Below are 72,089 nucleotides of genomic sequence, written 5' to 3'. Positions count from 1 at the left end.
TTCACATTCTTCATACTAACTATGCACTAAAAGATTTAGGCCCATTACATTTTTTCTTAGGGATTGAGGCTTCCTGGACACTAGAAGGAGCTCTAAACCTTTCTCAGACAAAATACATCCATGGTCTTCTTTCAAAAGTTTACATGCTACATGCCAAACCTCAACAGACTCCCATGATCTCCGCTTCACGTCTCAGCAAAGATGGCTTATCCCCTGTCTATGATCCTACTGAATATCGCATGATTGTTAAAGCCCTTCAATATATCACATTGACACGTCCAAAAATCGCTTACTCAGTTAACAAAGTCGTCCAAAATACATGCAAGCTCCCCAAGAACATCACTAGAAAGTTGTCAAAAGAATAATTATATACCTTGTTGGTACATCCAATCATGGCATTATCATTCAATCTATTTGTGATCTTCATTTGGTTGGGTTCAACGACTCAGATTGGGCTTTTGATGTAGATGACAGACGTTCCACTACTGGCTACTCCATCTACTTTGGCTTCACTCTGGTTTCATGGTTTTGTAACAAGCAAAAAGCAGTTTCTCGAAGTACCACAGACGTTGAGTACAAAAGTGTTGCCTCCACTCTCACAGACATCATTTAGGTGTCTTCGTTGCTCACCGAGCTTCGAGTCTCCATACCTACACCAACATTATACATTGACAACCTTGGAGCAATGTTGCTAGCGGAAAATCCAATAAAACATTCACATTCTAAACATTTTGAACTAGATCTCCACTTTGTTAGAGACCATGTTCAAAAGAAAACACTAAGTCTGGTACATCTGCCTTCAAAATTTCAAGTTGCAAACATCTTCACAAAACCTCTGGCATCATCCATGTTTCATTTGTTTCGTGCTAAACTTATGGTTGTGCTAAACTTAACGGGGTGGTATATTACATAAATATCTAATAACTGCTCATGCATGTCCTTTCCTTTATATACACACGTTAAGTCTATGTGTGAAGTATAGTGTAATACTTTTGTATCAGTATCAGTAATAATAACAACAAGCCTTTTGTTCTCTTTTCTCTCTCTATTTTTTGTTATAGATACAAGTTAATTTTGTAGTGATTTCACTTTCCAAATATATTCTCAGGTTTAATAAAACAAATAAACAGATGAGTAGAAGTTGTAACAACTGAGAGGACCCGTATAAAAGTGCAAATCAGATCGTCATTACCTGCTAGGGATTATTTTTAAAAAGAGAGGGAATGAAATTTGAAATTCTCATGCTGAGAGCCACATAACTTACCCATAGGCATCTACAATTTCTTGAAAAGCAGAAGTGAATTTGTTTGTGCAGAAGTAGGTAGGCGGTGATTCCTTTGTCTCTAAGACCTGAAATATCGCCTCAACTTGAGAACTGCATTCCACAGTTGCCTGCTGCAACACTTTGTGAATCTGTCAAGTATTGAATCAAATTAATTAGCTATGCCAGCCAGTAAAAACAGCATTACATGTATGCTTCTTCACAATGCATCAGAAATTAAATTCATAGTTCAAGGGAAGACCTGGCTTGTCGCAAAAACAGGACACCAACCTTCTGCAAGGAGACATTTCTTTGTCACATTAATGCTAAGCATATTTAGAGTGTGATAAATTGATTTTTCCTTCTTCAGCTATGAGTTAAAATTGAAGAAAGGAAAAGTTAGCATTGAAATGAAAATTAATTGCAGAAGCTTAGTAACAAAGCCGAAAAAAAAAAAAAACCTTGAATAAAATAGTATGTTGTCTATGCACTGCTCATACAGATACTAGATGTAAAATAAACCAAACCTTAAGACTCCACTGCTCATAGTGATCTGCCATTGTCTGCAATAGAGTGCTCCGGTGAAGCAATCCTGCATCTATTGTAGTCTTCAATTCTGAAAGTCTTCCTGAAACCTATAAAGTTCATAGTACACAGTAATTATTTTCTGTAATCAGTCTATGAAGGGCTCTGCTACTGTGGATAAAGTAGACCAACCACTTGGGCTTGGGGAAGTGGGAAGAAGCTCGCATCATAAAATCCGAAATCTCTAATATGATGAATAGTTATATACGAAATAATGTTTTTTCTCACTAATGTTCTTTCTTGTTATTTTCTTTTATTGAAACTGATTAATTTACAAAGTAAATGGATGATATTTATATGAGAGTGCAATTTTTATTTCTGCACATTATTCCCCTAATACTTAGCTCTAATTATTTCCCTTTTATTGTTTTTCCTTATTTCTCTCAACATTAAAACAATGTTTGTTGATAACTTTCAACAATTTTTCTCACGCTTATTTTAATTTGTCTTTATACCTTGATCAATACAACCATCATTTTTTGTTCGTAATTCTTGCATACCAAAACTTCAGTAGGCCAATAGTTACTATCTTGAATCTTTTTCTATGTTAGTACCTCGTTTTCAAGAAAAGATTTGATGAAGTGATAACAAAAACAAATGTACTTTGTTATTGAATGAAATGTCAAATTTTTTACATATGTATTACATTTTGGCTATCATTGTGCAAGGTATTTTTCTTCTGAGTGAATCCTAGTTCTGTTAACAAAAATCTTGTGTATATGAAATATTCAAGTAATAATTGTAGTATCAATCGTAGAAATTTAACTAGTGGTACTTCTTTGATGACTGACTTCACCTCCAAAGTTTTCATTTGCATAGTTTTGTATTTTTAGTTCTCCTTTACGAAAATAAAACACTTCTTTGGTGTTTTATAGATATCTCAAAATCCACTTCACTACTTCTGAATGAACTTTTTATGTATTTGACATCAATTTGTCTACAACTCCCATTACATCGCTAATATTTTTGGTCTTATACAAATTAGTGCTAAGTAATCGCTAATATTTTTGGTCTTAATAGCTAAATTCATCTTTATCCTAACCAATAAAATTGGTTTTGATCTGAGAGTAAATTTATTTCTACCTTTATCTCTATCTGTATTATGAATATAAGCTAAATATTCAAAAACTTTAAAAATGCATAAGTTTACTCTTTTTCACTACATAAAATATAATAGAATAGTGATAAATATAACACTCATTCTTATTGAATACTCTATCAATTCCTCAAAACAACACTCATGGTTTACTATTTTATGTTTCTTTTTATTCTCATTAAATTCAACACCTTTTAGTTAGTTATAATATAATAAAGGTGTTTGGGTGTTTAAATTTTGTTGGGTGTCTGCTTATCTTTTTCCTCTATAATATATATATATATATATATATGTGTGTGTGTGTATATGTGTGTGTGTATAATTATTATTATTATATAAGTACAGTATATGTTAGGTTCCTACAATTACATATCCTATCAGTATACAAATTCAATTTATAATATAAGTATTGTCCCACCACTTAGATTCGTCTTTCCTTGCAATAGCAATTTCGGAAAAAATAGTTCACTTAAGTCATTGCATAAAAACAGTTAAACTTCCATAAGAAAAAAGAAAAAAACAAACAACTAAACAACAGACACAATAACAAGGTTGATCGAGATCACTGACAATTACACAGTCGACATAGACTATTGAAGAAACATAAGACATGTTACCACCAAAAGAAACTTATTTGAGATGATTTAGTTCTGAGCAACTAAAGGGTAGGGTGTATGTCCTTCCTTGGGCTGAATACTAGTATAACACCAGTTTCTAAGGGTCTGCCAAATGCATACCCTTTGAGATTGTTTATGGCTAAGCCCCAACTACAATCACACGTTTTGTTCCAGGGGAAACGCAGTTGATGCTATGGCACAGGATCTCCAAGCTAGAGATAAGGCTCTCATTCAGTTGAAATATCATCTAGGCAGGGCACAAGATTACATGGTCAAGTTTTCTAATAGAAAGAGGAGGCCATCTTCAATCAAGGTTGGGGATTGAGAGTTTTTGAAGATCAGGCCCCATAGACAGTTGTCTATGCCTACTAGACTGCACCCAAAGTTGGCACCTTAGTATTATAGTCCTTTTTTGGTGCTTAAACAAGTAGGCCTCGTAGCCTTTCGTCTTCAGTTGCCTGACACGGCTCGGAAACATCCTATCTTCCATGTCTCCTAACTTAAACAAGCCATAGGCACACATCAGGTAGAGTAGGACCTTCTAGCCGAACTACAAGGTCCACAACCCAGTTGTTGTCCCCTTAAAGTCTTGGACAGTGGAATGATTATGCTCCATGGGACCTCAATTTCTCAGCTCCTCATTCAATGGCAAATGGAAGGCCCCGAAGGCGCCACATGGGAAGATGAAGGGACCATACGTGATCGGTTTCTAGACTTTCATCTCGAGGACAAGGTTGTTAGGAACCCTAGATGTTTCCCTCCTGTAACAACCCAACTCCTAATCCTTTGCTTGATGCATCAGTCTCAATGATAAACATTTCATAAAAGTGAGGAAAACCTAGAATTGGTAATTGAGAATAAGCCCCTTTGAGAGTGTCAAAAGCTTGTTGTGCCGCTATAGTCCATTTAAACCCTTCTTTTGTTAACAATTGTGTGAGGGGTTTTCCGATTTTACCAAACCCCTACACAAATCTTCTATAATATCCAAATAACCCAAAGAATCCCCTCAAAGCTTTAACACCTTTAGGAACAAGCCATTTCCACATTGCTTCCACCTTTTTGGGATCAGCAGATACTCCTTGACTTGAAATAATATGTCCCAATCCCAAGTACCCCAAACTAGGCTGGCCAAAGCTGCACTTCTTTTTATTGATCTTCAGTTGGTTTTCTTGAAGCACTGCTAGAACTTTCATCAAGTGTTGAACATGAGTTTCAAGGGATGGACTATAAACCATAATGTCAAAAAATACCAAAGCAAACTTCTTTAAAGAAGGCCTGAGTACCTTATTCATTAGTGACTGAAATGTGGTTGGAGCATTAGTCAACCCAAATGTGTGATTAGAAATTTGTAATGACCATCATGAGTCCTAAAAGTAGTCTTCTCAATATCATCTTCCCTCAAAGGATTTGATGGTATTCAGATTTCAAATCCAACATGAAAACTATAGTTGCTCCTGTCAATTCATCTAATAATTCCTCTTTGACTAGAATAGGAAACTTGTTAGAAATTGTAATTTTGTTAAGATCCCTATAATCAACACAAAACCTCTACTCACTAATCCTCAAAAACATGTCCCCTCTCATCAATCCTATGACTGTTTATAGCAGTCCGTTACAGATGTTTGATTACAGTTGTACTAACTACCTTGCCTTTTCCTTCTTTTGTACACTATACTGAACTTATCATGCAGCAATCTGAAGCTGAAAACTGAATCAAAGGCAACTGAAAACTAAGCAGAAATCTAAGCTTAACAACAACTGAAAACTAAACGGAAATCGAAAACTAAAGATTAAGTTTACCTCTGTTATTGTCTGAAGTTGTTTACTCAAGTCATCTGAGAAAGGATAACGATTTGCTCCAAAAGCATCACATATTTTCAGAATTTTACTTTTAACACTCTCTCCAGAATAAAAGACGACAAATACATTTTTATGAACCTGTAAAAAAGGGAGGCTATGACTGTATGGACCAAAAAGCTAAGATAGAAGTGGTAGCAAAACAAGAGTACATTTCCATAATCAGAAAAAAGTAATTATATATACAATTATGTCAAAGCAGGTTCGTCTCTGTTAATTCATATATTTTCAAATAAAAGGAGGAGCTTAGATGATCTAGTACTATATTACATATCTAATTGCAAGAGGCTTAAGACTTAGATTTCACAATTTAAACCTTCTCCTCTGACGAAAGATCAAGAACAGAATGATCAACCACAGTCTGTTTGAGAAACACGTTTCCCCTAGTAGCACGAAATAGAATTCTTTCGAAAGGAACTGATTTTTCCCTTGAAACAAGTCCACTGATAAAGCCCAGCTTAATTTGCTTTGTTGACGTCTCCTCCTGAGCATAAATTTACCAAGCGTGAGAAAGAGAACAAATCTGTAAAGTAACAAATACAAAATACAAAGCTGCAGCTTATACCTGTTCCAATAGTAATGGGCTGTCAATAGACCTTTCAACAGTTATCTGGACTTCAAGCTTTCTCTGTTGAGCTACGGCATTACTTTTTGCTGAAGAGAAAAATTCACCAACCTGAAATGATAAATCAAAAAAAGTCATTACCACTTTGATTGCAGTTTTCTTATCCAGCCAAGGAAAGAAAAGAAAACAAACCCAAGAATAAGGACTAACAGTATGCATAAATGTAGACAGAAAAAAACCATAATAATATACCAAAAGTTAACGCTTATACATTCTAAATAGAGTTTAAACACCAGAAAGATGAACAGCAAAGTTAACCAAATTATCAGAAGTGATTATGACATTTGTGGTAGTGAAAGAACTTAGCAAAGCATACCTTCTCTTGAACAAGCTTATACTCCGATAGCTCATTGTAGGTGTGTTTCAACTTCTCATTATTTGCATTAATCTCAAGGAGGTCAGCTTCAAGTTCTTCAAGTTTAACCTAAACATGGACAAAAAATTATTACTTGATACTGTATTCATGAGAAGAAGAACGGGTGACAAAAGTTTCATAGAATGTAATGACCTCCAAAATTTCCAGATCAACATTATCCTTTCTTGCTGAGCTCGTTGAGGGTGACACGCCTGCTTTCAACATTTGGTCCTTAAACAACCGTAGCCTACGCGCCATTTCCCCACATCGTTTAATCTAGAAGATAAAATGATAAGTTTTCCAGTTCAGTAAATCAAAATCACTTCCATTAAATATGGTGTATCAGAATTAATATATTCTGTTACGAACTTTTCAAAGTGTTGAAAGTACTAGGACTACCAAACATGGGATATTTTAGCAACATTAATAATTTGCATTACCATACAAAACCAAAATTAATGGAGGAGCTTAAAGTTTCCAGAAAGACATAATACTCTGTCACCGATCCTCACCAATACCTCTGGAACAAAGAGAAAGGGACAGAGAGAACGATCTCATTGTGACTCCCCTCCAGATGTATGAACTTCAATTTGAACACATCCCCAATCAGCTCAACAATTCAAAATTAGTTTTATCCAAATCAATTTCACTCTATGTTAATTTAATATAAATAAGTCCTAAGATTATCAATCTATATTTTGAAGGAATTCTCTAAGGTGCTTAAGATAGCAACAATAGAAATCAATTTTCATTACAGGTTTACCATAACATAACTGAACGTCCAAAACCTATTGAAATAAAAAAAAATAAAAAAAATGAAAAACATATATGACATATCTACATTTAGAAAAACAATATATCTACAATTCTGTTCGTGTTTTCAGCAAAAATGTGAATCGTAAAAATTACTGTCAACTGAAGAAAAAACAAGATCAATTAGGCTATCACGTAATGTAAGGACATCAAAATATGGCAGTTTATCGAAATCTCGCGGCATTAGAGTTATGACCTCTTCAATAACACAACAAATGCGCAGACGATTTTTACTATTTAAAACGTAACCAAAAGGCAAGCACAGGTAGAGATTTTATATGCACCTGAGAAGCATAAGTTCGCTGGAATGGACTTTTATCTACATTGAGCTGGAAAATAAATCCAAACAAACAGTTGTCAAATGTAAAAAACAAATAACATGCATAGAAATGAAGGCATCAAAACAGAATTGAAAAAAAATTGATTGAGAGCATCAAAAGAATCACGGTAATGTAGGTTCAGAATTCATAGTAAGGAATCTAAAACAAGAGCAATGAGGAATGAAAATAAGTCTCACATCTTTGAACTGGAAGAGGCCGAGATCGCCAAGGTAAGAGATGGCTCGATGAGCTGATTCGATTGGAATGATCAATTGAGCCATTTGCATAGGCTCCGACCGTAGCAGATCCATCGTGGGGAGACAACTACCTTCATTCAACATCAGGATTTCTAAATTGCTCAAACACAAAATGAATGAACCAATAACTGTGAGGCAAATGCTCTTGTTCTATAGAGAAAGAGTTCGTTCTTAAATCAAATCTTGCCGCTATATCCATCCCGCGGTTTATAATGCTTCCTCTTCCTCCTAACGCTCGCGCGCATATAAATACATAAATAATAATATTTAAGTATTGACATTTTCTTTCTATTTTACCTTTTAATTTTAAAAAGTATTTCGAAGTTACTTTTTAAATACATTAATTATTATAAAAAAAAAATATAGACAATAGGTTCCAATAATAGTAATAATAACATTGGTAGATAATAATAATAGTAATAATAACATTGGTAGATAATAATAGTTAAAATAAAATATTCACAAACTGTATCCTTTCGAAATATATATTAGATTTAATGTCTCAATAGGTTTTTATTTTTATCCAGAATTTCAAATAGGTCCCTTTCTTTTTCGGTATCTCAATTGAGTCTTTATCCTATTTAATTCAATTTTATAAAAATAAAGACTCAATTAAGATGCCGAAAAAGAAAGGAACCTATTTGAAATTATGAGTGAAAATAGAGACCTAAGATATTAAACTTATATATTATTAAATATGATAATCAATAATATACAATATGATAATCCCAAAATATAATTTAATACTCGGTATTATAGTCAGACTTTATTTAAACACGTATAATATTTTAAAATATATCTAGAATACCTTTATTTTAAAGTATTTAAAAAATAATTATTTAATAAAAATATGATAGACTGTTTCTTAGATAAAAGTTACATTGGAAGTTATTTTTATTAAGTGTTATGAAACAAAGTATTAAAAGGGAATACTAGTTTTTTATCTTAACATCAAATCATGAAAAGACATATTTTATCTAATGTATGAAATGTTTCGACTAACATCAACAAATAACAAAACACATTTATTTATAGGATTTGTTAACTTATCTTACCTATGACAAAAATACTTTCATATATTATAAATTTTAAATTTTAAAATTAAAAGTATTTAAATAATATTTAAATTTTTTAAAATTATTTTATTTTAAATTAAAAATAAAAATTATTAAAATATATTTTTGTGTTTAAAGTATATTTTTTTTCATAATTAAAACTTTTTTTGTCACCTAAAATTTATACACTTTAAAAATTTACATAAATTAACAAATCATATATATATATATATATATATATATATATCCACACACGTTAAAGGATCTTCATAAAACATTAATTGCATATCTCTTCTTCAAGCATTTGGATACATGACATTAACACCTTTTTCAATAAATCTTTAATGTTGACTAATCTTCATTACAATCAAAAGGCACACAAAAGAGGTATTCCTCATAATATAAAATAAATATTTGTAATAATTGAGTTAATCATGAAATACTTACACTTTATATATATATATATATATATATATATATATATATATATATATATATATATATATGTGTGTGCGCGCGCGCGCGCGCGTGCGCACACGCACACGCACGCGTACACAGCATGAAGTAGAAGACTTCATTCAAGATCTCAAAGATCTTTTTTTTTTCTCATTCTCTAGAAGTAACATAAATAATACCTTTAATAATACCTTTAATAATTTTCTCGTATAAATTCAATTCCTTAATACCAAATGTTTCGGTAGATTTTTACGGGATCGAGAGACTAACCTGTTCCGACGTGTCTTCCTTGCTTCCGAACGCTTGGATCGTCTGAGTCGCTCGCCTTTTTTCAGTTTGGACCGCTCGCTCCTTTATGACAGAAGGGGGAGGTACTTGCAAAAGATACTCCGACGCTCAAGTTAGGCATGTGATTTGAAGAGCCTTAGCTCTTGGTTGAATATTTAGTGAATGGTTATCACTATTGAGTATTTAGAAGTGTGAGTCGAATCGTAAGTGGAACGTACCTAGCTTTCGGCCTTGGCTTTGTATTTATAATTTACCTCATGGATCCTGAGCTGATACAAGCCCAATAAAATATAAACAGCATAAGATATAAACAGATAACCTGAAAATCTGGTTGGTTGTTTATAACCTGCTTTATCAATATCTTTAATTAGATATTCTTTGATTATTTTATCATCTGCTGGACTGTTGGCCCAACAATAGCTTAAGCGCTGGCACAATTGTGGCCCAATCTTTGACCTGAGTGGATGGACAGAACGATGTTGATTGTTAACCGTTCGGCCTTTACTGGGTACAATACATTATGCCCCCAAGTCCGAGTTAAGCGTTCGGCTTTAGCTGTGGTTAACTATAGGACTTATGAGTTTGAGGGAGGCTGTTTTTCCTCTAGTGATGAGTTTGCTTTCCATGTAAACATGAACCGAGAAGCATTTACCTCTCGGCCTTCAACATGAACCGAGAGGGATTTACCTCTCAGCCTTCAACATGAACCGAGAGGGATTTACCTCTCGGCCTTCAACATGAACCGAGAGGGATTTACCTCTCGGTCTTTGACTTTGACCCAGGAGTTCCTCCTAGGGAGTGGGCTTTACCGTTCGATTTATAGTACACGGGGGACCGTCTTCACCGTTCGGTTTATAACTTCAGTTTGTTGGCGAGAGGGTTTTACCTCTCAACCGAGAGGGATTTACCTCTCGGTCTTTATCTTTAACATTATCGAGAGGACTTTACCTCTCTACCGAGAGGGTTTTACCACTCAGTCTTCAACATCATCGAAAAGGATTTACCCCTCAGCCGAGAGGGATTTACCGCCCAGTCTTTAAGCTAGGAGTTCTTCCTAGTGAACGAGCCTTACCGTTCGGCTTTGAGAGGGCTTTACCTCTCTGCTTTGACTTTAACCTAGTAAGGAACGGGCTTTATCGTTCGGCTTTGAGAGGGCTTTACCTCCATGCTTTGTCTTCAACGAGAGGGATTTACCTCTCGGCCTTTGACTTTGACCTTGGAGCTCTTCCTAGGGAACGGGCTTTACCGTTCGGCTTTGAGAGAGATTTACCTCTCTCCCAAGAGGGATTTACCGATCGGTCTTTGTCTTCAACGAGAGGGATTTACCTCTCGGGCGAGAGGGATTTACCTCTCGGGCGAGAGGGATTTACCTCTCGGTCTTTGTCTTCAACGAAAGGGGTTTACCTCTCAGCCGAGAGGGATTTACCTCTCGGTCTTTGTCTTCAACGAGAGGGATTTACCTCTCGGCCGAGAAGAATTTATCTCTCGGTCTTTGACTTTGCCCTAGGAATTCTTCCTAGGGATTGAGCTTTACCGTTCGGCTTTTTACCGTAGGAGTTCGTTTTGGAACTTCCTAGAGGACGAGAGTGTCAGTCCTTGGGGACGTGCAACACCGCTCGGTTTTTCTGCGTAGGAGTTCGTTTTGGAACTTCCTAGAGGACGAGAGTGTCAGTCCTTGGGGACGTGCAACACCGCTCGGTTTTTCAACGCAGGAGTTCGTTTTGGAACTTCCTAGAGGACGAGAGTGTCAATCCTTGGGGACGTGCAACACCACTCGGTTTTTTAGCATAGGAGTTCGTTTTGGAACTTCCTAGAGGATGACAGTGGCAGTCCTTCGGGACGTGCAACACCGCTCGGTTTAGGACCAGGGGCTTTTGGAGGGCGTTCCCTGGGTTTTGTTGACGCCAGTGATGGCTTACTTCTCGGTCTTCGACCTAGGAATCGCTGGAGAATTTCCTAATGGACGAGAGGAATTTACCTCTCGGTTCTTGCCCTCCTCTTGGACGAGTGGTTTGTATGGTCCTGACACCTGCACTGTGAAGTTGAACGACTAAATACCAGTGAGGCCGAATGGCCGAGCTGTTGCATGGTTGAACACTTGATGCCAAATTTGGCTAGGTGGTAAGTGCGTTATTAAATCTTTGAACAATATTATAATATTGAATTAAGATATTTAAATTATATCATATAATAAAATGAATTTATATCGAAATAATTATCTGTAAAGCCGTAGAAGCTTGTTGACGTTGATGTTGAGGCTGCGTCCTTGTATGGTTCCTTGCAGTTTCAGTAGGATGCCCCCTGGCCCCACGGTGGGCGCCAAAATGTTTCGGTAGATTTTTACGGGACCGAGAGACTAACCTGTTTCGACGTGTCTTCCTCGCCTCCGAACGCTTGGATCGCCTGAGCCGCTCGCCTTTCTTCAGTTTGGACCGCTCGCTTCTTTATGACCGCTCGGTCTCCTGCTTGACAGAGGGGGGAGGTACCTGCAAAAGATACTCCGATGCTCAAGTTAGGCGTGTGATTTGAAGAGCCTTGGCTCTTGGTTGAATATTTAGTGAATGGTTATCACTATTGAGTATTTAGAAGTGTGAGTCGAATCGTAAGTGGAACGTACCTTGCTTTCGGCTTTGGCTTTGTATTTATAATTTTCCTCATGGATCCTGAGCTGATACAAGCCCAATAAAATATAAACAGAATAAGATATAAATAGATTACCTGAAAATCCGGTTGGTTGTTTATAACCTGCTTTATCAATATCTTTAATTAGATATTCTTTGATTATTTTATCATCTGCTGGACTGTTGGCCCAACAATAGCTTAAGCGCTAACACAATTACTGCCCAATCTTTGACTTGAGTGGATGGACCGAACGATGTTGATTGTTAACCGTTCGGCCTCCACTGGGTACGATACACCAAATAAAAAAATTAAAAAGTTAGGAAGAGACAAAATTGCATTGGTGATTTTAATCTAAACCGAGAATTAACGCTTTACTATCAGAAACCAAGAAATTTTTACAATCACAAAGAAAATAAAATTGTTTAAGGTTATAACGTCTTTCTTGTTACCGTAAGAGATGAAACTCACTCCCCCTAAAACCCACAAGGGATGAACACTTCTGAATGCTTCATGAAGGATGAACACCTCCTTTGAATCTTCATAAAGGATGACAGACTTTCAACACAGCAACAACACTCAATCACACCTTCTGTGAAAGTTCTTGCTCTATGTCAACACCAAGTTCTCAAAGTCACAACACAAAGGTTACACAAACCCTAGAACACATACCAAAGCACACACCTAAACAGATAAGATTTTCAAAATAAACGTATTTTGTATTTCATATATTACAATAAGAGTCTCAATCTAATTTATAGAGATCTCACTCAAGGATACCTCCAAAAATTCATTGTCAGTTATTTAACGTGTGATAATCGATTATCCACTTATGGTAATCGATTATGCATTTAATGAATGCACAACAGTTCTAAACTTGCTTAAAAATTCTCATAATTGCTCATGACAATCGATTATGGCAAGTCATAATCGATTATTGATAATTGATTATTATTACTTAGTAATCAATTATCCTGCGTATAAAATGAGGTTTTCTGATTCAAAACGCAACTAAAAGACAAAAGCTTTAATATAAAACAAGTCTTCATGAAGATTGTTAAACTAATTTTTGTCGCCTAAAATCAGAACAAACTAAGTTTTCCCACTAATGAAGTATAAGGACAACCTATGTATCAATCCTCGGACTCGACTAGAATTAAGCTTAAAGTGTAGAATTAATTCTTGTTACTATTTATTAACTACTAACTAAAAGACAAGGTGGGGAAATTAAAAATGAAAGAAACTAAAATAAAAGAATTGAAACTAGTCTAAACTAAAATCTGTTTAAAAGAATAAAGAAATTGAAATGCAATAGAAGAAAAGAAAATAACAGTCTAAACTACTCAAAACAGAAACATCAACATCTAAGCTAATATGAAAATTTAAATGCAACTAAAATGATCCTAAACTAATGAACATTACTACTACCTAATAACATAACCTAAAGATTATCTCTGCAATATGTAAATGATGCAAGAAAATAAGAAAATAAACCTAACTAAGAATGCTAAGAACAGTGGAACATATAACAGAACTTAAATGGAAGGAAAATTAAAATCACAATCAAAACTAAGACTATTCTAACATCAAGCCAACAAAAATACTAAAAATAAAGAAGCAAACTAAAGATATTAGACACAAAGCAAAGAACACGAGGCAAATGTGCAATAGATTGAATGAAAGAGTCTCAATTCCTCTTCTGAAACACATTATGAGAAATTTAAGCCCTCCTTGGGTGCTTTTTAGTTCATATTTCAAAACTTAAAATGGAAATTCTCACTCAATTATTCAACCAATGCACACTTTCACAAGAACAGGAATACAACACTGAAATTGAACTTAGTCTGACAATTATGAAGCTTAACATCTCTCAAACATCCAAAAAAGATGTAGAAATGTGGATGTTTTCCTTCACAATTCTCAAACAGAGTTGAATTACAGAATTAAAATCACACATAATAGAAATAATAGAAAGAAAAGAATATAAACACAAAATCGAATGAGTCTTTATGCATTGGACTCATCTCTAACTCGAGAAAACATCTCGGTCATGCAACAGAGAAAAGAGAAACCTTGATACTTGGCGCTTTCAATCTTCTCTTCGACGCTTCCTCCAATCGAACGCTTCAACTATTCTTTCTCGCACTGCTCTAATCTCTTCCCTTCGATCAACTCAACCTCTCCACTGATCACGCGCCTTGAGTAAGTGACAACTTCAGTTCATCTTCTGGGTCAAATCGCACTCTCTAGAAACCCTCTCGAACCTTAACATGAAGAAGAGCTTTTCTATTTCTCCAAATAAAACTAAAAGTACTGACCCCTCTTGGAAAGCATATTTTGTTAGGCTTCCCTAGAACGCATAGCTTCAATGGTCAACGCCAAAACAGTGGCCCAATTGCTTGTGTTGATCAGGTGCTTCAGATGCAACATTGAAGTATCAGCAGTGGCCTAGACCAGCAAAGGTAATTCAATCAGAACTAGCCCAAAGTGCTTCAGCCCAATTCTGCTTTCAATCAACACCTACAGTGCAAAGTAGTAGACCCTACGGCCCAATTTACTTTCAGCAGCCCAATTCATGTCTTTAGCTCAATTATCCCAGGTGCAGCCCAATTATCCAAGGCACCACTGCAATAAAATCAAGTATGAATAAGGACTGATCAGTAATTAAGAAAAGGACTTTTTTAGCAAAAGAATAAAATCTAATTAAGCAAAATTAAAGAAAAATATTTATTTATTTATTTATTTCTATTATTAAAAATTTCAGAAAAAGATTAATTTCCTAAACATTAAAAATACACCTAAAAATCTATTTTTAACTACAATTATACAAAACTAAAGAATTTAAGAAAAAACCTAAAACTATCCTAATTCTAGACAATTAGAAACTAAAATGAACTAACAAGGCCTTCTAGACACAAAAAAAGATGCAAAATTGGAGCGTTATCAAAGATCTTCTTGCAATAAGAGCACTTGAGACATCATCAAAACTACTTCTCTTCAGCTTTATGCTAACAATAGTGATTACATGTTTAGTCAAATATAGACTGGCAAATTAGTTGTCATTGAGGCACATAATCAAACCACCACAAGAGGGTGAATACACAAAGATACAACACTAAAGTATAGGCTATGAGCTTTAAGAAAAGAAACTTAGTGTGGAGGAAATCTTGCAAAGCGTGCGAAACGCCGACACATGGAAAGCTCGCAACTAACTAGGAGGGACTATTCAGAGTCATAAAAGACCTAAAGAACGGAGCTTATCAACTAGAGAATCCGAGCGGGAAGGTTGTCCCTAATACTTGGAACGCTTCTCACTTAAAGTTTTATTTTAGCTTAGCAATTGTACGAACCGTTTGTAATTATTTTACGACAATCAATACAATGAGGATTTTCCAAGAAAATGCATGTAAAGTGTGACTTGATCTGAAAGATAGGAGATTAATGAAGTACGAGTTCATTCGTGAACCCCTGCCAACCTCACATTGAGCTGGTGACGGACGAGTTCATTCGTGAACCCCTGTTGCTCAATCTAAAGAACAAACAAAAGAAGTTGGTGAAGGACGAGTTCATCTGTGAACCCTTACCAACCTCACGCATAATTGGTGTAGGAAAAGTTCATATGTAAACCCCTTCCACTTAGTTCAAAGAATAAACGTAAGAGGTTGGGGAAGGATGAGTTCTCCCGTGAACCCCTGTCAACCGCACACAGAATTGGTATAGGACGAAGTTCATTCGATAACTTTTGTCATTCGAGATAACAACTTCTCCTAAGCAAACTCCAATCGATCAAATCACGAGATGACAAAGGTTGATCAACCATAAATAAAGTTCGTTTGGGCTAAAGTTTCGTTAACAAAAGCACTTACGTGCTGAAGCAATCATTCGTATTTCCAATTTACACTAGTGCAAAAAGGACTTTAGACGTCTATTATTTTGGGCTTTTAACGTCTGATCTATGTCCGACGTCTATATGGGTGACGTTAATGAGACGTCGGACCTATATAGGTCAGACGTCGGACCTATATAGGTCCGACGTCTATATAGACGTCTGATCCATACAGGTTAGACGTCTTTAAGGTTGCTCCTAACTCATGGTGATTTGAGTTTACAACTTTATATTTTAGTTGAAGGAAATGTATTGTACATTTTTTTTATTGGATGGTTTTAAAAACGTAGTGGAGGGAATTGGAGGAGTACAAAACGCAAGAAATCGCCGCCATAGAACGCCCCCTAAAGACATGAGAATAACTGCACCAAAACCCAATGAAAATGCATTTTAATTGGTTCAAATGAAAGATAATGCATCAAAGAGTGATGTAATCGGAGTAAAATTAATTTAAAACAGTGCAAAAGTGAGAAAACGAACCTGAAAAGCGTAACCCGTAGAGAGAAAACGCAACGAAGATGATGAACAATGAGTGCGCGTAACGGTTGTCTCGCGTTCACGGTGTTTTAATGCCAAAATTTAGACGTCGGTTCCCCAATTAACAGACGTCTAAAGTGCTTTAGAAGTCGGAGTGGCGGGATCAGACATCTAAACGGAGTCAAAAAGTGACTTTTTAAATTTCTGGATTTAGGGTTTAGACGTCGGTTCCCCCAATTAACAAAAGTCTAAAGTGCTTCAGAAGTTAGAGTGGTGGGATCAGACGTCTAAATAGAGTCAAAAAGTGACTTTTTAAATTTCTGGGTTTAGGGTTTAGACGTCGGTGCCCCCAATTAACAGACGTCTAAAGTGCTTCAGAAGTCGAAGTGGCAGGATTAGACGTCTAAACGGAGTCAAAAAGTGACTTTTTAAATTTCTGGATTTAGGGTTTAGACGTCGGTTCCCCAATTAACAGACGTCTAAAGTGCTTCAGAAGTCGGAGTGACGGGATCAGACGTCTAAATGGAGTCAAAAAGTGACTTTTTAAATTTCTGGATTTAGGGTTTAGACGTCGGTTCCCCCAATTAACAGACGTTTAAAGTGCTTCAGAAGTCGGTTCCCTCCATAACAGACGTCTAAATAGAAAAAAAAATTAATTTTTTTTAACTTTTTTGTTTAGTTTTGGCGTCTATTCGGGGGAGCCGATGTATATGAGTATTTAGACGTCGGGCCCTTCCATAACCGACGTCTAAATAGTTGTTTTATTTACGAAAAATGCCACCGGTCATTTTTTACGTTGGATATTCGAGGGTCAAACGTCTAAAGGGTGACGTTAAAGGTCTTTTTTGCACTAGTGTTAGTTTTATTTTAGCGTGAAGACAGAACTAGTCAATTTTATTTAGGTTCACCAGGCATCCACAACAATCAATAACATAAAGTCGAAAGTTGTAAGAAATGATTAAGAAAACAAATGAAAGAAATGGCCCTTCACTAATATGTGTATTATGTCATATACAAAATATCATGTGGCTGACGGTTAAACAATCGTGTACATGTCCTACAAAAAGATTGTTTGTTCGTCGACCACTAAAAAATGGACCCTCCAAGAAGACCTATTCCTAGTCGCTACCCTGACCATCTGTCAATCTCTTGTGACCTGCTCATCTTCAATTGCTTGGTCGTCTACAACAACCTCAACATTTATTTAAGCCCTGACATCTTCATCGAAAGGAATTTCTTGGATGTTCATAAGCTCACCATTGTGGAAATCCTTCATGACATCAAAGTTATCCACATCCAGGGGGACGTTCTAAAAGAAGATGGGTTGGGCAAGGGCCTTGTTGAAACCGACCTGGTGCCCATTGAACACCTCGTTGCTGATCTCCTCTAACTAAACGACCAAGGCATTCTACTCTTTGGGTAACTCACCCTTATGCTGTATAAGTTTAGTATTTTAGGTGGTCAGCTCTTATATGACTAACTTCAGCTTTTGACAATCTAAGATCATCGTTTTTCCTTTGAAGTAAAAGAACAACCTCGATAGTGTGTTTCTCCATTGTGCAAGCTTCCTATAGTTTGAGGGTAGCGTCCTTTTGTTTTTTCAGGCAATCCACGTGAGTGGTGGTCGCCTCTTTCAACTATGCCCTTAACTCAGTGATAACGCTTTGTGCCTTGCTTAAGTATGATCACGCAGTGGCCAACTTCTTACCTTGCTTGGCGCTTTCCTCAATGAATTTAGACGCCTGAAGTGTTAGCAAAGCCACGTGGGTGTTGAGCTTGAAGGTTGTGTCGAACAACTCTTATGAGATAGCCCTCTCACCAACTCTTTTTGATCTACGGCCAGGCAGAAGGATAATGAAGTATCTGAAAACAGTAGAAGGGGATTTGAATAGTGTTAGTGAAAAACTTTTTCACAACGTGTCTGATATAACACTTTTTTTAGTATAAAGATTTTTACATAAGTTGTCAAACGCTCAACCTTGCAATTATTTTAAACACTAAAATCTTTTCAAGTGCTATTCAGAATATTCACTGTAATATTTTTTATGAAACTTCCTCTTTAATGAATAGTCGTTTAATATAGGAAGCTCTTATATTTGAAACAAAAATGCAACTGTAAGATTTTATAAGAGAAACGTTGAGAGAGAATAAAATAGTAAATGCGCAGATATTTTTATATTGGTTCACTCTAACTGGGCTACATCCAGTCTCCTCTAACCTTAGACAGTTCCACTATAATCTTCAATGTTAAAAAAGGAGTGCTTAGCTTCTCACACCAAGAGGGGGGGGGGGGTGAATTGGTGATGCGTAAAAACGTTTGCTTTCAAAATCTTTTTCACAAAGAAGGATGTCTTTGAACTTTGCTTGAAACGCAAGTAAGTTTGTATGTAATGCAACAATAAGCTTAATCGAATGCAATGACAGATTAATCGATTATATACAAAGATAGGGATCAGAGAAATCAAACGCTGCTTTTTATACTGGTTCGACCAAGCCTACATCCAGTGCCCTTCCAATCAACCTGAGTTGGAAGCCAATGCACTATAAATATTTAGGTTTTTACAACAAGGTTTTTATAGCGACCTCACGTCAAAATGTAAAACACCTCTCTAACCCACTAATCTAAATATAGGTAGTACAACAACAAGACACGCAGCAAGAACACCCTCTTCTGCTGTCAAATCCTTTGAGACACTCTCAAAGTCAAGAACACAGTCCTTCTTCTTGTATACACCACAGGGAACTCCAGCAATTCTAAGTGTTTGCCAATGCTTTCCTGATCACGTACAAAACACCTTTGAGTGCAGAAAGATCAGATGTTTCCAAAGCATATCAAGCTTGCTACACAAGAAACCTTTAAGACTTCGATCACCACGGTCGTTCTTTGTTCTTGGAGCTTTTTCTCTCTTCTGTAAGATCACACAGAGTACACTGAAAGATATGAAAATGTAAAAAATCAATTCTCTTCTTGTTTCTTCTTAGCGAAAATCAAACCATGTGTCAATATATAGTATGTCACAAAATAGACGCATTTTAATCGATTAGACTATTAATGTAGTCGAATACATTTGACAGTTGTAACAGAATAATAGCAATCAAATGCACTAATTGAATGCACAATTAATATAATCGATTTGTCATAAATGCTTGGTCAACATATTTAAAAATTTGACCGTTGTGACAGTTATGTCAAGCATTTAAACAGTTTTCAAATCAACAACAAACTTAGTCGAATACAAGTTGCATGCAATCGATTAAGTAGAAACACTTAACTCATTTTTGAAAACTTTTCTTCACAAAATTCATCACAGCACACTTGAAAAAAATGTGTGCAAACCCACGAGTTTTAATTGATTTGAACAATAATGTAATCGACTTAAAACTGTTGTTTTGCCACACTTTAAAGTTCAACAATAGTGCTTGTGGTTTTTTCATTTCCGAAAACATATGTTATGCATACACAAATAAAATCACATATCAATCACAGTTGTATGCTATAATCAACACAATAAAGTTCACATATATGCTTTTACAGATATAACAAAGTCAGCATAAGCATATGACATGTATAACACAGTACACACATGTGTTATTATTAATTACGTGTTGTCATCATCAAAAACACAGTTATCATTGAGATTGTGGGTTCAGCTAAACAAATGCTCCCCCTATTAACAATCTCAACATTCAACAAGATTACAACTGAGTATTCTTACCACTCTTGGTATCCCTAGACAATCTTGGTATCCCCTGATACTTTGCCTAGTTACTTTTAGATTCAGAAGTGAATTAAAACACTTGTTAAGTTTAACTAAGTTGAGTTAAACATTCTAGTCAATTACACTAGTGTTAAACCAAGTGTGGTGAAACTTATCTAACTAGTTAGGTTAGTTGTAAAAGCAGAAGTGGTTAAACTCGTTTTTAATCTTTAAAAGATTAGTGGAACTCCTGAAGCACTTAAGGGAGAATTGGACGTTCTCAATTTAGAGCGAACCAGTATAAAAAATAAGTTTACCTTATTGTTTTCATCTTAATAGTTTTCCCAACGCTTTTTAAAAATACTTAAGTATTCAACACTATTTACAGACTGTTTAACCCCTGCAAAAATGTTTAAACACTTATTTACTAAAAGTTTTAAAACTTTATTACACCCTCTCCCCTTTCTCGAGTTTTTTTCGTGTTTCATAAACTTCTCCCTCTTAACCGTGTTGATAATCTTCTTGAAAGTCATTTTCATTAAAATAAAAAACAAATGGAAATAATATTGATAAGTGATCAACCACAAGCAAATAATCAATAAAAACTCAAAACTAGAGCTTTGATAACAATTTGTTGGATATCAGATCAAGAAGTTCACATAGAAACATGTAAGGATCCTAAACTCGAAACATAGAAACATGTAAGGAAAGACAAGGACACAAAGTGACAATAAATGATGATATATTTATCAATGGGTTAAATATGTTTTTAGTCTCTCAACTATCAAGCAGATTTGTTTTTAGTCCCTCTTTCAAAGTAAGGTACATTTTAGTCCTCCTCCTTAAGAAAACCTTAATTTTTGTTCCTCCAAAACTAACACTGTTAAAAACCAGCTGATGTGGATAACGCCTATGCACGTGTGTTCACAGCTCTGCTTCCTATCTCTTGCCACGTGTGATTAATTGTTTGATGACATGTGTTAATTGGATTTTTGACGCGAATGAAATTAGGGTTGTTGTACTTAGAAAATTAGGGATTTTTATATACACGAATGAAATTGGGGTTCTTACACTTAAAATTAGTAACAATTGTCTTCAAAATACTTAGGTTTTGTGTTCCTTCTCTAAATTTGCATTTGCTTTCGCTATTGTTGTGGTTCCAGTTTGTGTGCATTGTGTGTCAAAGAAAGGCGATTTGAAGAAGAAGGTAATTATCTAGTTTTGGTTTACTGTGGCTTGTTTGTTGTGCATTGTGTGTGTAAATTTTTTATTTTACCATGTAGGAAGAAATGGTTTTTGATGTTTCTCCGCATTACATGGGGAAGTTCATGAAGAATAAGGAAGTAGAGTATGTCGGAGGAGAAATACATGTTATAAAAGGAATTGATGCCGACATGTGGTCATACTTTGAAGCAGTGGGATTTGTTAGAGAATTCAAGTATGATGGAGAGTTCAAGCTATGGTGGAAGGGGTCGAAACAAAAGGCCATGAACAACCTCAGAATACTCACAGATGACAATGAAGCAATATTGTTGGCTAACTATGCAGAGGCACATAACGATAAGGTTGAAATCTATGTCCAACATCTCCAACCCAGTCAGGCAGTTGAAGTTAACTTGCTTAGTTTTGGTGAAGAGGCAGATGAAGTACACGTAGAGGAGATGGAGGAAGAGGTTATTGTGGATGATGAACATGCTTATTTTGTTGAAGAAGGTGAAAAAGATGTTTATGTTGGTGGGGTGGAGGGAAATGTGGAAGTAGAAGACTTCCTAATGGATGACGAAGAGGAAGAGGGGAATGTTAAGGGAGATAATGTAGAGATGGGTGAGGAAGAAGAAGAGGAAGAGCAAGAGGAACAACAAGAGGAAGAGGGCAATGTCGTTAAGGGCGAAGTGGTGGAAAATGTTGATGACAGTGAAGAGGAAAGAATGGCAAATGATGATGATGGGTTTGGGATGGAGAATGAGAGGGTGGAGAAAGAGAGAAGAAATATTGATCCTGTTTTGGATAGGTGGAACAAAATGAAAAAGAAAAAGAAAACTGTTAGGAGCATAATCCAAGATAGTGAGGGGTCATTTATGATTAACGAAGAAGTTGGACAGTTTGAAGATAGTGAGCACAATTTGAAGTTACTCATGGCTTTACAATGGACAAGTTTGTAGTTGATCTAAGTAATCACACTTGTACTTGTTACTTTTGGGATTTAGTAGGAATACCTTGTAGACATGCTGTTGCTGTCATTCATTACAAATTAGAAAATCCAGAACAATATGTTCATCCTTATTACAAGAAAGATGCCTATCAAACTTGTTATGCACCTATTGTAATTCCTATCAATAGACAACAACTTTGGCCTACATCTGACTCTACACCACTACTACCACCTATTTACAAAACACCTCTTGGGAGGCCAAAAAAATTAAGAAGACGAGAAGCTAATGAATATGTGAGCCATTCAAAGTTGTCCAAGAAAAATATTGGTATGAAGTGTAGTGAGTGCAATCAATATGGACACAATGTAAGAAGTTGTAAAAAGGGGCAGACAAGCAAGGTAATTATTCATCCTCAATTATTTACATTTTCAAGGTCATAGAAGTATGTTATTTGTAACTACCTTACACCTTTCACAGAATACAAGGGTAGCATCTGCAACAAGTGGAAGATCATCTGGAGGAACATCAAGAAGACAAACTTCAAGTGATGGACCGTCAGGGAGGGTAGCTGCAACACATGGAGGGGTTGCATCAAGCACACAAGGTCCAAGAAGATCAACAAGGGGAGGTGGCACAGATGCAGGAGCTGCATCAACATCACAAGGTCCAACAAGATCAGCAAGGGGAGCTAGCATAGGTGCAGGGGCTGCAAGTATGCGTGAGGGGGGAAGAAGATCATCTGGAAGGCTGGCTACACAAGTTATAGGGTCTCAAGGAAGTAGCAATTGAAATTGTAGTGTAGGCATGTGACTTTTTGTAAAGAAGTATTTAATGTACTGAATTTGCCCCACTTAGGCAGACCATTTATAGTGGGTTCAGTTTTTTGGACCACTTCTTTGTCCTGTAGTATCACATGCAATGTTAATTAAAGTAGGCTGGGACCACTTTTTGTACCACTTTTTCTTATTCAATGCAATGTTCACTTTTATTGTTCAGGGACCACTACAATGATCAGTACTTGTTACTTTTATTGCTGATTTGTTATACATCACAATCCACACACCTCTCTTTAACTCAAATACTTGAAACACTTAAATCTGCTGCCACTTTGTTCAAATGTAGTTACAGTGTGAGTTAAAAATCACTCTTTCATTTTTGTATTTTCAGTGAAAAATTATGGTTTAGATGTAGTGTTAATTCTGGTTTACATGTAGTGAAAAAGCTGGTTTGATGTAAATTCTGTATTATAGTGAGTGAAAAAGCTGTTGAATCTATGTTACATGTAGTGTTAATTTTGGTTTGATGCATTTTGTATCAGCAGCTTCTACTAGTTGAATTTTCTGCTATTCCAGCAACTTCAAAATGCTGATTTAGATTTTCATTTCATAGCTTGCATATATATTTCATTTGATAGCATAACCTCCTCTACCATTTACATTTTGCATCTTTAGTGCATTACTTAATTGCATCTTTATTGATACAACACCAATTATATGTTTAAACTCATTCTATTTCAAATCACACCAAAATTCTTCATACAAATTAACATAACACAAACATAATGCCATAACTCAACTTCAAAGTTCTGCTACATTTATCTGCTACGAATCTAATTACAATTTATCTTCAAAACAAACATAATACATAACATCACTGTCAATGCCCATGACAATACAAAGAAGACCAACATCATTTTGAAATTTTTCCTCTCCTCCTCTAATTTCCTCTTCAACTTATCCTTCTTCTTCCTTAGATCTAATACAGCCTTTTCCACACAAACTTCAACTTCTTCACTCTTCCATTGTAAGTTTCGTTCAATTTCATTATGTCCTTCATCAACCCATTCAAAGTAGTTACAACTTCCATTACTCCGCAAAAGAAATTACAAATCAATAATACAAACTTCATCACAATAAGTAAAGCATTTTTTCTCACTTACTGCCCAATTTTTACATCTATAAAATAGTCTCCCTTTGTTCTTCAATGTAGTTTCCTTCAACACCAACAATCTTTCCCCACAATCACACATTTTTTAAGCTAAGTGAGAGGAGGATCCAGATGTTTGGGACATTCCTGAACCAATGCTCCTTCGTGTGCAACCAATTCCTCCACTGTCAGTTTTCATTTCCCTTCGAAAGTTAATCAAGAAAGAACCCTTTAGTCCCAACCCAAAACCTAATTCGAAAAATCCATCAATTTATTCACACCAAAGACAAATATGAACTTACGTTACTAACTACACCAATGTTCAAGAACATCAAATCTAACATTTTTCTCTTCAACCTCCTTTCCACCTTAAATGACGATCTTGTCTTTGCTCTTCACCCTTCACAATACACTTTGAATCAAACTTTACCAATCAACCTAATAAACCAATATTCTTACTTTGCATTAAAAATACCAACGTGGCAAGAGATAGGAAGCAGAGCTGTGAACACACGTGCACAGATGTTAGTCACATTAGTTGGTTTTTAATGGTGTTAGTTTTGGAAGACGAAAAATTAAGATTTTCTTAAGGAGGAGGACTAAAATGTACCTTACTTTGAAAGAGAGACTAAAAACAAATCCGCTTGATAGTTGAGGGACTAAAAACATATTTAACTCTTTATCAATCAATCTATTCTTAGTGAACTTATATGTGAACCAAATACAATGATTAATAAAGTTAAAAAAACACATTAAAACAAGAAAGAATGAATTACAAGGAAGGATCACTACGAATTACAAAAGTGTATAACCCATACACTCAAGAATATTAGTGAGACCAATATATATATATTAATTAGTTATGAAATAACTAGTTTTATAATTGAATAATATAATGTTTTAACTTACTAACAAAATAACCATATAATAATATATAGCAAACATATTTGAGCTATCACGATTACACTTTTAATTACATTTAAAGCATCAAGTTTTAGTTTTATTAGAGTATTGAGACTAAAGTCGCAATTTGAATTATAATTTGCTTAGTTGGTATTATGTAAGCTTTAACTGGAATTGGTGGTAAAAACAAGTTTTTAAGCCCTCGTAGACGCTAAGTGGTTTAACTAGACAAGTCTTACCAAATGGTCTAATATGCTAATACATAATCTAATGGACCTTTAAATGCTTAAATATTGATTTGATTTGGAGATTTGAATTAAATGATGTTATTCAGGAAACACTTATAATTCAAATACATGAAGAAATGATTATTCTCAAATGGTATATCCGATATTGTTTGATTTATTTTCTTTAGAAAAAGAGTCAAAATATTTTGAAGATTATATCATAACTTTCTCTATAAAGCAATTTATGCCAAAAAGACGAAGATACATTGAAAATGTAGATTATACAAAATCAAGTGTCTACTGATTTAGAGTTACAAAAAATTCATGAGCCGAGGACAAAAATAAAAAGAAGGGAATCACCACTCTACACACTACTTTCCACACTACACTTTTCTATCTTCACTTTTTGTAATTCTTTTTGTTGTCTTCATGAAAGGTTAAACCTTTATGGATTAATTCTCTTTGTGAGTTCAGAGTGAATTATGAGGTTTTGTGCAAATCGTGTTCATTTGTCTAATTTCTATAACAGAGTGCACCTATATAGTTTGTTCGTTTTAATTCTAACTTATGTTATTGAAATTAATTTTTAATACTTGTTGATAATTTAATTATGATCTTTTATTGCAATTGTTGTTAGTTTGCTTAATTCTAACAATATTTTATTTGCTTAATTTAAGAGGTAAAATAATATAATTCTCAAATGTTGATGTTTGGAAATGTAAAAGATAATTAACGAATTGATTTGACACTGATTAATTCAAATCTGTTTGGAAAGTGGATGAATGATAATCTATAATTAATTATACTTAATGAAGAATTTAATTGTGAATGGAATAGAGAACTAATATGCCTTTTAAATTGTTTTATTCTCATTCTTTTAGCATCATCTAAATCAGCAACCCTTCTTTTACTTTATTGTTTATAATCTTTGCTTTTGTAGACGTCTTAAATTCTGATTTATTGAGATTGCAATTAAATTCATTAAGAGAAGACTTTGGGTTGACTAACCCAATCTATACTTAGTTTATAGTAAGCTTTTATGCAGTGTACGATTTTGGACATCATATTGGATTGTGTATTCTCTTGTTGAACGATCGATTATTAAATTAAACGTTTAATCTTTACTTTGATTATGAAAATGACAGTGATCAAGCTACATAAGATACCCTCCAAGTAGATGTTGTATATGACAATCAACTAAATTGATTTTAAATGACCAGAGAGTGGACACAAGATGTACTCAACACAGTCAACTTCGGTAACATGTTTAGTTGAAACAAATACATGAACTTATTTATTATGGGGACAATTTGAAGGTATTGACACAAAATTTGAAAGGTTTATAAGAAAGCTATTCACACGAAACTGGCTAACTATTACACGAAATTGGCTGAGAATCACATTCATTCTGGTCCACATCCTACACTCAAAATTAGACAAAGGAAACAAAACCATGCAACTCCTGAAAGAAGTATTCATACACATATGTGAAATCATCATCATTGATGGAAGGTCTTTTGTATACCTTATTTGCGGTAGAAAGTCATTACGTATGCTGAAGGATTTAAAAAACTTTTCATTGATGTTCTTTGATGTAAACTCAGATTCATACCAATTAAATCCACAAACTAGTCAGTCCCGTATACTCGAGATTTAAGATGGGAGAAAATTTATGTTTGTTTTCCTTTGAATGTTTTAAGTATATCACCACTATCTCAATGCCCTCTTGAGAAGAAGTTTTTCGCTTCTTCCTCTTTAGGTAATGGTCATGATCATGACAGGATTTACCTCCATCATTGGAACTTCCACGACAAGAATGCTGCAGAGTAACGTGGATGGGCTTAAACTTCTATTCAGGTCACCCTTAGTAGAAAAAGGTGGATGTGTTACATAACATATTTTATATTGAGTTTTATTAACTGTTTTTATAATAATATTTATAAACAAAAGTCGTATAACTCCAAAATCAATTTAAACATGAGCTCAACAGTTATGTTTAGTTAAGTTTTCAATATGATTGAACTCATTTTACCTAAAAGGATACAACAATATACAAATCCTTGCAACATAGGTTGTTCTCATTGTTGCATCAGGTGTCGTGTGTTCTCTTCTTCATCTTCTAACATCCTATGAGGAAAATCAGAGGGAAGATTCATTACATTGTCACCACTAACATAAACTACTCGAAAAATATCATACTTCATTTTAGTAGAGAATCGTTCAAGATATGGCATCATCCACTTTCTATGGTCTGGGTGGAGAATCCATGAGTAACAAAATTGTAGGGACTGCCACACATGAATGCATACCACACATGGTAAGCTTTGGCCTTTCATGCAAAGGCCAGAAATTATGCCATCTATTTTGGGAAAACGAGACCTAAAAATTGCTAGTGCTGCATAGGAAAGGTCATTAAGGTCCCTAGTAGTTGTCACTACTGAGTCCATGGAGATTATGTCACCAGTGCTGAACTTTACAGTTAAAGAACCATCTCTTGATTCTCCAGCATATGCATCAAGGAAATTATGTTCAACTAACACTGCCATTCCTGTTACATTATTGGCTAGCATTGATTGCTGCATAGGGAATTGCAAAAAGAAAAAAGAGAAGCAGAATTTGAGAACATTTTATCACAGATCTCTTATTAACTAGTAATAGGGTCAAAACAATGTATATAATTGAGACACAAATTGTGCACCATGTACAAAGTTCAAATCTAAATTGTAAAACATGTGTGCTGTCAATCAGATTACAAATAAATACTTTTATGGTCTAACTCAAGTATTATAATACATCTTCACTTTCTGTGTAAAATAATTAATCCCACATGAATTTTGAATGGTGGAATGCTTGTTGCAAAAATGAAACATTGACTCACTACAGCTACATAATTAGTGTTAGATACTGTCGTGCAAAGAAAGTAGAAAACCATTCCATAACATTAATTTTCCATCATGCCTCTAATGCATGACATCAAGTAGAAAAAGCTGTTCCGAAAACTTTTTCACCAACACTACTTCACTTATTTATAAACTAATTTTTTACAGTTCTTATATGATTTTTTGAACTTTTATTTTTAACTTTAGAAGGTAATTTTAAATTATGAAAAAAATATATTTTATTTTTTATTATTTTCTTCCCTGGAAGTACTTAAAGAGAGCTTTTTTAAACAAGATCAAGATATGTGAGATACCTAGACCTCTTTTGTCCAAAAAATAATATTAGTTTAGGTCTTTGAAAACATATATCTAAATGAACATTGGAAGTTTGATGATTATAAACATATAATTTTTTTATCTAACTTTTATTCCAGAATTGTTCCTCATGTGAAGAGAGTGTACTCATCCTAACCAAATGGTATAATATGAATTTTCATCTCAAAATAGTGTTGAAAAGAATTTGTCAAATACAAAGTTTATAGTATATTCATCCACTAATATACACATTTTCCATTACTATCAACCACAATCTCTAGATGTTGCTGTTTGTGTCATAGGTGAGGAGCTGCAAGTACTGTTTCTGCAACAGTGCATTATGATCAGACAGCTTTTTAGATTACTTGGTGACCAAGGTTTGTTTCAATAATTCTTTCTTTTATAAACATATACACACTTAATTTTGGTTCAGATATATAATTACTCTTTTGTTCAGCAACATAATTTTCTAGCTTCAATATAGATTACTATAGAACAAAGCTTACATATAGCAGCACATAATAAGTGTGTTCCTCGAATTAAATTTGGATTTTCATCACACATGGTATGTTGAAAGTGAAACTCTACACATGATTGAATAATATTAACAACACTTATTATGTCTCTGTCCTATTTGAAGCACTTTAACGTCTATTTCAGTATTCCAAAAAAAGTAAACAATGAAATCAGTCCAACAGATAGGGATCAAACTTACAAGATTTTCATTCAGCTTGTCTTTTTCATCACTGGACCGTTTCTTCCATGCTCCATACCATATGATCTGATTACAGGACATGACCTTTTAACACGGTGTAGAAAAAGAAAAGAAACAGTGAAGGATGATATGCTTAGTGGGGGACAAGAACTAGCACCAACACGTAATACAGTAATTTACAGTGACACATTCACTAAAAAAATGACAGTAGTTTTTTATTATTGCAACTGAAATAAATAATCCTAATCTGAAAAGATCTACTCGTCTTGGTTCCAAGAAAAACTTTCTGCTAAACAACATCAGGATTTAGAGTGTTGTGCTTCTAACTTTAGGATTCCTCACGAATCTCACATGATAAAATACTTTAGCATAAGATTTCAATCTATATATCTAATTATAATACTACTACGCGCATATCTGTACCAGCTTTTTTTCCATAGGTTAATCAAGACAACTTGGAGTGTATATATAGAATTCAGAAAGGATAAAGAAAGGACACAATAGAGAATTGATAGATAACTGAAACTGAATTGAGAAAATTTAAAATTAGAGAAGGGAAAGAAGAACTTACCATATTTCCATGTATGCTCCTAAATATGGAGCTTTGCACACAACCAAGATTCTGAGTGAGTAAGGAAAAGTGTTGGAGTCGATGAACAAGATGGTCAACGATTTCCACAGTTGGCTTGAAAACATAGAAACTTATGTCCAAATCTTTGTTGTTAAAATCCATAGAGCAAGTCTTCATCCTTCTGCACTACAAACACACTGTCTATGTTTCCTTGGAAAGAAAGGTTATAAATACTATTTTTCTGTCTGACATTTTGTCAAACATGAGTCGTGAAGCGCAACACACGCATGCTCAGAATTTCGCAAATACCAAGGTTGCTTCCGAGAATTGTTCCAAATTTTGAATTTTGGAGAAGCACTTCACCTGGCAATTTCCTTTTGCTTTGCCAGAAACGACCGAATATATTTAAATAAATGTGACTTGGAACTTGGAATTTTACTTTCACAAATGTTTGACTCATTCATATTCTTGCATTTTTGTACCAAAACACAGCTTTTAACCTCTAACTTTAATCACGTTAAATATTTAAGAAAAGTTTTGTTATCTATAATAATGTTATTCAAATTAAATGGAATTATCTCTTGTAAAAGATATATGTGATATCTACAATTTTTTTTCCAATTTATTAACCAGTATTATTTGGTTAGTGTACCTCACTTCAAATAAAATGAATTCTATCTTGACCTAGAAAAATAATTGAAATGAGTAACACCTTTTTGAATAAACATTTAGGTTTCTATTTTTATTCTTTAGTAATATATATATATATATATATATATATATATATATATATATATATATATATATATATATCTCTGTTTTTCAGTTGGTATATGTATTCTAAGTTTTAAGGTTAAGGGGGTATTTTAATAATTTTCATTATCAAAACTAAAAAAAAAAAAGAAACCTCTCAAACCCTTACTCACCTCTCTCATTCCTCTCAACCATTTCTCTTTCATCTTTCTCACTTCAATCTTTTCTCTGTCATCCCTACTCTCAATTGAAAAAATCAGAAACACTTGCCGTTAAACAATCTTACAAAAAAAATGATTTTATAATGAGTTTTCATCTTATAATTTTTGGCTTATCTAATTTTATCCAATTTTCACAATTTATTTTATAATTTTTGTCTTATCTAATTTTATCTAATTTTCACAAGCATAATGACATCAAAGGAATTGGTAATTGGCCTGGAAAAAAAATCAGAAACACTCGTTGTTAAACAATTTCTTACAAAAAATGACTTTATAATGAGTTTTCATTTTATAATTTTTGTCGTATATAATTTTATCTAATTTTCACAAGCATAATGACATCTGAAAGAATTGGTAATTGGCCTGGAGGGTTTTTTTAGAGATGATGATTCAACCTATGCAGATGATGAAATTAGAGAGATTAGTGAAGATAGTGAAATTGAAGAGATCTTGAATGAACCTTTGCCTGAAGGTGAATATGTCAATGACTCAACTCTTTACATAAGCAAATTATTTAAAGCGATTTTTTCAATTGGGACTACAGTAGGGATGACAGAGAAAAGGTTGGAGTGAGAGAGATGAAAGAGAAAGGATTGAGAGGAATGAGAGAACTGAGTAAGGGTTTGAGTTTTTTTTTTTTTAAGTTTTGAGAATGAAAATTATTAAAATACCCTTAACCTTAAAACTTAGAATCCATGATATATAAAGGTATTTTTGTCTACTAAAATCCGATACACATTACTAAAATGTACCAACTGAAAAACAGGCGTACATGCGTTAACAAACCCTTTTATATATATATATATATATATATATATATATATAAATTTAAGAAAAAAAATCAGAAAAATATGTATTTTTTAAATTGAAGTAATTTAAAAAGGAAATTAATTCTAGTTTTTAGATTTAGTGATAATATATATGTATTTACACGCTCTGGTCTTACTCTATATATTATTTTTTTTAAAATTAAAATAACATAAATGAAATTAATTTCAAGTTTTAGATTAATGATTTGATATATAAATTATAGTTCATGAACATATTTTGATAAAATAATATTATTTTTTATTTTTTAAATTGAAGTTATTATTTAAAAGTCATAATTCATTTAGATATTCTGCTCATTTTGTACATTATTTGGTCATACAAGTTAACCAACTGCATTAAATGTTAGTGGTAAAAAAGAGAGGATATTCTCGAACAATTTGATACTTCATAAAGAAAATAGACACATTTAAATTTAAAAAATAATTCAACATTTCCTATGTTTAGTAATTAAAAAATCATATAAATTATTGGAAAGGAAAACGAAGCAAGAGAAAGTGGATGGAAAGGAAGAATCCGAAGACCATAAACAGCTTTCAAAGGAATGTAAAGTTGTTACACGTTCAGGAATTACTCACGTGTTAACGTCATGGACAGGCTTAATAAAATAGGTCACACGGATGCCATTCAATATAAGTCAACACGCATTCAAGAAACGTTTATTCTCATACTAGAAAAACCAAAATACAATTAAACCTATTTTATGACAAAAATAATTTGGTCAAACAATCAAAAGCTTTAAATGAAATATAAAAAAAAAAAATCTCTTATTACATTAAGAGTAAAAATGGAACTTGAATCCTGTTGTGTTCATTAATGAACACGGAATATTTCTCTTAGAGAATTTGAAGTGATTTTTAAAATAAAAGCTAATCAATTTATTATCTTCTCAAATTAGACATTTACACTCTTCATTGTTTTAATTCATTTTTACTTCAATAGATTTATTTTATTGAGATTGTACTTATTAGATTTAGTTTGTTCTAATAATAAATATAACTCAAACTCTAAATTCTAAATCCTTTCAACTTATTACTGTGAACATATATATAAATTCATAAATGTGAAATTGAAAGTAACTATCAACGTGTCCCCTTACTCTGATCTCACACTACAAAGATTGACAATGAAATTGAAATGCCTCTACCATCAAGATTCACATGTTTATATAAACATTAAATAATATTATTATTAAGATTATTTTTTCAACTTATTCTACTATTTTAAATTATCTAAATAACATGTTTTTTAAATGAATAATTATAAATTCTTCCATCAAATTTATGATATTTGTAACATCCCAAAATACAGTAATAACCATAATCAGAATTAATTACATTTAACAGTAAAATAGGCAGTCTTTACATAAAGATACGAGGATCAAAAAGCCGAACGGCTTAAAGTACAAAAATAAATAGAGCCCAGCAGTATTCCAAAGTTCTAAGACTAACGGTTTTACAAACATCAACTGAACGTTCAAAAGCTAAACAGAATTACTAAAGGCTACCACATAACGAGCGCTCTAGGGCTCAGCCTTAACCTCTACTTCAACCAGATTGGCGTCTTCCAAATTTTCTTCTTCCAGTGTTTCTTCAAGCAACGCCTCTCCGTCTGCTCACATCCACACGGATGATCATTGCATAGACATGACGGACGTACAGGTACAAACGACAACACAAGGAAGGAACACAGGGTAAGCTTATTGAATTTAATTCACAAGTCATTCATACAATTCAACATATCAACATTTATAAGAATATCTCAATACATATAAATCATTCTAAAACTCTCATAAGACAGACCGTCCGGACTGTATGAATCTATGTATCTACAGGCGTTCATGCACCAGGGTGATGTAGTAATTGATAAACACTCAACAGCTGCCACCCGAGGTTAGCCCTATCAGTCCAAAGTACTCAGAAGGACTAGGACCTCCTGCCGTTCCCACACATGACCTACCCCCCTCTACTTGAGGACGAGCACTCACGGAACATCAGGATGAACTGCCATCAGCAGCTTTACCATAGTCATACTATACCACTTCTCATATTCAAATCATAGAGTCGTTCCTCCGCGGAACGCTCGTCCAAATTCCACAACCATAGTTTCACCTCATATAATGTTCATCATTTATAATCTTTCACTTTTATTTTCATTTTTGTCTTTTAGTCCAAGTACATACAATCACGAACGTTCAGCCCTCTTTATAACGAGGACAAACGTGAGGAACGAGACCGAAGAATTTACCCCGTTCCAAAATAGAATAGAACCGACTACCAGATAGATGGACGACATGTATTGACAAGGGTGCTCAACACGGTCGGTCGACCCAGATGGACGACCTGTATTAAGAAGGGTGATCAACATGGTCGGTCGACACAAATGGATGATCTGTATCACAAGGTTGCTCGACATAGTCGGTCGACACAGATGGGTGATCTGTATTATCACGGATGATCCATATGGTCGGTCGACACAGATGAACGACCTGTATTAACAAGGGTGCTCGACAGGGTCGGTCGACACAGATGAATGATCTGTATTATCATGGGTGATCAACATGGTCGGTCGACACAGATTAACGACCTGTATTAACATGGGTGCTCGACATGGTCGGTCGACACAGATGAATGATCTATATTATCATGGGTGATCAACATGGTCGGTCGACACAGATGAACGACCTGTATTAACATGGGTGCTCGACATGGTCGGTCGACACAGATGAATGATCTATATTATCATGGGTGATCAACCTGGTCGGTCGACACAGATGGACGATCTGAGGTTCGGTTCGTGGAATATCAAGGTTTGCCAACTTGTCGGAAGGACCAGTTGGTAAAGTTTACATACAAGAATCCAATGCTAGTAAACGACTGAGCACGGTAGAGAACACTATTGAAGTTAGACCAACACTAGTTTCCATCAAGGGATTTTCAAGAAAAGAGTAAGAGCGCTTGGTGTAAGACCGAGCACTACCCAATACGATTGCTATGTGTAAGATCGACACTGCTCATTATGAGCTCTAAGTAGAAGACCGACACAGCTCATCTTCAACCAGAATTCTTCCCAAATGAAAGTATTCCAATTCAAAGAAGTTTACTAGAACACCAAACGGTCAAGAACCGTTTAATGTCGAACGTACGTTATCATAGGGGAGTTTATATTCAAGTTTCACTTACATTCGCTCATTTCTCAGCATATACATTTCATATTTTCAAATACTCATATCATAGTACATTTCATATTCACCATATATCAACCCATACTTATGATCATATATCAAAATCAAATATCACAGATCATGCTTCACGCAACTCTCAAAACATCCATACAGCACAAACAAAAGCATACGAATTAAATTTAATAAGCTTCCCTTACCTGGGTCAGTAGTGAACGTCCTAAACTCAAGGTGTTTGGTTCGCCCGCTAACAGTCTTCTACCCTCAAAGGATCACTTACTCCTTCCAACCAGATCTAACCATAAAATCAAGAAATACTAAGAACTTAACCCTTCATGTGACCAGAATTTGGCTTTGCATGAGACAGAAAACGTTCGACGAAGAAAAGAGACTTACCAGTATCAGAACGTTGAGGTGATCGGTTCAAAACGAAGCTTACGACACCAGGAATGGTTCTACGGTTTCTGAATGTTGAACGGAGAAGAAATGGGTGAGTAGCAGTAGAGAGAAGTTGAAGGCTTTCTAGAGAGAAGGTGGAGAAAATAAAAAGTTGAGTTTTGAGGAAGAAGAAGAATGCATGCAGAGTGTGGGAAAAAGGTTTTTCAGAAAAGTTGGTTTTCTTCCCAAGTCAAACGGATGTTCTCTCACACACGGACACTTGTCTTCCACTACAAATTTCAGAACATTCCCTTTGTGACACTTGGCAGAAGTTGCAGAGTTAAGGTAGTGGATTTTTAATGAAACAGAGAAGGTTTTCAGTGCATAAATTGTGATTTAACAAGTGGAGGCTGGTTTAATTTTCCAAGGTCTTACAATATTCATGTTTCATTTCCATTAACAATTTACTATCTCATTTCTATTAACAAGTTACTAACATGTAAGTATGTATGTTCATATTTTTTTATGATAATAAAAAAAACTATTATTATTATTATTATAATTATAAAATTAAAACATATTTTATAATTTAGTGTAAATAATTTTTATTTATTTGGTGGTAGTTTTAAAATTAAAAGGAAGTTAAGTTCAAAATAATAGTCAAATAAAAAAAAGTTAAATTTAAGAAAACAATCACTTAAAAATAAAATTAATAAAATAATTAATTTAATTTAAAAAAATATGTTAAGGATAAAATTAGAAAACAGTAAACACCAAAATGAAAAATCCTCACTTTATATAGATACAGAGAATATATTAATTATTCTTAATTAGTTTTCAGTCTGGAGGCGAATATTACGTTCTTCAATACAACTTCAACAAAATTAATTAGGAAAATAGGAAATCCACCATAAAAGTTTATTATCCATTCTCTTATATAAAACTAAAAATCTCTAATATTTTGGGTACAAAAAATTCATTCTTTGATATGGTAGGGGAACAAGATAATCTTAAAACATTAATACGGGAATCAATTTTCATTGAAATACAAATAATATCCATAGGAAAAGGTCTTTTGGGGGAGGAGACATTTCTCTTTGCTTCCTCCAATATATATGACTGTAATTTTATATTCTTTCACGCATATAAAGAAGAATAATAAATAATACATTTTTTTTAAATAGTTGAACAAAAATAGTTTCACTTTTTCGATAAATGTATTACTATGACTACAGACAAAGTAATTAATTTGAAGAAAAATTGGGAAGAAACAAATTAACGTTTCAACTGAAGATGAGCACAACAGTCAATTTAGAATTTTTCTTTCTTTAGATGACTAAAACTACGGTCATTATGGTAAAGAGATAGTACATTTCTATAACTATGGTAAAAAGGTGAGCTTGTTTAAAGAGAATAGGAAAGTTTAAAATAGAAGTTATCAATGATATATCACTTTAAACAATCTTAATTAAAAGTCAAATAACTTCCCATCGAAAACAGGTAAGTATCGGAGAACAATATCGCTTGCTCCAGCCATGTTGCACCTTGATCTTTCTACTACTTTCTTTACACTATTGCGATTTCACAAGACTCTTCTACGCACATTATTAATCTCCAAGAACTCCACTCAGCCACTACACTCACATATGTAATGATGAAAAATAATGAAGAATCACTCACGAGTCACGAATAAGCTCTAATAACATGTTCGCCATCACTTACAATAGGAATTATACTTGACAGAATGTGTGTTACAGAAAACAATGGCAGACAGACTTGCTTACATAGCTAGTAACAAACTTTTAAACTTTGAATTTACAACATATTTATCAATGCTACTTTTTGAGACTTAGATTCGAGTTCATGAGTATTACCTTACTATAAGTTTATGGGAACTCTCAAGCCATCATGAGCAAGTTGTACCGATAGTCCTTCCCTAACACAATTATAGAACAATCAACAGTGTAATATGCTAATATCACCACCAAGTACAAACTATGGAGGTAAATAGTTAGACAATATTCCCATGGTATTGTTGATCAGTTCTATGAATCAAAATATCACAATTACATTTTTATTAGTTTCTTTTGCAATTTTGACAAATGGAAAGAAGTATACTACCTTTTGGACCACTCCATTAAAAACTCATTGTCCTTGTAGTAATCAAATTCGTGTGTCATTCCAATCAATAAGGTTTGCTTCGGACACAACCTCTTCACAGTTTCAAGGGCCTGTGAAATTACAAACAATAAGATTTCTCCTTTGGGGACATAATTGTCAAATTTCAACTTAACTAATTGGCATTTATCAAATGATCTCAAACCTGTGAGTGTTACCCAGGTTTGAACTAGATTGAGTTGGAAATTTATGAGTTAAATTGATCCTAACTCACTACACCACATGTGGGTTAAATGAATTCGAGCCAAGTTGGAGGTGGATTGTATGTGACCCACCAACAACTCTTCATAATTTTTTTCATCATTTTTTCATTACGATTATTTACCACTTTTAATTATGTAGGTTGACACCTTATACTTTTTAAGATTAAAAAGTTCAATAGTATTCGAATGAATTATATGCTTAATTTATTTGTTTGTCCAATTATATAAATTAACACTTTGATTTTTACTTACTATATTTATATTATTCCTTTCTAACTATGGTTAATGTTTAGTGAAATGAATGAACATCCTTATTGTAATGCTATAAATAGCTGGGTCAAGCCAAACCGCTTTAATTGCACTGCAATAAATATATGAAACAACTTGGGAGAGCAAAATATGCTCGAATGAACCAATTCACTTAATGCACTAACCCGTTTAATCCACTAACATGTGGTAGAGCCAAGTAACAATATCTAGTACACCAAAAAGGGAGTAAGATTTAGTTGACTCGTTTCTAGCTCAATCCGTAATGACTCAATCTATGTGAGTTGGGTTGGCTCTCTTTCACAATCCTAATTGGGATTAAGTGAAATTACCCAACAAATATGAGCTACACTCCAAGAATTGAGGTAGGCAATATAAGACTTTCAACACCACATATGTCTGCCAAAACTGGAGAGCCTATCAAAACTGACAAGCAATTTTATACCATGTTAGATTTCATCTTAAAAGCAATTGACAATTAGTAAAGGTGTCCATCAAATATATCAGCGATCCTCCAAAATTGAGACAGATGATGTGAGACTTCTCAATAATAAGTCTAAACATAATTTTCTTTTAAAAAGCCAAAATTACCTGTGGAAGGCAAAAGTGAACATTGTGTGATCCGGTCTGTGGAAACAAAGAGGAAATATCAAAGAAGGAAACCACTATCTTTGAGAGAATAAATAAATAAGTGAAAAATGAAATTGAAAAATTTGCATCAGAAAAGGAAAGATAGTACAATCCATCATATAAGGTGAAGAAACACAATCATGCCGACTCGCGAAAATTAAAATATCAACCATGTTGGAAGTCTCTTATCATTAGAGATAAGACCAATTTAGAGTATATAAATGGGTGCAAACCTCACCTTACAAGCCGATTTTGTAGGGTTGAGTTAGGCTTAGAGTCCACTTCTTAACATGGTATCAGAGTCATTCTTAGAATCTATCCTAGCAAGATTTGTTGTTTGTTGAACATATTATTTCACCCACTATCAAACCACCCATTAATGTCAAGTCCCACGTTTGAGATGTTTATACCTCAGCATGAGGAGGTGTGTTGAAAGTCTCATATCGACTAGAGATAAGGTCAATTCAAAATATATCAGTGGGTGCAAACCTCATCTTATAGGCCGATTTTATGAGGTTGAATTATGCTTAAAATCCAGTTATTAACAAACCACAAAAAACAAGTCCTAATGAAGTCAACCAGATGAGCATTGTTGAGAAAATTACAGAAAAGGAAATCCTGACATTATTTATCAAAAAGGAAATAGAAAGTTGGTCGACCCATAGAATCTGATGCGAGGAATCAGTTGCTTGTTCCAGGCCCAATTTGGACCACTATATGAAGAGTATATTCTAGGAGGAAAAAGCCTTAAAAAGCCAACATTGCATTTAGACAGGTGATGATGATACGTACCCAAGAGATAATAAAAATAGGTGGGGCAGAGTTTATAAGAGGAGAGAAAAGGGTGACGTGGCTTTGTGAGGGAATTGTGTTAGTTAGAAGAGAGAGAAAATGGTTTGTTATATATTATGAGGTGTAGGCTGTGAGAGGGGGAGGTTTTTTGGTTTATCGGTGGGATTGGGAGAAGAAGATTACGATTCTTCTCAGGAGCTTGCTCTGGGCAGAGGGTCTAGAACTTTCTTGAGTTTTCTGGTTGATAATAATATTGAATTTGCATCACTTCATTTTTTCGTATTTCATTCCCTTTATTTCCAAATTCTGGTTTCTAACAAATTGGTCCGACCTGCCGGATTCAATATTTCCCGATCAAAAATCATGCCACCAAGAAAGAACAATGTCCAAGGAGAGCCAGCGGGTGAGGAGAATGAGGCAGATCTTGTTGTGGGTGAGGTCGATAAACTCAAACCGGTGGTTGAGGAGCTTGTGGCGCAATTGTTGCAAAGTCAAACCAACTTGGAGAAGCTGCGTAAGGATTCAGCAGAACAGATCGTAACCTTACGCCGAGAAGCCGCTGAGAATCAATCAAAGCTCCTTCACTTAATTTCGAAGTTCACTAATATGAATGAGGGGGAGAACGAAGAGTTGGGGTCAGGATCGGTGAATACGCAGAGAACGAAAAGTATGAGACAACTCGAGGGGGACGATTTAGCCGAATTTTGGCAATCGATGAAGAAGATAGAATTACCACCGTTCTATGGAGAAGACCCAGCGGGGTGGATAGCAAGAACTGAAGTTTATTTTAACGTACAAGAGACACGAGAGGCAGTCCAGGTGAATCTCGCACAACTGTGTATGGAAGGGAGCACAATTCATTATTTCCATGCTTTATTAAATGAATATGATGAGTTAACTTGGGAAGATTTGAAACGAGAGATGCTGGAGCGATATGGAGGCCGGGGAGAAGGGAGTATTTATGATCAATTGGCTGCCATAAAACAAATAGGAAGTATCGAAGATTATATTACAAGTTTTGAGTGTCTTATTGCTCGAATGCTCGATGAACAGTACTTTTCTTATTTTACACAAGGGCTGAAGTACGAAATACGTGCGAGAATACGAAGCTTGCACGTGGCACATCCTTTGTCCAGGGGCTGCATGATGAATGTAGCTCACACCATCGATGTGGAGATATCAGGGAGAAATAAAATATGGCAGGGAAGGGGAGAGTCTCGAGGGGATAGGTATCAAGTAGGGCACCGACCCATTTCAACTGTGGTGGGAAAAACTGGTCCAAAACAGAATGGGGGAAGTTGGGGAGGAAATGGGCTTGGCCCAAGTGTTCAGAAGGATTGGGTGCAAAGAATAAAGGGGGGTCACGTGATAGAGGAGCAAATCATCTTTCAAATGCGGTGGGGTGTACAGTCCCCTTCATCAATGTCCTATTAAGCAGCTAAGGGTGGTCATGGTGAATGAGGAAATCCAAGTTGAATGCGAAGGAGATGAAGAGGAAAATGAGGAGAGGGATGACGAAAATGAGGTGGTGGCAGAATGTACAACGTTAAATCTTTACTCTCTCACGAGAGACCGAAATGATCAACCGAGGACTATGAAGTTACGGGGTCTGATTGGGGAGATTCCGATGTTGTTCTTGGTCGACAGCGGAGCCACGCACAATTTTATTTCACGAAAACTTGTGGAAGCTTTGGGTTGGCAGTGGGAAAGAACCAAGCAAATGAAGCAAGGTTATCGAACTCGCGAGTTAACTCGTTAACTCGGTCGAGTTTGCGAGTTAACTCGTTAACTCGGTCGAGTTTACGAGTTCACATGGTGCTTTCGAGTTAACTCGTAAGCAAACTCGCTTTTGGTGTAGAATCGGTGGAATCGGTGGTAGACTCGCTAAACTCACCTGAAATCGCGAGTCTGGTTCCGATTTTGCGAGTTTGGGATCTTCGTTTTCACTATTCATCTTTGCTCACTGTTCATCTTCGTTCTCAAGCTCTCGTGTTCGATCACACCCTCCGTCGCGCCCTCGTTCATCAGGCTCGCCCTCCGTTGCGTCGTCCATCTCGGCGTTCGAACTCGTCGTCCGTTGCACCGCCTTCGTTCTTGTCGTTCGATCTCGCCTTCGTTCCCGCAATTCGCGTCGTCTATCGATCTTGCCGTCGATCTCGCCATCGACCTCACCGTTGATCTCGCTGTCGACTTTGCTGTCGACCTCGCCGTCAACCTTGCTGTATCGTCTTTGAACTTGCGGGTTGCGTGTAAACCCTCAATGGTTAACTTGGTTTTATGTTTTAAGAGCAAGTACTTTAACGAGTAAACTTTACCTGCAGCATATATTTTAATAATTTATGTTTTACAGTAGCATATATTTTAATAATCTTATGTCATTGCAGCATTCATTTTATTTTTAAAAATTAAAATACACTGCACGGTTGAAAAAACTTTGCTGCCACAATATTTTAAGCTCCTGGGCATTTTATTTATTTTTATGTTTGTAGCAAAGAAGCTTATTGAATTTATATAATTTTATTATTTTATTTGAATTACAATTTTATTTATATTTTTTTTCATGCAAAGTAAACTCTTACGAGTTTACGAGTCGAGCTTACGAGTAGAGTTTATTAGACTCTCACGAGTTTACGTAAACTCTCGAGTTTGACAACCTTGAAATGAAGATTCTGATGGGAGATGGGCACAAATCCGAGACTCAAGGAATTTGTCGAGGTATCAAAGTAAGGATTGATGATGGTGAGTTTGAAATTGATGCTTTTCTCTTTGATTTGGAGGACATGGACGTGATATTGGGGATGTCGTGGTTAACGACGTTGGGAGAGACCACTGTGGATTGGAAAAAACAGCAAATGAAGATCCAGACTCAGCAAGGAGAGAAACTGCTAAGAGGGGCCCCTCATGGGGATTCATTGTTAATGGTGTTGGAGGAAAAAGAGAAGATGGAAGTTACAGAGTTGGGTCTAGAGCAACGAAGCGTCTTAAATCACTTGCTGCAGTATTTCAAAGATGTGTTTGAAGAACCTAAGGGGCTACCTCCTAGACGTGTAAAGGAACACAAAATTCATCTCAAACCAGGACAAGAACCTATTAATGTGAGGCCTTACAGATATGCGTATCATCAGAAGAATGAAATTGAGAGACAAGTGCAAGAGTTGATGGAAGTGGGTCATATCAGGCATAGCCAGAGTGCTTACTCGAGCCCAGTCATTTTGGTGAAGAAGAAAAACAACAAATGGCGCATGTGTGTTGATTATAGAGCTTTGAACAAGGTCACTATTCCACATAAATTTCCAATACCAGTTATTGAGGAGTTATTGGATGAGTTGCATGGAGCCAAATATTTCTCTAAATTGGACCTTCGTTCAGGATATCATCAAGTCAGAATGAGGGAGGAAGACATTTCAAAGACAGCATTCCGAACCCATGAGGGTCACTATGAGTACCTCGTGATGCCCTTTGGACTTATGAACGCCCTATCGACATTCCAAGCTCTCATGAATGAAGTTTTTCGGACGCTGTTGAGACGAGGGGTATTGGTGTTTTTTGATGATATACTCATGTACAACAACAGTTGGGAAGAGCATATGCAATTGCTTAAAAAGGTGTTAGAAGTGTTGAGAGATCACCAATTATTTGCGAACAAGGAAAAATGTTTGTTTGGCCATGAGAAGGTGGAGTATCTGGGACATATTATTTCCATACATGGAGTTGCGGTGGACCCAGCGAAGGTTAATAGTGTGTTAGAGTGGCCAATTCCCAAGAACGTAAAGGGAGTTCGTGGATTTTTGGGTCTTACAGGCTATTATCGTAAGTTCATAAAAGATTATGGTAAGATAGCTAAACCACTAACAGAGCTTACTAGAAAGGATGGATTTGAGTGGAATGAACGAGCTCAAGAAGCATTTGATGAGCTCAAACAAAGGGTCGCATCAGCACCAGTGTTGAGGCTCCCAAATTTTGAAGAAGAGTTTGTCCTGGAATGTGATGCCTCTGGGACAGGGATTGGAGCAATCCTAATGCAAGGAAAAAGACCTGTGGCGTACTATAGCAAGGCCTTGAGTTCACGCAATTTGACGAAGTCAGCCTACGAAAGAGAGTTGATGGCAGTGGCATTGGCTATCCAACACTGGAGGCCTTATCTTTTGGGTCGTAAATTTACTGTTTTTTCAGACCAGAAGAGTCTTAAGCAATTAATGCAGCAAAGGATATCCCTTTAAAAGATTACGCGGTACGATTGAATCAATTAAACCCTTATGGAATAAATATTCAGCTACTTGTGAATCTTCGGGCACTGTCTTATTCAATGTTTGTTCAATTACTCTTTTACCAGCAAATGCAATATAAGTGTTTGGTTCGGCAATAATGATATCCCCCGCAGTAGTGCTTTCCTATATAAGAGAAAGGCTGCTCTTACCTGGGTCTGCCTAAGCACCGGCTTTGGAGAGGTCTTTCTTTGTCTCTTTTCTGGACGGCTTACCTAAGCTTGGCACAGATGTTCGTACAATCCAATCTGTCTTTCTCTTCAGCGTTTTATATTATCAAGATCGCTTAGTGATACTGGAGAAATCTGTGTGGGTCAATAGGTTATTAGAAGAAGCTCACTCTACTCCGCAAGGGGGTCACTCAGAGTTTTATCGAACCTACAGAAGGATTGCAGCCAATGTGTACTGGAAAGGAATGAAGAAAGATGTCCAACAATATGTCCAAGCCTGTGATACATGTCAGAGGTAGAAATATATAACAGCAGCCCCTAATGGTTTATTACAGCCTTTACAAATTCCGGAAAGAGTTTGGGAGGATATTAGTATGGATTTCATTACTGGATTGCCCCGGTCTAAAGGCTTTGAAGCAGTTTTGGTAGTGGTGGATCGTTTAACAAAATACTGCCATTTTGTTCCCCTTAAACATCCTTATACGGGAAAGTCCTTGGCTGAGATTTTTGTAAAAGAAATAGTAAGGCTGCATGCAATACCGAAATCGGTGGTGAGTGATAGGGATCCGATATTCATGAGCTTGTTTTGGAGAGAGCTCTTTAAGATGCAAGGAACAAAGCTGAAAATGAGCACGGCGTATCATCCGCAATCGGATGGACAGACTGAGGTAACTAATCGATGTCTGGAGACTTACCTCAGATGTTTTATTACTGATCAACCCAAGACGTGGGTGATTTGGATGTCGTGGGCAAAGTTGTGGTTTAATACCACTTATCACAGTTCCACAAAACTCACTCCTTTTAAAGCGGTGTACGGAAGAATTCCTCCTAAGATTGTACAGGTGGTTCAAGGAGAGGTGAGGGTAGCAGCTGTTCAAAAGGATCTTCTAGAGAGGGATGAAGCACTGAGACAGTTGAAGTCTCATTTATTACGTGCCCAAGACAGAATGATGATTCAAGCTAATAAGCATCGAAGGGAAAGACATTTTTCGGTGGGAGATCTTGTGTTTTTGAAGTTGAAACAGAATAGGCAGCAGTCGGTCATGAGCAGAATTAATCATAAATTAAGTGCTAAATACTATGGACCATTTGAAGTAGAGGAGAAAGTAGGAGAGGTGGCATATCGTCTAAAATTACCACCTACTTCAAAGATTCATCCTGTTTTTCATGTATCTTTACTGAAGAAAGTGGTGGGCAAGTATAAGGTTGAGGATGCTCTCCCTACAGGGTTAGATGATGACAGAGCTGAAATATTAGTTTCCATGGCCATCTTAGCCACTAGGAACTACACCAAAAGAGGAGAAACTAAGAAGCAGGTACTGGTTCAATGGAGAGAGCAGAATGTAGATGAAGTCACTTGGGAAGATGAAATAAATATTCGAAGTCAGTTTCCAAAGTTTAGCCTTGAGGACAAGGCTTTAGTTCATGAAGAAGACATTGATACGTACCCAAGAGATAATAAAAATAGGTGGGGCAGAGTTTATAAGAGAAGAGAAAAAGGTGACGTGGCTTTGTGAGGGAATTGTGTTAGTTAGAAGAGAGAGAAAATGGTTTGTTATATATTATGAGGTGTAGGCTGTGAGAGGGGGAGGTTTTTTGGTTTTTCGGTGGGATTGGGAGAAGAAGATTACGATTCTTCTCAGGAGCTTGCTCTGGGCAGAGGGTCTAGAACTTTCTGAGTTTTCTGGTTGATAATAATATTGAATTTGCATCACTTCATTTTTTCGTATTTCATTCCCTTTATTTCCAAATTCTGGTTTCTAACAGATGATAATTCTGGTTGTAGTGGCTAGTAAAGGATAATTGAAGTAGGAGGTTACACTTGCATGAGGAGCATTCAGTCATTGGACTTGTGCAGTGTTGTAGTCCGTGTCTTTAAAAGGATTACCAATGGGCTGGTAGAGGGTTTTGACCAACAAGAAAGTTGAACAAAGTGTTGTAAACCAAAAACCAAAGTGTTGTAAACTAAAAACCACCAAAATACTGGCTCACAAGATGATAACATGATAGGAATTTAGGTACTATTTGATGCCTAAGTCTCGTATAGATCAATATAAGATATTTGAGAGAATATTTAAGTGTATGATTCTAATCCTATATTATCTAGCTTATAAGGGTGGCTTCCCAAGTCCTTGGTGCTTATATTTCATTCTTGAATAATACAATTCATTCTTCCATTAGTTCTTCCTTCTCTCTTAGCAACTCCCATTCCAGTTTTAACACTTCGGTATTCATGTGCTTTAAACAACAGGTCTATTTCTTTGCATTTCTCTCTTAAAGCATTTTCCCTCCATGAATCTAAAGGTAATTACAGCGATGATAAGGATCAAAATCAAGTTCGTCCAAAGGTACGAGGACTAAAACACACTTTTCCCAAAATTTTCATTATTACATCCAATAGATTTTGTTACTGAAATAAAAAATTAACAATAGATAGAAACAGGGTTTTATTTTAAAATTACGAAATCCTGAAGTGATCACAAATTTCTAGACCTGTCAACTTAGCCCATTTGATAGGATTTGACACTAACCCACATGGGTTGGGGCTAAAAATGCCTACAGAGCCGAAAACATCCTATATTAAAAAAGCCCATAAGGTTATATACCCCAAAAGCCCTATGGGTTAGGGCTAGCTATGTGCTTTCCTTTTTACCAAATTTTATGTACATAAACATGACTCTATCATGTTTATTCAGTTTCAGACCCCCAATTTACCAACACATATCCCTCTCTTCTTATCCTTTCTACACTTATCTCACCCAACCAAAATTTTAACTCTTGATCACTTGTGTTGTGCTGATCTACTACACATTACATATTGGTTTACCTCACCAAAAAATCATTTTATTTTCTATTTACTTTTTAAAACACTAAATCATACTGTTTTTTAACAGTTAAAAATATTAAACTGGCTATGTGGAAGTGGAAAGGTGGTACTGTAGGACATTTTAAAGAATTTATAGAATAATATATAGGACCTGGTAATGACCAAAAAGCTTGGGATGGTGAAATATAATATTAATGCGTCTCTGTTAAAAACCTAACTAGATCAACATTAAAAGGCAAAAATGTGGCAGCAAGTTGTTATAATTGGTGTTAAGAAATTGCCTAAATTCCACACAATACAATATGATTTGATAGAGCTTCATGAAACAAGCCTAAATCCATTTAAACCAAATACAGATAGAAGTTTGATACATATCTCACAGTTAACCAGAAATTGGAACAAATCAAGTACAGTAGGTCAAAACAGGATCAATACAATTTCTCATGGTTTTAAACAATGGTAAAAACCACAGTTTCAGTGGCAATTGCACTCACAATGTAAAAGACTGAGGAAATTTCGTCTATAATAATAGTAATATAGAGCCATGCAATTAGTAAACAAACAGCTATAAGCATGAATTCAGCTACTTTAAAATTTCAAATCCACTTAGCAGATATCTTATTTCTTTTGTTAATCAAAAGAAGTAAATACAAACTTATGTTAAGCATTTCTTAAACAAGCAATTATGTATTTATTTAGAAAAGTAGAAAATTATTTGCTTTTAAAATAAGCAATTCAGAGAAACAGATAAAAAGACAAAAATCTGATTAAAAATAAACTTCAACAAACTCACCCAAATCATATGACACAACAAAATAAAATAAAGAAAAATAAAAAAATAAAATAAAGAAAAATGACAAGCTGCATAGATGAGATCCAAAAGCAAGAATAGAATATGCAGAAGTAAAATGGGTGTTAGAGATGACATAGTACCGCTTGTGGAGTTCTGCCGTGAGAAGGAATTTTTTTCATTTGGGGCCACGAGAGTTAACCCAGCCCTACTTCTATCTCAACCCACTTCATGGGGGCTCTAGGGGTCAAGGGCTTTGGAAAAGCACCCTAATGTGTGGGTCGAAAAAATAGGGCCTAGCTTTGGAAAAGGCCAGGGCTGGCCTAGGGGCTTAGGATTAAAATGACAAGTCTAAAAATTTCAATGCATTTAGTCCAGTAAATATGGGTTTAGTAATATATTAATGTTCTTCATAGATCAAGTTATTATATACTAATGAATAAGATGTTTTCCTTGTCTTATATTAGAAAATCAATGGAAAAGTTTATTCTGGGAGAAAAGACAGCTAAAACTTTGTAGAACAATGTTTACACTACAAACACAGACAGACTGAGAGATCAACAATTTAAAACGCCAGCACTGACCTTTTTCAATGAATCCAAAATAAGAAGATCCTACTGCCCAGCCCCATTTTTTGAAATGACTGTAGAAAAATGACATTTTGCTGTCAGAAAGCATACATCTACATAGTTTTATACTGATGTATTAATGCTTCAAAAGCTTATAGATGTGCCAGTTGCCTATCTATTGTTCCAATGAAGAGACAAGACAACAAATTCATGAACTTATTGCTTCTTCTGGATGATATATCATCATAAAGATATCGAGGTTAATATTTTAGGTCTGGAAGCTTAATTCTAGCTGATCTTTGATGAGATCTAAATCATATTGAAATACTTTCTTTACACTAGTTGTTTGGTATTTTCTTTAACTTTGTCATTAATATAGACTTTCCCTCTAATGGAGAACATTGAGTATAGAAGGTAGAAGTAGTTGGTGATACAGAGAACATTAAGTTCCCCAATGGAGAGCAGAAGCTTCCTTATCAATGAATAGCAGGGCCATAATCATCATAAAAGAATACAAATTAAGGTATTTCTCAGTAGCCTTTAAAGGACAGTTGGACATGTTCTTAGCTTCTCATTTCAAACTAATTAACAGACAGATAATAACTCATCCTATTGCACATGAATGATCCAAATTTAAAGTTTGGTCAAAGGGAAGAAAAGAAGAAATGATTTTATTTTTGTTTTTAGTGAAAAAGTGGGACGAGAAAATGTAATAGTATATAATGACCTATATACCAAGTGATGTTTAGGAGAGATAGCACTAATGAAGTAGCACATATGACCAAGCGGGGAAGAAATGGCATCAAAACTCACCATACTCTGTACTAGCTGGAATCCGTGAAACATCAGAAAGATAAGCCACCCTATCTTTATTACCAAAAAGGAAACCCAGACAGATATAATCCTCTCCATGCATTACCTAAATCCAGAAATGTAGTTCATAAGTTCATGTAATGAAAAAGTGGTATTACATTCCTATCATCAATGACAAAGTTCGCTGTGATTAACTGGCAAAGGAATCAATTTTAAGCCTGATGCAAAAAAAGGTTGGTTACAATCTTCAGCAACTATGTTCCAGCAAAACTGGGCCACCCTTCTGATTTCTTGCCCTTCTTTCTGTTTTTTCTTAACCAAATAAGGAAAGACCGTTTCCATTCTGTTGCAAATGTGCAAAAAAGAAATCAACTATCTAGAAAAAAATGCATCCATAAAATCAAGTGAAAGGGGAATAATGCTGACATAAGATTTGTACTGCAATCAGAAATATTTTCAAAGCAAAAACTGTGTTTATCAATATCCTGTAACAAAACTAAAAGCTCATCTGATGTGAGTGCTTCCTTAAAGCTCATACTTTCTCATAGTAAAGCAAAATATAATTTCATGGCACCAATGTTTCCACTTGGGATTTTAGTAAGCCAATTTTCTCACAAACCTAGGATATTTGACCAACTCACATTATTAAAAAGAGAAAGGTATAAAATAATTCATTGAATCAAATTTATCATTTACAGAAAAGTAATAGTTATATACAATAGCAAACATACTAACAAGCTAAACAGAAAAGGAAACAAAATAATGGATTATATATAATATCTAGAAACTAAATATCTGATTATATACAATATTTATAATACCTAAAAACTAAATATTTGATTATATATACTACAATATCTAATTATATTTTAGTCTAGTATCCCCCTCAATTTGGAGAATAAATGTTGATGGTTCCAAACTTGCAATGAAATGATTGAAGGTGATAGGATATAAGGTAATAGATAATGTTAGGGGCTGGAAGGTATACGAGAGAAGAAGAAGGGCACCGAACGGTGGAAGGCGGGGAAAGGTCGAGCCAAACGGTGGAAGGTGGTGAGGGAGAAGAAGAAGAGCACCGAACGGTGGAAGGCAGGAAAAGGTCGAGCCAAACGGCTGAAGGCGGTGAGGGCTCGAGCAGAACGGTGGAAAGAGGTGAAGAACTGGAGCCGATCGATTGAAGAGTTACTATCCTAACTCTTATAGCAGTTAGGATGGACGGGAAATATTTATAGTAAATAGAGCTATATTATAGGGAAAATATTCAGTATAAGATATTTATAGTAAATAAAGCTATATTATAGGGAAATATTCAGTATAAGATATTTATAGTAAATAGAGCTATATTCTAGGGAAATATTAAGTATAAGATGGGCGGGAAATATTTAATATAAATAGAGCTAGACTCTATTGTTAGGGTTATGCTTTTGATTATTGAGGTTGTTAACAGGTGGCTATAGTCCTGCGGGAGGTTATGCTCCCAACTATCCTTGTTTAGAGAATTCTATTACCATTAATAAGAGAAATTCATTCTTTCATTATCTTTTTTGCCTACTATGATCGTGGTTAATTAGGTTTCCTACTCAGAAACCTAACAGAAGGCAATAGCAAGAACGACTTTCGTGAACATATCGGCTATTTAATGCTAGCTTCTGACATGAATGAGAGTCAAGAGCTGCTTTTGAACAACTTTACGAATGAATTGATAATCAATATCTATATGTTTAGACCTCTCATGGTGAGAAGGATTAGAAACAAGGTGTGTAACAGATTTGAGTAATCTTTGTAGCCAAAATACTTCACTAGCTACTGAAAATAAAGCAAAATATTTCGATTCTACCAAAGACTTGAACAGTATACTTTATTTGATTGACTTGCGGAAAATTAGAGAATTATCAAAAAACACAAAATCCAGTAGTTGATTTTCTAGTATCTAAATATCTGCCTCAGTCTGCATTAGCATATGCTGAAACATGAAATTTGTTGTTAGTCAAGAAAAAGAGACCTTGACCTAAAGTGGACTTCAAGTACTGTAACAGGTGATGGACTAAAGCTAAATGTGTGGTTAATGGATTTTGCATGTCCTGACTAAGCTTATGAACTACCAAAAGTAATGTTTGGTCTGAAGATGGTCAAATACATAAGTGTCCAATTAATCTTCCATACACAGAGGGATCTACAACAGTGTCACCATTATTGAAACTAAGTTTTAAGTTAGGACCCACAGGTAGTGTAGTTGGTTTGCTGCCTAGAAAACCAATCTCATCAAGCAAAGATAAAGTATATTTTCTCTTAAAGAGACATCAACGTACGAGAAAGTTAAACAGTGCCGATAGCTACTATAGGAATAAAAAATTGATTGGAGAACATAAAGGTTATGTCACTGACATGTGTAAGATTGAAAATATAACAGAATGATTTACATAAGTACTAACACCTAAACAAATGTCATAAAAAATCCAACGACTAGAAAAAGGTTTAGCCTCTAGAGTAGATATAATCATACCACTATGAGTAACTGTGTGAGATTTGGTGTTTGACCCTGGAGGAGATTCAACAATTGTTGATATTGTTGTGATGTAAGTTGAAAACAGGAAAACTCCTTTCTAGTGTCCTGAGAGACCGTCTGACTAGAAGCATGATAAACCAATGCTAACTTTTGTAGTTGGGTGGATAACCAACCAACCTATAGCATTGATTTTTGCTATCACTGGTGATTCCTCAGTGAGCACACACAGGTCTACCTCTCTTGTTCATAAAATCAAAACAATTCTTGACTGCGAAAGCATGGGAAGATTCACTTTTGGCCGACAACGAATGTCCTTCTGCTTCTCTTCTTGAATAACAAAAGAAAATGTCTTGGTGATAGGGGGAAAATGATCCATTGAAAGAAGTTGACCTCTGATCGAAGAATAAGCTTCATTAAGACCCACGAGAAAGTGCATAACATACTCCATTTGATCATAGTCACACCATGGTTGGATGTCGTTGCAGGTACATGTATGGGTAGGCTTTAGTTGAATCAAAGATTCCCAAATTGATCCTAACTTCGCATAATAAGATGAGATTGACATGGATCTTTATTTCTCATCTTTAATATCCATTAGTAATTAACTCCCACTAATATTGCCTTTAACTCATTATATGGATAATTTTTTTTCCCATGGTTAACTACAAAAAAAAAATTACAAAAATTCAAAAAACTCAAAATTACATTGACCCCTCGAGATTATATCATAAGCCGAGATTATCGGAAGAGTGAATGCAAAGAATATTAGATTCACCCATGGTATCCATGGGGAAAAACGAAAAAAAAATTTGCGAATAAATGCGGAATTAACACTATTGATATCATATTATTATTGAAAGAAAGGTAGAAAAAGTGAAATCTATATATAATAACAAACATACTAATAGACTGAATAGAAAAAAGAAACAAAATAACTGATTATCTATAATATCTAGAAACGAAATAACTCATTATATATAATATATATAATATATGGAAACTATATAACTGATTATATATTATATGTGATTATATTTTATTCTAATATACATCAAAGAGAAAGTTCTAGTTTACCTCTCCATTGAGCGTTGAGTTAAGTAAACTGGGGTGGGATCAATATCATTTGTGGGACTAAATGGCTGCACAGCACGAATATCATCCAATCCAAGGATTGCATCAGCATGGTCATGAGTCAAAAGAATCTGCAATTCAAGCAAGAGTTAACTAATGTATTATAGTAGGGAACAATCACCAAAAAAAGCTCCATCTGGAACAAAATAAGACACCTGACTGAACACATACAAAGTTAGATTCATATTGAATCTAAAATTTAAAAAGTTTAACCAAAAACAAGCACAGTAAACAAAGAAGGGAAGTTGAGCGACTGACAGAATCTACTCTGGGAATGCGATGGAAAACAAACCACCTAAGTACAGACTCCCTGAAGGTCTTGCCAGCATCAATCAATATATATTTTTGAGTGGCATCGGTTTGAGAGTAATATTTGATTAACAGAGAGGTATTGCACCTGCAAAGGCAAGTCCATAATACATACAATGAAAGAGCTCGATTCAGTCCCTGGAATTGAGCTTAATTTCTACGAATTGCTAAAGTAAAAAGTTCTACCCGGTCTACCAATCAGTAATCAAGGTTGAGATAACTTAGAATTTACGGTAAAGTCAACAAACTTACTATGATTGAATGAAGTGTAAAGAAAATGGTAGATGATTAAAAGAGTAATCATAAAAGTTGGTGTGAGATTGGGAGTGAAGAAGTGAGGTACCTGTAGTTAGGGTTGGATTGAGGTGGGAGAGACAGGGATTGAGTGCAAACAGAACACGGCGGATCTGAAGGTTCAATGAGGCAACTCATGGAGGGAACCGATCCCGAACTTCCCGTTCCCAGAAATATCAATGCCGATTCCATTTCCGTCGCCATTTGCCACAATAGAATACAAACGTAAGAATGAAACGTGTGGAGAAAAACTAGCTAAGTTTACTAGTGTGTAGTGTAGGAGGGAAAGTCTCTTCCACCTTCCTAAACCTTTCTCTTTTTCCACTAAGATTTTAAATCAAAATGGAAAAAGATTTCGGTACGTAGACCAAGTGAGATAAAGTAAGAGAGACTTAGGAACTTTATTACTTGCTAAGATAATTTTAGGAGGAGATAATGACTTACTTTTCAACAAAAGAAAAAGATAATCACTTTCTAGAGTACATTTTGAAGACTTTATTTTAAAAAAAAAATTAAAATATAAAGTAACTTTGAAATAAAAAATAAAAATGAATTCCATTATAAAATAAAATTTAAGTAGAAGAAGTGTTTTAGACGTGGGATAATGATACTTTGACAATATTTTTTTGACAACATTTAACACTGTTTACGTGTCATTCTGTGATTGGTCCAATATTACTCCACAATCAATAATAACAATCATAAACACCAACATAGACCAATCATAGAATGACACGTAGACAGTATTAAAATGTTGTCAAAAAAATATTGTTAATAGACATGGGATCTCTTATCACAATCAAAACACTTTGTTACATTTAACTCTGAAGCTCCTAACATCATCTCTAATGTAAGTTTCGATATGGGCTTATAACTAGTATAGACCTAATTATGACCCAATAACTCATAAACATACTTTACCTATAAACTTGATCATTATTAATATTAAAGCTCGAGATCATGATCAATCATTTGGTGGGTGATGCAAAAGAGGATGAGACGTTCACATTGACCTTCTGTGACATGGACTGTCCGGTCTTTGTTGACTGGACAATCATACCACACAAGATACAAAACTAATATTTTATAAATAAATTAGAAAAAATTTGTTCTAAAATAACTAGATCTAAGTTAATTATTTTTACTTTTAACAAATTGATATAGTTATATTACTTGAAATAATAAATTTAAATTGATATAACAATCAGCATAAAAGTAAATGTACATAAACAAATTATTAATCGTAACTAAATTAAATAAGTTATCTCAAATAGAAACAAAATAAGAAACATGTCATAATTATAAACAAAAAAAGGAAAATAAGAGGCAAAGATCATTTAAGGTAATGTAACAATAATTAAATGAACCTTTAAAAACAGAAGGAATCATGTTTATTTGAGGGATTTTAAAAATTGTTCACATCTTTGCTCAATCCTCATAAATATCAAAATATTGATATTGATTTTAATTTGGTTTGTTTAGGTTGATATTATTTTCTCTGTTATCTTTAAGTAGATTTGGGTTTAACTTTAATTGATCATGCTATTTTTCTATTCTATTTTCTATTTTTTATATGAGAAAATGATTTTGTTTAACTGAAATTTAGAATACTTCAACAATATTAACTAAAGTCTTGAATTGCACAAAGAGACTTGCTCCAATGAAGTAAAAATCATCTTGTGAGTAATAGTTTGAAGAATGATATTAGACTTGAAGTGAAGTCTTTAAGTATGAAGAGAAGATATTTTAATGATGACCGAAGAAGGAAGATGTGTTTAGTATTTAGCTTTCTTTGTATGTTATGTATTGATTTTGAAGAAAATCTTCAAAGACCAAAGAGAAAATGAAGATGCTTTAATGATGTTTTAAGGTTTTCATGATGAACTTAGTATAATTCTTTGTTACAAATGTGTTTTTCACATATATTCATTAGAATTTTTAATTAAGCACATAACCTATATTAAAAAGATAAAATATTTTTCCAAAGTTAAAATCAAGCACAAAAACATTTTTCAGCATTTTTAGTCAATTATATTTATCAGTAATAAGTTAATATGTTTTTGAGGTTTAAAACAACTAATCAATTATTTAATGTGATTATTTATTAATTTAGAGAATATTTTAAGTGTTTTTCAAATTCTAAATGTTTTAATAATATTTTGTAATTGATTAAATTAGTTTTGATCATTCAATGAGGCACGGGTTTAATCAATTAAAATACATAATAATAAATTTTTATATAAAATAGATGTTGCAACTATTTTTTTAAAATTTTGTTACAGTAATCTATTAAGAGTTTTATTTAACTGATTAAATATAACAACTCATATTTTTAAATCGTGTTTCTCCAAGTATCGTTGCTAAGTGTTTGAATCATAACTTTTTCCATAGAGTTTCAAATGAGATAATTCTTGTTTTTGTTGGAAACTAGACTCAAATAGATTTCAAGTAACTATAAGCACTTATCATTTGGACCTCTGAGCTAGATGCAACTGCAATACGAAAAATAGGTGATGTGAAAGCAAATCTAGAAAAAGGAAGATAACTTGGCCAAAATACAAGGTCCAAAACAAAGACTTATGCACATATTTACAAAAGTGTTTAAAGATAAAAGAAGAAGACTAAAATGTGATCCTCCACAAGAGTATCTTTTTGAAGTTCCATCTTCCCTTTCCATCTTCTTGACCATGAGAGGTCCAATGTCTTCTAAGGCTTGGAGAAAAGCAAAAATAAGGTTGAAAGTCCTTCTTCTACTTTCACTCTCTTAACCTTAGCTTAAGTTTATGCTCCTTGGATAAATATCAATTCAGTTCCCTAAATGGGTTTCCATTATATAGTCATACAAAATACCCAACTTTTTATTAAAATATGTTAGAGTAAAATCAATATACAAAGTGAAAGAGTAGAAGTAAAATCAAAATACATAAGAGCAAATATTTATTCCTACAATAGTAAATCCTTCGCATCAACAAAATATGATAAGGATCTAGCCAGAGGGGATAAGAATCTTTCAAGAGCTCTTCTAAGATCTCTAACTATTCTGCTAAGAGATCGATTTGATCAAAGTCACAAGTTTCTTTAATGACCTCAACCCGCTCAACCTTATCTACCGTAAACCTAGATGAAATACCCTCTTGTCGTGTCCTATAAGAAAGAAATTGTATTCTTACATCTAGATGTCTTATCTAAGCTACCTAAAGTCTTAATACTAAGTTTATGATAAATTTGTTTGGCCTTACACATATGAAAAGGAACAAAATGAGTTTCGCATAACTATAGAAAGGATAGTATTCTAATATGATTACTAATTAATGAGTGTTTTTTTTATGCACTTTTGGATTATCTCATCTTAGCTTTCTTAAATCATAATTGATTTTAAATCCACTATTTTAACTAGGATTTATCCAAATATGATAAAATGAGCTTTAAATCAAACTATTCACTAAAATTAGTTTTTTAAGCCTTGTGAGATGGTAAATAATTTAGGCAAATGAAATGCAGTAGATACTCTAGCTTAAAAAGTCTAATTAGAGAGTCTAGTCTATGGAATTTCCTTAGACGACTTGATGTACTATCCAAGAACCAAGTATTGATAATATAATAAAATGCATAGATGTTTCCTAAGCATTCTAACCCTTCTTTGTGTTGTTGTTGCTGAAGTGTAATCAAGCTTATAAATCCTTTATAGATGATACAACGATAAATATTCTAATGACCCTATAAATAATGGTAGAATATAAATGATGCTAGCATGATTGATATTTGGTGAATTCTAGTAACTAAGAGAAGATAAGATCATGAGCTTACAAAAGAAGTAAAGTGAGTTGGAAAACTGAAAAAAGAAGATTTCAAGACAAGTTATGAGTATTAGACGCATCTACTCTATGTTTCGCTAGAATGGTTTAATGAACTTGTCTACTCTATATAGTCTAGAGGACTTCATTTATTGTGTATTGTTTGATGCATTGAGTGCCCATTGGATCGTCTGTTGAGTTTGGGTTTCTACAAAATAATGTTGTCATTAAGGATATTATTCTATGCAAGATTTATGGGGCTTTTTGACACTAAAAAATGTTGTTTATCAATTGAGTACTCTACGAATGGAAACTGGTTGAATCCCTTAAATCTTTGCACAAAATCTACATAAAACTATCAACGTGAATCTCTATTACATATTAAAACTCTATGACTCAAGTGGTTTCTTTGGATCAACTACACAAAGCCCAAATTTTGTGTATTTGAGAAACAAATTTGACCATCAAAGACAAAATAAAGGTCCAATGTAACACTACTACTAAAGTGATACTTAAATTCATTATGTAACGTTTCTATAACACACATAACACTTGTAACTCTTATACCATTATTTAATTATAAATAAAAAATGAATTCATTCTCTAGATGAAAAGAAATGCACATCCCACTATTCAAAATATAAAACTGCCATCTGAACAAAATCTTTACAACGAAAGGAAATTATTTTGTAAAAATATTAAAAGTAATTAAAAAAACTACTTCTGAAAACTATCTAAAACTCTAATCCTTATTATGCATCATTCTCAACACTTGTACTACCATATGCTTCCCTCATAAGTCATGATCATTTCAGTCAAACACAAACACAAACACAACAAATTGAAGGGTGAGCTAACATAAAAACATATAACCCATAGTTTAAAAATACAACATAATCTTTATTCTCACAACTTATGACACTGTAACGTATACACATGATCACACATTATCACAACACAAGGTCTGAGACTCACACAGAGTCACGGGTTCACTAAAAACCTCCACCACTTCACACTTCACACTGAGCTGCTAGCTCACACAATACTACCAAATACCATGCTCATGTGAAACTATCAATTATTACTCTCATACAAAGCTTTTAGCCTTTTGTTCATTTAAAACTATCTATGTTTGCTCACATAGAGCTTTGAACCACTTGTTTCACAAAGTTTATCCTATATCTCAACCCACACTAGCTTACCAACTCATACGCACACAAAGATTTACAGATTCGATTCATGCTCACACAGGAACTTACAAAGTCTACTCATATTCACATAAAGACTTAAAGATTCTACTCTTGCTCACACAAAGACTAATGGAATCCACTCCTACTCATATAGATATTGATAGAGTCCACTCATGCTCACATATAGACATACAAGGTCCACCTATTTGTTAGCAAAAATCAAAGATGAAGTTTTGATGATGAACAGATTTGCAGAAGTCAAGATCCATAAAGACAGATTGAAGATCTCTGTATTTTATAAAGCTTTTATAATAATCAAAGTTGATGTAATAGTGCTCAAATATGTATTAGGGTTGATTCTTGTAATTTATATTTGATTTACTCGCTGTTGAGAATCATCCACAAGCCGTCTTAATCGATTAAACCCAGTTTTAATCGATTAAAACGAGGCTGGCACTGAAAACCCAATTGCCAATGTAATAATCGATTAAAGCTAATAATAATCAATTAGTTAATCGATTATTCCTGAGAATAATCGATTAACACTAGCCGTTGTGGGTTTCAGATTTGAAAAACTAGCCGTTGTACTCATTTTAATCGATTAATACTTGTGTTAATCGATTATATGCGTTAGATGGCCCGTTTTCGAAGAATGGAAGAGTATTAGGCTGAGTCTATAAAATGGCTCACTCTTTATCTCAAAAATAACTCTTCCCTTGTGCTAAAGATCTCTGAACTCTTTGAGAACTCTGTTGAAGCTAAGGAAACTCTTGTCTGCAAAGTCCTGAAGTGCTACTGCGGTGACAGAGGAATAGCTTGTTCATCCTTGGTGTATCCGAGGAAGTGCCTGGAAGAGAATCATCCTTCGTGAATCATTCGAAGGAGGTGGTCATCCTTTGTGAAGATTCAAAGGAAGTGTAAGTTCATCTCTTGTGGTTTCAAGAGAGGTGGTATTTCTAAACTCTTACAAATTGTTTTTCTTTGTGATTAATATTTGTACCTGTTTTGTGTTAGTGAAAAAGGTTTATCTTGTTTGAGATAAGCGACTGACGTAGGATCCGTGTGATATGAACCAGGATAAAATCACCTGTGCAATTTTTCTCTTTCCCTTACTCTGTCATTTATATTTAATTATCTGCTCAGTAAGAAAAATTAAGAGAAAAATAATAAAAGGCAAAATAATAGTATATAACCAATTCACCCCCCTCTTGGTTGGTTCCACGCTAATAATTCCGTTGTAGCGATTCTAACAATTGGTATCAGAGCTTGCTTTGATAGTCATTCAAATGGCAGGATCACATCAAACCTTTGCAGTGGGTGCATCAATCAATAGACCCCCACTATTCACAGGTGAGAACTATGCATTTTGGAAGGTAAGAATGCAAATATTTATTGAATCTATTGACTGTGAAATTTGGGATGTTATTGCGTCTGGCTCTTCTGTTCCTACTAACAATACACAGGAACCAAAACCCCGTGGTCAATGGACCATTGAAGAAAAGAAAAGATTTCAGAATGACGTAAAATCCCAGAATATCATTGCATCAGCATTGACTGTTAATGAGTTCTACAGGGTCTCTGTCTGCAAAACTGCTCAAGAAATGTGGGACGTACTTAGAGTGACGCATGAAGGAACATATGATGTAAAGAGGGCAAGGAAGAACTCCTTAATCCAAGAGTATGAAATGTTCCGGATGAAGCAAGGAGAAACAATTTCAGACGTTCAAAAACGCTTCACCAACATTGTCAATCATCTCATTGGACTAGGTAAGTCATTTGATACCGATGAACTTAACATTAAAATCTTGAAGTCTTTAGACAGGTCGTGGCAACCAAAGGTGATTCTTCAAGAAAAAGAAGGCCTACATTGCCTGGGAAGACGACAATGAGACCATTTCAGATTCAAGCGACTCAGATGAAGAAGCAAACATCTGTTTGATGGCAGATGATGATAATGTCAGCCAAGTAAGTAGTTCACACTATTCTGATAATGATAGTCACATTGATGAAGATGAAATGCATGAAACATATGCTGCATTATTAATTGAATCTGAAAAATTAGATATTTCTCATAAAAAGCTGAAAAAGGATTTTAAAAATTTAAAATCTGAATTTGACAACCTTCTTGAAGAAAATGAAAATTTGAAGTTTACTTCTGAAAATCTCTCTAAAATAAATGATGCTTTGAAAACCGAATTTACAAATTTGTCTGAAGAAAACAGAAGTTTGAAAAATAAATTTTTATATCAAGCAGAAGAAATCAGAAATTTGAAAAGTAAAGTTTTATATTATGAAAAAGAAAAATATATTGCTAATAATGAATGTGAATCTTGCATAAAATTCAAATATTTTTCTGAAAATACAACCACTGGAGAATGTAGTAAAATCTCTGAAAATAAAGCTGTTAAGAAATTTGTTCCTAAAAATAAATATAGAACCCGCAGAGCATGGGTAGAAAAAGGAACGATTAACAGAAACACAAATGCTGTATCCTGTTTTTACTGCATGAGAAAAGGCCATACCTCAAACAAATGCAGAATTAAACGTTTTGGTGTTTCTAGTGGAAGATATGTTTGGGTTGCTAAGTAATTTGAATCTAACCCAAAAGGACCCATACAAAGAAGTTGGGTACCTAAAATAGCTTGGTTGTTCCTTTCTTTTGCAGGTATTACAGAAATCAAGAAAAGTCATGTGGTGTCTCGATAGCGGTTGCTCAAAACACATGACAGGAGATAAGACGAAGTTCACAAATTTTAAAGAAAAGGAACAAGGCTTTGTTACCTATGGTGACAACAACAAAGGAAGAATTCTTGGAAAAGGGGATATAGGAAGCAAAGACACCTTGATGATCAAAGACGTGCTATATGTAGAAGGACTAAAGCATAACTTAATTAGCATAAGTCAACTGTGCGACAAAGGATTCAAGGTAACCTTTGAGAAGAATTCTTGCACTATTTTTAAGAATGATTCTTCTGAAATTGCATTAAAAGGAGTTAGACATAATAATATTTATTTAATTGATCTAGAAAATGCATCAAATAAAAATATTTCATGTTTAGTTGTTAAAGAAGAAAACCCATGGTTATGGCATAGGCGTGCTGCTCATATACATATGCAACAATTACACAAACTTATATCTAGAGATCTAGTAATTGGATTACCTAAATTAAAGTTTGTAAAAGATAAATTGTGTGATGCATGTCAAAAGGGTAAACAAGTTAAAAATTCCTTTCATTCAAAAAATATTGTTTCTACTTTAAAACCTTTGGAACTTTTACATATGGATTTATTTGGTCCTTCAAGGATAAAAAGTTTTGGTGGAAACTATTATGCTTTGGTTATTGTTGATGATTTTTCAAGATACACTTGGACTTTCTTTCTCACTCTTAAAAGTGAAGCTTTTAAAGAATTTAAAAAGTTTGCTGTTTTAGTTCAAAATGAAAAGGATCTAAGAATAAAAGCTATTAAAAGTGACCATGGTGGTGAATTTCAAAATGAATTATTTGAAAGTTTTTGTGAAGAACATGGTATTTCTCATAAATTTTCCTCACCTAGAACTCCTCAACAAAATGGAGTTGTAGAAAGAAAGAATTGAACCTTAGAGGAACTTGCTCGTACTATGTTAAATGAAAATAATGTTCCTAAACAATTTTGGGCTGATGCTGTGAGTACTGCTTGCTATGTTTTAAATAGAATGATAATTCGACCTATTTTAAAACGTACTCCTTACGAGCTTTTCAAAAATAGAAAACCAAATGTTTCCCATTTAAAAAATTTTGGATGCAAATGTTATGTTTTAAACAATGGAAAACTAAATTTGGGAAAATTTGATTCAAAAGCTGATGAAGGAATATTTCTTGGTTATTCTTTAACAAGCAAAGCATATAGAATTTTTAATAGGAAAACGCTCACAATAGAGGAATCCATACATGTTACTTTTGATGAAATTGTGGACCTTGAGGCAAAACCTCTTGAGTCAGAAGAATCTGATGTAGGAACAAGTGAAGATTCATCAAAGGAGACAAATGAAGAGACGAATCATGACAATCCTCAAGATGAAGATTTAAATAAAATATGGCGACAACCTAGAGGATTATCTTTGGACAACATAATTGGCGATATCACACAAGGGGTAAACACAAGAAGTAATATTGTAAATTATTGTATGAATGTTGCTTTTGTGTCACAGCTTGAACCAAAGAATATTAAAGAAGCCCTTCAAGATGAAAAATGGTGTATCGCAATGCAAGAAGAACTCAACCAGTTTGAAAGAAATCAAGTGTGGGAATCAATTCCCAGAAAAGACACTCATCAAGTAATTGGAACAAAGTGGGTGTTCAGAAACAAACTGGATGAAGAAGGAAACATCACCAAGAATAAAGCTAGGCTTGTGGCAAAAGGATATAGTCAAGAAGAAGGTATAGATTATGATGAGACATACGCTCCAGTTGCCAGGTTAGAGGCAATACGCCTACTTCTTGCTTATGCATCTATAATGAAATTTAAATTATTTCAAATGGATGTTAAAAGTGCTTTTCTAAACGGTAATATCAAAGAAGATGTATTTGTTGAACAACCACCTGGTTTTGAGGATTTTAAAAACCCAAATCACATCTACAAATTAAAGAAAGCACTATATGGTTTAAAACAAGCACCTAGATCTTGGTATGAACGTCTTAGCAATTTTCTTGTAGAAAATGGTTTCAACAGAGGAAAAATTGATTCAACATTATTTATTAAAAGAATTGGAAAACATTTTCTAATTGTTCAAGTATACGTCGATGATATTATTTTTGGTTCATCTAACGCAACTCTTTGTGAGAATTTTGCTAAGTCCATGCAGGGAGAATTTGAGATGTCAATGATGGGAGAACTTACTTTCTTCCTCGGACTTCAAATCAAACAAATGGAGAAAGGAACCTTTATATCTCAAACAAAGTATTGCAGGGAAATCCTTAAAAAGTTTGAGATGGACAATGCTAAAGAAGCATCAACTCCCATGGGAACATCCTGCTACTTAGACAAAGATGAGACAGGTAAAGAGGTAAGTCAGACCAAATATAGAGGTATGATTGGCTCTCTATTATATCTTACTGCTAGTAGACCTGATATCATGCAAAGTGTATGTGTGTGTGCTAGGTATCAGTCAAGCCCTAGAGAGTCTCATCTTACTGCAGTAAAACGCATTCTTAAATACCTTAAGGGGACAACATCCTTTGGTTTATGGTATCCTTCAGGAGCTGAGCCTAGTCTTGTAGGATTTTCTGATGCTGATTATGGAGGTTGTAAGATAGATAGGAAAAGCATTAGTGGAACCTGTCACTTTTTAGGTAGTTCCTTAGTCTCTTGGCACTCTAAGAAACAAGCTTGTGTAGCTTTATCAACCACTGAAGCTGAATACATTGTTGCGGGTAGTTGTTGTGCACAAATCTTATGGATGAAACAACAATTAGAAGACTATGATATTCATTTAGATCATATTCCGCTTAAGTGTGATAACTCAAGTGCTATAAAACTTACCAAAAATCCTATCATGCATTCTAGAACCAAGCATATAGAAATTAGGCATCACTTCATTAGAGACCATGTCCAAAAAGGTGATTGTGAAATGGAATTCATAGATTCTAAGCATCAATTAGCGGACATTTTCACCAAAGCATTGCCTAAGGATAGATTTTTTGAGCTTAGAAGAGATCTAGGCATATTAGAAATAGTAAAATAGGCATTCTTGGACTCAATATTGCATTTTTCGTTGCTTAACGTGTTTAATCTGTGTGTAAATCGATTAAAAGCGTTATCCATACATTTACGAATGGATTAATCGATTAATCCAAGTATTAATTGATTACGTAATCGATTAAAATCCAATTTAATTGATTAAATGCGCTCCAGACTGTTTTTTTCGAAAAATATTGCAGATTTCATTGAACTAGCCGTTGCCAACGGCTATTAACGGGCAAAATCCCAAAATCTAGACGTTGGGGAGCATTCTTGAGCCTATTTAAACCCCACTTGGTCCCCACTTTCCATACTTGAACCAATCTTGAGCTTATCCCTCTTGCCTTCTCCTTTCTTTCACCAAATTCTTTGCTTTCCATCCATCTCCATGGCTGAACCTTCAAGAAGAAGGAGAAGAAGGACCAGTGAAGTTTCGGAGAGTACTGTTCGCCGAAGAGATGCTACCATAGAAGGGTGGCTTTCTGATGAGCAAGATCAACAGTCTTTCTCACAATTTTGGAAGGAAAGGAAGCTCATCAAACAGAAATTCATTGATCTCGCTTGGTACACATCCTACAACTTCTCCTTTCCCAATCTCATCATTGAACAAGGAGTTCAACACATAATTGAACTCCGTGGAAGGTACTATCCGGATCTTGTTCGCATCTTCTATTTTAATTTAAAGGTTCGTGATGGGTTCTTCCAAACAAGGGTGAAAGGTGTGGACATTGTCTTGGACAATGACATTTGGACGAATGTAGCAAAAGTCCCTGTTTTAGAAAATTCTCAACTTGTTCCAAATGACTTTGCTCAATTCAACAAGATAATGGTGTACCAGTCATTTCTCCGCAATCCTCGACAACACAATGCTCGTCTCTTCCTTGCTGGTGGACTCAAGATGGAAGAACGCCTCTTGCACTACCTTATTGTGTGGCTTTTGTGCCCTAGAGGGTCAAATCATGCCCAATGCTCTGAGACTGATCTCATCATTATGTATGGAATACTTTAGAGCATTCCACTGAATTGGCCTCACCTGATACAGACAATAATGTTCAAGGCCAAAAGGTTAGATGCTGCACCTCTTCCATATCCTCTTCTTGTTTCCCAAATTTGTGAGTACAAAGGGGTAGATGTCACAAATGAACATTATGAGACTGTTCTTCCGGGTCATAAGGTTGGAGATAACTCCCTGAGGCAAATGGGTTTTATCAAACAAGGACTCTCCTACATCCACCCTGAGGATGCCCTTGGTGGGCCAGAACATGAAGACGAAGCTGCGGATATCCCCATGCCTGACCCCACACATGCTGCCGGCCCATCTCAAGTGCATGAGGAATATAGTATAGAGAGTCTCTCTAGACAAATGACTGAGATGGCTCGCCTCCAAAATGAGATGATGAACATTCAAAACACTCGCCACGAAGAAATATGTACTCATCTCAGGAATCTAGACACTAGGATTTCAGGATTAGAGCGACACTTTAATAGTGACGCAAGTGATGAGTTCTAGATCCTCTTTGTTTGTTTTGTTGTTTATCTTTCTGATTGTATGCATCTTCTTTTTAAAATTCAATAACAAGTTGTTGTTCATTTCTTTTTGTATGCATACTTTGTTTTTATTAAGGGGGAGCCCATTTTTTTCTTATGATCAAAAAAGGGGAGAAGATAGTTTAAACTCTTTATTTCGTTATTTTTCTATTAATCTCTCCTTTCGTGAGTTGTGGTTGTTTCAGATTATTAAAAAGCTTTACACTCAGAAGAATTTTTGATCATCATCAAAAAGGGGGAGAATGTTAGCAAAAATCAAAGATGAAGTTTTGATGATGAACAGATTTGCACAAGTCAAGATCCATAAAGACAGATTGAAGATCTCTGTATTTTATAAAGCTTTTATAATAATCAAAGTTGATGTAATAGTGCTCAAATATGTATTAGGGTTGATTCTTGTAATTTATATTTGATTTACTCGCTGTTGAGAATCATCCACAAGCCGTCTTAATCGATTAAACCCAGTTTTAATCGATTAAAACGAGGCTGACACTGAAAACCCAATTGCCACTGTAATAATCGATTAAAGCTAATAATAATCAATTAGTTAATCGATTATTCCTGAGAATAATCGATTAACACTAGCCGTTGTGGGTTTCAGATTTGAAAAACTAGCCGTTGTACTCATTTTAATCGATTAATACTTGTGTTAATCGATTATATGCGTTAGATGGCCCGTTTTCGAAGAATGGAAGAGTATTAGGCTGAGTCTATAAAATGGCTCACTCTTTATCTCAAAAATAACTCTTCCCTTGTGCTAAAGATCTCTGAACTCTTTGAGAACTCTGTTGAAGCTAAGGAAACTCTTGTCTGCAAAGTCCTGAAGTGCTACTGCGGTGACAGAGGAATAGCTTGTTCATCCTTGGTGTATCCGAGGAAGTGCCTGGAAGAGAATCATCCTTCGTGAATCATTCGAAGGAGGTGGTCATCCTTTGTGAAGATTCAAAGGAAGTGTAAGTTCATCTCTTGTGGTTTCAAGAGAGGTGGTATTTCTAAACTCTTACAAATTGTTTTTCTTTGTGATTAATATTTGTACCTGTTTTGTGTTAGTGAAAAAGGTTTATCTTGTTTGAGATAAGCGACTGACGTAGGATCCGTGTGATCTGAACCAGGATAAAATCACCTGTGCAATTTTTCTCTTTCCCTTACTCTGTCATTTATATTTAATTATCTGCTCAGTAAGAAAAATTAAGAGAAAAATAATAAAAGGTAAAATAATAGTATATAACCAATTCACCCCCCTCTTGGTTGGTTCACGCTAATAATTCCGTTGCAGCGATTCTAACACTATTCTCAAATATTATATATATATATATATATATATATATATATATATATATATATATATATATATATATATATATATATATATATATATATATATATAATATTTTCTTTATGTAACTTGATAACCTCCATCCTTTCACTATTGTGCACTTTTATCCTATCCACGTCTCTGTATAGCACAAGTACACTTCCTACCACTGTTGAATTAGACGAGTTGCAATAATAATGACGTTTTCATAGGAAAATAAATTTGTTAACAAATTCGTTAGAATTTAGTCCAGTTAAACTTTCACTAATAATAATTAAAAAAAAAAAGTTTTCTTGAAGTTTCAAATGAGAGTAAAAACTTATCAATATGCATAATATAAGAAAAACTCAAATGAGTATCTAGTTAAACAACATAAAAAATCAAATACATGGAATAATTTATATAAAACCCCCTTCTCCAATTTAATCTAGCATTTGCACATATGTACATAAAACATTAATTACAGTTATCTTCGTTTTTCTTTTTTTTATGATTTCTTTTATTATTTCAGTTAGACTTGTCAAATAGGTATATTGATTTCACTCTAACCTATGTGGGTTGAGAAAAAAAAGGTTTACAAAATCAAAAAAAAATTCTAATTAAAAAAGCTCACAAAATCATATATTTTGTAAGTTAGGATTAACCCATAAACTTTCCTTTTAAAATGAAAAATATATAATATTAAACTTATTATCTTAGTATTTAATATAACTATATACTTAAATTTTTAACTTTTGTTTAATATATTTTATATTATATTCATTTGTCTTTTTTATACATTAATGTAATTTATTTTTTATTATAATTTTTATTTATTTTATATGTTAATAATTAAATATAATAATAATTTTAATTTTAATGTTATAAATTATAACATTATATTTATTTAAAAATACTGTATTTATTATTTAATTATTTTTTATTACAATCCGCTCAATTATGGTTAAATAATTCAATAATAAAACAATGTCTATTGGATAAAGATAGATCTGCTTTTAAAATATTAATTTAATCTAAAAGGTTAGAAAAACAAAATCTTAGTTGATTTTATAATCGCTAGGATTACATCTAGATTTTGTATACTAACATATATGATATTTATAAGAATTTTTTCTAACAAGGATTTTTACTAAAAAAAATTAGTTCTTTTGTTACGTGAAATTAAATTTAAATTTTTATAAAGTTTGTGGTTTAATTTTTTAATATATGAATATCTATACAAAACATTGAAAAAAAATTTATATGACAAACTATAAAAATAAAAATTTTACACTGATATTAAAAATTCATCCAAATACTATACTTGAATTTAAAATCTATTCATAATTAATATTTCAAATATTTATACGAATAATATTTTTTTTCATATCAGAATTTCATCATTGAAAAATCAAATTTTTAACTGTATTACTTTTACAATTTTTTAAAATTTTTTCTTCTTCTTTTCTTTTAAATAATAAAACTTTTCTTTTTTAACTTTTCAAAATAATAAAATTATATATTTAAAATATACTTATAATTACAAAATTATTTTAAATAGTTTTTTATAAAATCAATATTTATATAAATAAAAATAAATAACTAAAAATGCATTAAAAGTGAATTAATTTAGTTTTGGGGGGCTAGCTCCATCCTAACTAGAACTGTCAAGTCAGCCTCATTAACAAGATTTGGCCCTAGCCCATGTGGGTTGGGGCCAAAAAAGCCCACAGGACCAAAAAAAATCTTTTATTGAAAAAGCCCCCAAAGTCCTATGGGTCAAGGCCAGCCCATGGACCTTTTTTGTACAAAAATTTATGTACAAAAATATAAAATCATCATATCAAATTATACCAAACAGATCACTCACACAAGGCATTATGCAAGCACCAAAGTGTCAGGAGCGGCTGCAGCGGAATGGTTAGCGTGGAATAACAAACCAAGAGGGTTTTTAATACGAACGTGTGCCTTTTAATTTCTACTCAATTAAACTTACCAAGCAATTAATAAAGACAAATAAAGAGAGTAAGGTTGAGAGAAATTTGCACAGATGATTTTATCCTGGTTCGGATCTTACCAATCCTACGTCCAGTCGTTTATCTCAAAGCAAGATAAACAATTCACTAATCACAAAACAATTACAAATTACAATCACAAAGAAACAATTTGTAAGAGTTTAGAAACCACCTCTCTTGATACCACAAGAGATGAAACTACACCTCCTTTGAGTCTTCACAAAGGATGAACACCTCCTCCGAATACTTCACGAAGGATGAACACCTCCTCCGAATACTTCACGAAGGATGATTCTCTTCCGAACACCTCCTTAGACACACCAAGGATGAACCGGCTATTTCCTCTGTCACTGTAGCAGCACTTCACCAGCTCCACAGACACGAGTTTCACAAGCCGAACAAGAACACACAAGTCTCAAGAATTTCTGAGTATTTGAGCACAAGGGAAGAGTTTCTGTGTCTCTGGTTTTCTTTTTGAGAGGATATGAGAGTCTATTTATAGACTCATCCAAAGACTCTTCCATTTTTCGTTTTCAGCCTTTCTTACTGTGTTAATCGATTAGCTACAGTGGTTAATCGATTAACACTCCAACGGATAGTCCAACGGCTCTAAAAACGGCTAGTTTTTCAAACGGTCACTGTGTTAATCGATTAACACCCTCTGTTAATCGATTAGCGTTAATCGATTAACACCCTCTGTTAATCGATTAGCTACAGTGTTTTGCTACAGTACATTGCTACAGTAATGTGCTACAGTATTTTGCTACAGTAATTTACAAAACACTTTCTTTTTCCTATACATATTTCTAAGAGTATTACAAAAGCTTTCCATAGCAATACAAGTCTTCATAACATCTTGAATCTTGATTTCTTCTTGACTTGATTTGGACATCATCAAAACTTCATTTTCATCATTTTGCTAACAATCTCCCCCTTTTTGATGATGATCAAAAACTCCTTGATTTAAAGCTTTTGGTAATAATCTGTATTTAAAACACAACTTATGGAAGAAAGAGTGCATTAGTGAATGAGCACAAATAGCACAAATAGGCAAATAAGCTTTAAACATTTTCTCCCCCTTTTTGATCATAATTAAAAAGTTGTGTTTGATGTTCTCCCCATAAGATAATACTCCCCCTTAATAAAAGCATGTATGCATATGAGGTAAAAATATTTCAATTTTAAAGATTCATTCAAACATGCACAATAGGATATTTAAAGCAAATATTTTTAGGAGAAAGAGCTTATAAAACATTGTTGAGATCTTCATCTTGAGGATTGTCATCATTCTTTGCTTCATTTGTTGTCTTCTAAAAATCTTCGTCATTACCTGCATGTAATTCAAATGACTCAAGAGGTTTTGCCTCAAGGTCTACAATTTCATCAAAGACAACATGCACACATTCTTCTATTTCAAATGTTTTCCGTTTGAAAAATAGTTCCATCTACCTTGGAATAAAAATTTCTTAATTCTTCTTTTCAAATATTTAGAACAAAAACAATTTTTAAATATTTTCTTAAATATTGTTTTAAGGAAATTCTAAATTTTAAACAATAGGTACCCAACTATTTTGTATGGGTCCTTTGGGTTAATTTAAAAATTTGAAATCATTTTACAACCCAAATATATCTACCACTAGGAACACCATAATGCTTAATTTTACATTTGTTAGATGTATGACCCTTTTTCATACAATAAAAGCATGATACAACATTTGTGTTCCTATAAGTTGTTCCTTTTTCTACCCAAGTTCTACGGGTTCTATAATTATGCTTATTTTTAATTCTAGGAACATACTTATTTTTAACAACCTTATTTTCATTATTTTTACTACATTCTCCTGAGGTTGTTTGTTCTAGTAGTTTCTTAAAATTTTCACAAGAAACACATTCATCACTACTAGTAAATTTACCCTTTTCAAGAAATAAAACTCTATTTTTCAAAGTTTTATTTTCATCAATAATAGTTTCAAAATTTGTTTTTAAATTTTGATTTTCTTCAAGAGTATTTTCAAAATTCAATTTTAACTCTTTGAAATCCTTTTTCAATTTCTGATGGGCTTTATCTAATTTTTCAGATTCTACTATTAAAGCAGCATAAATTTCATGCAATTCATTTTCACTAATTTGACTAGAATTATCAGAATCGCTAGATGTACTTACTTGGCTTCCAGCGTCGTCATTTACCACTAAACAGATGTTTGCTTCTTCATCTGAGTAGCTTGAATCTGAAATGGTCTCATTGTCGTCTTCCCATGCGATGTACGCTCTCTTTTTCTTGAAGAATTTCTTTTCTTCACCTTTCTTTTGATTTGGGCAGTCTGCTTTTAGATGCCCCTTTTCTCCGCAACCATAGCATCGGTAATTTGAGGAAGATACTGGATTATCTTTCTTTTCGTATCTAAATTTTCCTTTGCCTTTAGACTTCATGAACCTGTTGAGCCTTTTTATCATGAGTCTCAATTCTTCTTCTTCGTCTGAGTCTTCATCTTCCGATTTACCTTTGCTTCTTTCAACCTCAGATTTCAAGGCTAGACTCTTTTTCTTAGTTTTTGCTTTTGCTTCTTCTTCATCTAGTCTTCCGAGGTCAAGTTCATGTTCCCTCAACTTTCCAAAAAGTGCCGCCATAGTCATGGTGTTCAGATTTTGTGACTTAGAAATTGCAGTCACTTTTGGTTGCCAAGACCTGTCTAAAGATTTCAGAATTTTTATATTAAGCTCATCAGTATCGAAAGATTTACCTAGTCCAATGAGATGATTGACAATGTTGGTGAAGCGTTTTTGAACATCTACTATTGTTTCCCCTTGCTTCATCCTGAACATTTCGTATTCCTGGATTAAGGTATTCTTTCTAGCTCTCTTAACATCATCTGTACCTTCATGGGTTACTTTAAGTACTTCCCACATTTCTTGTGCAGTTTTACAAATAGAAATCCTGTAAAACTCATCAACAGTTAAAGCAGATGAAATAATATTACGAGCTTTTACATCATTACCAATTTTTTTCTTATCTTGAGCAGTCCATTGGTCACGGGGCTTTGGTTCCTGCATATTGTTAATTGGAACAAAAGGACCAGATGCAACAGCATCCCAAATATCTATATCAATAGATTCCATAAAAATTTGCATTCTTACCTTCCAGAATGCGTAATTTTCACCTGTGAATAGTGGTGGTCTATTGATAGAAGCACCCTCTGCAAAGGTTTGATGTGATCCTGCCATTTGAATGACTATCAAAGCAAGCTCTGATACCAATTGTCAGGAGCGGCTGCAGCGGAATGGTTAGCGTGGAATAACAAACCAAGAGGGTTTTTAATACGAACGTGTGCCTTTTAATTTCTACTCAATTAAACTTACCAAGCAATTAATAAAGACAAATAAAGAGAGTAAGGTTGAGAGAAATTTGCACAGATGATTTTATCCTGGTTCGGATCTTACCAATCCTACGTCCAGTCGTTTATCTCAAAGCAA

The 72,089-nt window shown here is 34.2% G+C and overlaps 4 protein-coding genes and 1 long non-coding RNA gene across 12 annotated transcripts in view; all 5 read right to left on the bottom strand.

Annotated features, from left to right (window-relative positions):
• Positions 1-7,955, bottom strand: part of LOC108333207 (V-type proton ATPase subunit a3) — a 22,071-nt gene extending 14,116 nt beyond the window's left edge. The window contains exons 1-10 of the mRNA XM_017568582.2: positions 7,727-7,955; positions 7,494-7,538; positions 6,550-6,672; positions 6,358-6,465; positions 5,982-6,092; positions 5,733-5,900; positions 5,360-5,497; positions 1,789-1,896; positions 1,524-1,631; positions 1,265-1,413 (exon numbers count right to left, since the gene is read on the bottom strand). Coding sequence (XP_017424071.1) covers positions 1,265-1,413; positions 1,524-1,631; positions 1,789-1,896; positions 5,360-5,497; positions 5,733-5,900; positions 5,982-6,092; positions 6,358-6,465; positions 6,550-6,672; positions 7,494-7,538; positions 7,727-7,870 — 1,202 coding nt within the window. The 5' untranslated portion in view covers positions 7,871-7,955. The remainder of the gene's footprint in view (positions 1-1,264; positions 1,414-1,523; positions 1,632-1,788; positions 1,897-5,359; positions 5,498-5,732; positions 5,901-5,981; positions 6,093-6,357; positions 6,466-6,549; positions 6,673-7,493; positions 7,539-7,726) is intronic.
• A 19,070-nt stretch (positions 7,956-27,025) lies between these two features.
• On the bottom strand, positions 27,026-30,320 carry LOC108333474 (uncharacterized). Of its 3 annotated transcripts, none has more exons than XR_001832559.2 (3): positions 29,955-30,023; positions 29,384-29,449; positions 27,026-27,601 (listed from the first exon to the last, which is right to left on the bottom strand). XR_001832559.2 is itself a non-coding variant. In XM_052872306.1 (3 exons), exons 1-3 carry the CDS (start codon positions 30,129-30,131, stop codon positions 27,553-27,555), a joined length of 759 nt encoding a protein of 252 aa, XP_052728266.1. In that variant the 5' UTR covers positions 30,132-30,320; the 3' UTR covers positions 27,026-27,552. The 3 variants fall into 3 exon arrangements, 2 of the variants coding, with proteins under 2 accessions (XP_052728266.1, XP_017424420.1); XM_052872306.1 differs by having other exon boundaries at positions 27,026-28,050; positions 29,384-29,467; positions 29,955-30,320; XM_017568931.2 differs by having other exon boundaries at positions 27,026-28,050; positions 29,955-30,320.
• A 2,796-nt stretch (positions 30,321-33,116) lies between these two features.
• Positions 33,117-35,654, bottom strand: LOC128194285 (uncharacterized). The gene is made up of 3 exons (XR_008245650.1): positions 35,334-35,654; positions 35,138-35,232; positions 33,117-33,367 (listed from the first exon to the last, which is right to left on the bottom strand). It is a non-coding gene; the product is annotated as an uncharacterized LOC128194285 (long non-coding RNA).
• A 1,351-nt stretch (positions 35,655-37,005) lies between these two features.
• On the bottom strand, positions 37,006-53,400 carry LOC108334033 (putative hydrolase C777.06c). 4 transcript variants are annotated; one of them, XM_052869848.1, is made up of 9 exons: positions 53,109-53,400; positions 52,715-52,853; positions 52,400-52,527; positions 49,015-49,162; positions 48,820-48,925; positions 38,555-38,590; positions 38,296-38,389; positions 37,437-37,546; positions 37,006-37,251 (listed from the first exon to the last, which is right to left on the bottom strand). In XM_052869848.1, exons 1-7 carry the CDS (start codon positions 53,261-53,263, stop codon positions 38,310-38,312), a joined length of 792 nt encoding a protein of 263 aa, XP_052725808.1. In that variant the 5' UTR covers positions 53,264-53,400; the 3' UTR covers positions 37,006-37,251; positions 37,437-37,546; positions 38,296-38,309. The 4 variants fall into 4 exon arrangements, with proteins under 4 accessions (XP_052725808.1, XP_017425113.1, XP_017425112.1 ...); XM_017569624.2 differs by lacking the exon at positions 38,296-38,389 and adding an exon at positions 48,022-48,080 and having other exon boundaries at positions 53,109-53,397; XM_017569623.2 differs by lacking the exon at positions 38,296-38,389 and having other exon boundaries at positions 53,109-53,397.
• Positions 53,401-68,509: 15,109 nt separating this feature from the next.
• Positions 68,510-72,089, bottom strand: part of LOC128195053 (zinc finger BED domain-containing protein RICESLEEPER 2-like) — a 9,507-nt gene continuing 5,927 nt past the window's right edge. For all 3 annotated transcript variants that reach the window (XM_052872083.1, XM_052872081.1, XM_052872082.1), the window contains one exon: positions 68,510-72,089. This exon is cut by the window's right edge. Coding sequence is in view for 2 of the 3 variants with exons in the window: in XM_052872081.1 (XP_052728041.1) it covers positions 70,227-71,840 (1,614 nt within the window). In the remaining variant the exon portion in view is untranslated.

Source organism: Vigna angularis, chromosome 1 (assembly GCF_016808095.1).
Source record: "Vigna angularis cultivar LongXiaoDou No.4 chromosome 1, ASM1680809v1, whole genome shotgun sequence".
NCBI classification, from domain to species: domain Eukaryota; kingdom Viridiplantae; phylum Streptophyta; class Magnoliopsida; order Fabales; family Fabaceae; genus Vigna; species Vigna angularis.
The sequence above is the reverse complement of the archived record's forward strand: the minus strand, read 5'-3'. Positions and strand labels throughout refer to the sequence as shown.

Excerpts from the sequence above, each read along its gene's own strand:
- LOC108334033 (XM_052869848.1), bottom strand. The coding sequence starts at position 53,263 with ATGGCGACGGAAATGGAATCGGCATTGATATTTCTGGGAACGGGAAGT. Across the intron at positions 52,528-52,714 it reads GCATTCCCAGAGTAGATTCT|ATTCTTTTGACTCATGACCA; the intron begins GTCAGTCGCTCA and ends CTTGAATTGCAG. Across the intron at positions 48,926-49,014 it reads TAAAATTGATTCCTTTGCCA|GTAATGCATGGAGAGGATTA; the intron begins GTTAATCACAGC and ends TTCTGGATTTAG.
- LOC108333474 (XM_052872306.1), bottom strand. The coding sequence starts at position 30,131 with ATGAAGACTTGCTCTATGGATTTTAACAACAAAGATTTGGACATAAGT. Across the intron at positions 29,468-29,954 it reads GGAGCATACATGGAAATATG|GTCATGTCCTGTAATCAGAT; the intron begins GTAAGTTCTTCT and ends CCGTGTTAAAAG. Across the intron at positions 28,051-29,383 it reads ACAAGCTGAATGAAAATCTT|CAATCAATGCTAGCCAATAA; the intron begins GTAAGTTTGATC and ends TTCCCTATGCAG.